General features: G+C 35.7%; 5 protein-coding genes across 5 annotated transcripts; 1 reads left to right on the forward strand and 4 right to left on the reverse strand.

The window, feature by feature from the left end:
- Nucleotides 1-9,002: 9,002 nt before the first annotated feature.
- Nucleotides 9,003-9,860, forward strand: LOC25483496 (AT-hook motif nuclear-localized protein 28). Its single transcript, XM_013612192.1, has one exon. The coding sequence runs from the start codon at nt 9,003-9,005 to the stop codon at nt 9,858-9,860; it is 858 nt and encodes a 285-aa protein (XP_013467646.1).
- An 8,360-nt stretch (nt 9,861-18,220) lies between these two features.
- Nucleotides 18,221-18,916, reverse strand: LOC120578208 (secreted RxLR effector protein 161-like). The gene has a single exon (XM_039830585.1). The coding sequence runs from the start codon at nt 18,914-18,916 to the stop codon at nt 18,221-18,223; it is 696 nt and encodes a 231-aa protein (XP_039686519.1).
- Nucleotides 18,917-27,805: 8,889 nt separating this feature from the next.
- On the reverse strand, nt 27,806-28,501 carry LOC120578210 (secreted RxLR effector protein 161-like). Its single transcript, XM_039830588.1, has one exon. The coding sequence runs from the start codon at nt 28,499-28,501 to the stop codon at nt 27,806-27,808; it is 696 nt and encodes a 231-aa protein (XP_039686522.1).
- An 11,564-nt stretch (nt 28,502-40,065) lies between these two features.
- On the reverse strand, nt 40,066-40,722 carry LOC25483498 (uncharacterized). The gene has a single exon (XM_013612194.3). The coding sequence runs from the start codon at nt 40,619-40,621 to the stop codon at nt 40,202-40,204; it is 420 nt and encodes a 139-aa protein (XP_013467648.1). The 5' UTR covers nt 40,622-40,722; the 3' UTR covers nt 40,066-40,201.
- A 3,821-nt stretch (nt 40,723-44,543) lies between these two features.
- Nucleotides 44,544-49,400, reverse strand: LOC25483499 (squamosa promoter-binding-like protein 15). The gene is made up of 3 exons (XM_013612195.3): nt 48,766-49,400; nt 45,550-45,689; nt 44,544-45,338 (listed from the first exon to the last, which is right to left on the reverse strand). Exons 1-3 carry the CDS (start codon nt 49,122-49,124, stop codon nt 44,785-44,787), a joined length of 1,053 nt encoding a protein of 350 aa, XP_013467649.1. The 5' UTR covers nt 49,125-49,400; the 3' UTR covers nt 44,544-44,784.
- Nucleotides 49,401-72,089: the final 22,689 nt, after the last annotated feature.

Below are 72,089 nucleotides of genomic sequence, written 5' to 3' on the forward strand. Positions count from 1 at the left end.
GAGGCTTTACTTTTCCTCCCTTGTACCTTGGGTTGAATGCTGAGTAGCTACTGATCATTCAATACTTTAGGTTTAACACTTTTAGATATTATTTTCTCAGAAGCAGTAACTGTTTTGTTCTTCTGACCCTTTGACTTCAAGATTCCAGACTGTGGTTTGATCAGACTCTAAGGAACAGGTTCTGATCTCTTCAGAATTTTGATCTTTGTAGTCTTAGGATTAGACTTTGTCATAACCTTAGTCTTCGAGTTTTCTGGCTTTGATGTAATCTTAGCCTTAGAACTAGAAGCTTCAGGTTCTGACTGAACAACAGTTTTAGCTTCAGCACCTTCAGGCACAAAGGTGGATTTCAATCCATCCTTGATACAATCACAATAGTTTTTGAGACTATACTCTTTAGATTTCTCTTTAGAGTATCCAATCCCTTTACCATTATTCTTGTAGATGCTGTAAATCATAGAGGCTACCTTGCTTCTATCAATACCAGTCATTATGAAATCTTCTAAAGCAATTTCATGTTTGTTATCAGAACCTTTATCACACTTTTCCTGCAGCTTCTGACAAAGAATCTTGAGTCTGTCTTCATATGTGGTATATATGAAGTTAAACCCTCTGAGTTCTTCTTCAGAAGCTTTCAGTTCCAATAAAGTTGATTCTTGTTGTTTCATTAAATCAACATATTTTTCTTTTAAATCATCCAACTCATTGGTTCTGTGTTCAAACAGTGATAAAAGTTCTTTGAGAGACTCAACAAGTTCATGGCTGGGAATTTTAGAATATACCTCATTTTCATCTTTTGAATCTGATTCAGATTCTGATACAGCTTCTGATGACACAGTTGCCACTAACCCCATGGCTGCTTTTGCATTTTCATCTGCTTCTTCTTTCTCAGAACCAGACTCACTATCCAGATCTTCCCAGGTTGCCATCAAACTCTTCTTGATCTGCTTTCTGAATTTGCTTGAGCTGAAGCTTGGTTTCTTTGTTCTGCTATTTGACTTTTCCTTCTGAAGATCAGGGCATTCAGCAATGAAATGACCAGGCTTCTTACAGTTGAAGCATCCCTTTTGATCTTCCTTCTTGAAGTTCTTATAGTTACCTCTCTTGCTCAAAAACTTATTCTGCTTCTTTGCTAGATATTCAAGCTTGTTAGACAGCATGGCCATCTTCACAGATTGATCTTCATCAGAATCTCCATCTGGTGATTCTTCTTCAGATTCACTGGCCTTGTATGCTTTAGATGACTTTCCTTTAGATGGTAGAGCAATAGATCTATTCTTCTTTGAGGATTCATGCTCATTCAAACTCATTTCATGTACTTTGAGGGAACTGACAAGATCTTCAACACTCAAAGTGTTTAGATCCTTAACTTCCTCAATAGCAGTTACTTTAGGTCTCCATCTAGAAGGCAAGCTTCTCAGAATCTTGCTTACATGATCAGAAGAAACATAACTCTTATTCAGTATTTGCAGTCCAGATACTAAAGTTTGAAATCTTGAGTACATCTCCTCTATACTCTCATCATCCTTCATCTTGAACAGCTCATACTGATAAACTAGCATAAGTGTCTTTGCTTCTTTAACCTTCTTGCTACCTTCGTAGTTTGCACAGAGTGAAGCAAACATTGCCTTAGCAGTGGATTTATCACTCATTTTCATATATTCAATGCGTGGTATAGAAGCAACAATGATTCCTCTGATCTTGTGATGCTTTTTGTATAGCTTTTTCTGAGCAAGAGTGTGTATCATTCTGTCAATAGCAGCTCCTTCTTCATCCAAGTCCAGATCATCAACTCCATCTTCAAGAATATCCCACAGCTCCTCATCTAGTCCCATGATGTAGTTGTACATGTTGGTTTTCCACCAAGAAAACTCTTCTGGATCTCCATTGAACTTTGGAGCTTTGCTAGAATCTGATTTCTTATCAGCTGTACCATAATCATATGCAGCAGCAGTGTATCTTGTAGATGTACTGGATTCAGGTTCAGCAGACATGTTTTTCTCGGATCTTGAAGGTGAGAAAAACACAAGAAGGGGGGGGGGGGGGGGGGGGGTTGAATTGTGTTTTCTTTTTCTCAAAAAATATAATCTTCTTCTGATATCACTTCAGAAGCTGTTTAAGAATGCTTCTGATGTGATAACACTTCAGATGCAATTGATTTGCTTCTGATGTGCAATTTAGAATTGGATACGCAGCGGAGTAAAAATAGAGTAAGAGAGAAGAAAGAAAGACACAGGCAATTATACTGGTTCCTTCCACAAACCGGAAGTAGTCCAGTCCCCCTTGCACTTCCAAGGAGAGTTTCACTAAGTTTAATCACAACTGATTGCAACTGCTCAATACTACACCTAGTATGAGACTTCAAAATTGCTCAAGCACGCAAGCAAGAGACTTCCTTTGCTCAAGCACTAAAGCAAGAGACTTCCTATGCTCAAGCACTAAACCAAGAGACTTCTATTCAAACAGAATTACACAGAAAATTGTTTGAGTTTGAACACTTGATATACAATCAGTGGTGTTCACAATACAATGCAATTGAAAGACTCTCTAGACTTAAGAATTTCTAAGATATCTCAAATAAACACAGAAATTCAAAGTGCTTTTGTGTGAAACAAATTTGGCAGAGTTTGGGCGCTTTTAACTTGTTGTCTCTTCTTTTTTATCTTCAAGTCTTCACTCCTTTATATAGAGGTGTGAAAGAGTCGTTGAGATCTTTTAAGCACGTCAATAGAGTCGTTGTGAAACCTTGATCAGTCACCAATGATCTTTTGCCTGATTTGGATGTTGTCCTAAGAAGGATCACATTCAAATCCATTCCTATCTTGAAGGAACATTTCTGCAGGCAGAACTGTTTTTCTTGTCTTGTAGCGTAGACACAAGCAGAGTCGTGGAGGTAGTGGTTGTACACTTTGTACTTTGTCAACTCTCTTTGAAGGACAAGCACCCAATGCTTTTCAAATGAACCATTGCCACCTTTCCTTTAGTCTTTCGCTTTCTTAGACGAGGTTGAATCCAATAGACAGCTATTTGAAACTTCAGGTTGAATCTTCTGATCAACTTCAGTTTCTTGGTGATATACAGCTTCTGATCAAATTGGCTTCTGAAGGACTTGCTTCTAATAAACTCACTTCTGATGACGTCATCAGATGCATTTTGGCTTCAGGAGCACTCTCAACTTCATAGGCAGATTTCTTCAAATGCTTTAGGTTTCTCTTCTTGTTGATTCCTTTGCTCTCTTTTGTTCTTCCAAGACCTATTAAATTTGATCAACTTTGTCTATGGTCCTGTACACTTGAACAAATATTAGCAATATCCAATTGACAATTTTTAATACCTTGTTATCATCAAAACTTATTAAGGTTTATATTTGAGCATTAATATAATTTGTGGATTAATTTCCAGTTTTAATGTGTTTTGATCCCTGTCGATTGTGCAGGCCATAACGTTGGTTGTGGTTATCAGTTTGAGGCGTACAAATAAGCGTTGGAAAGTTAAGAAAAATATCTACAACTTTCATGTTGAGAACGAAGCCCAGTTTGAACGTCCTCCAGATAAAAAATGCCATTCTCTGAAGCAAATTTGCGGACTACGAGTTTGGGTTAAATGTTTTTTTATAGTAAATGGGTCGATTAGCCGACTTTTGGCCCAACTATTGTTGTACCTTGTTTTTAAATTAAGGTTAATGTTTACACCTATAAATAAGGCTAAAAACAGCAGACACGCTTCTTCTTTTGCATTCAGCCATTTTTTAAACTCTTGTGCAAATATATTGTCATGGAAGCTTAAAACCCTAGGTTGATTAACTGATTCAGGTTGTTCATCAAGGATATTGAGGTTTGGTTTGCAATATCAATTTTGTTTTTATGATTCTATTTCTTTTCTTTCAAACCTTCGTCGTGCAATTTCAATTTCTGATTGTTGGTTAACACACAACTATTGATATTGCTTTAATCTATTTTGAGATAATCGGTTGATGCTTTCAAATTAGAGTCAAGATTATTCAAATCAATACCAGCGGTTGTTTGTATTAATTCGAATAGGGTTTGTTAGAATCTATGACTTAGTTATAAGGTTTGACTGAATTCAGTTTCTAAATTAATTGTGTTTTTGTAACGGTTGTGCAAGAATTTCAGTTAATCATAATCTGTGATAGTTTAACGATTGTAATCTGTCTCAGTAGGAGTTCATATAGGACTCATCGTTGGTTGATTGGTTAGTCTTGTAATCAAACAGAATTGAAATTATAAAAAAAGCGAATAATCCTTTGAACTGATGATATATCCCATGAACACGGTTGTAATCAGTGAATTGATCATCTTAAATTGATTGTTATTTCGTTTCTTTTCAAAACTGATTCTCGAATTGAATCCCCCCATTTTATATTATTGCATTTTGTTTACAGTGTTCTTGTTTGGCCATTTTTAAGTCAGAAATCTTTGAGAGTCGACCAAGGTTAACTACCTTGTGCTACTTGTTTTAAAATACTTATCTTTTATCGTTACAACTTTTACTATGTAGTATTCACATGGTGGGTCAATCTAATATAAATATTACTCATAATATTTATATCTATGTGAAGACTTAATAACTCTTTATCTATGAGCTATGAGATGTGATCATCAGTCTATCCACATGATAGTCTCTATGCTTTAATGATATCTCATTTCAGAATAAAGCTTGACTAGAGACACTTTAAGAATTGTGTCCTTATGTTTAAAGGGGTCTCACAATTAAGTTATATTTAATGTTCCATTAAACAGACTAACTATTCTAGGAACTTTATTATTTTGAAACAAAACAAAAATCAATAAAGAAATGTCTTGTCATTATATATTCACAATATATACTTATATCAATATCATAATACAAAGCCAAACTCAATCAATATATATTGGCTATTAAGGCTTACTCCAACAATCTCCCACTAGCACTAAAAGTCAATCTAATATTAACTCAATATCTATTGATCAAGTGTTAGCATGAAGCACACTATGGGCATGATACAATTCTAGTAGATAAGGAACCATTTCCTATGTTGGTAGGTTACACTACTTTCAATTTCCACTTTCGATCTTCTATCGAAAAGAAATTGAAGTGTCAAAGTATACATTTGGATCATTGGTGAAATCAAGTTTTCATTGCTAGCAAGATTTAAACCAATTTCACCTCAGACGAGATCAATGGAATCTACAATGCAAGAAACGCATGTTTTCACTCAGTTATGATCTAAACAATCTAAATCATATATATTTAACATCTGTAATAGAAAAAACAACTATCTAAATCTTGTACTTTTACAAATTTCATAGTTGATGTCCAAGCATAACATTTATTCCAAATTGCGATCTGGATATACTGTATACCCATATGAAAGTCAACATCATTGTAACTCCTTTAAAATGTTCCTTTCATCCGTGTTCAAGAACCAAGCCTTGGTCCTCTAAGATATTCATGGGTATTCTTGAAAGTATTCTAGTGTCGAATACTATAATCAATTTTTGTACATATTAGAAATAATTTTCTAACCATGTCTCACATGCGTATGTTTTGGTGACTAGTATGTCATCCACATACTCCACACTATTTTATTCAAAACAAATGACCTTCAACATTTGAATCGGAAAATCTCATGGAAGATTTTCTAGTGGGTTGAAATCCATATTTCACTTTGTTTTGAGTCAGCAGGGCAAATGGAATTACCTCACCGCAACTTACTAGTATAGAAAATGCACTTCATGGAGGCGAACCCACATATTTGAGACTAATCTTGAAGGGTGTTATCCTTTGGAAAGCATTTAACTTAATATTCTATTTGAAGGATTTTAATTAAGTTGATCTCATTTGACATGTCTATCTTATACACATCTAATATATTATACATGTCATTCATGTTCATAAATAGCAACTATATATATAATATTTAAAATATTTATGCACACACATTTCATGCACCACATACATAAAATAATAAACTAGGTAGTATGGTTATGACCTCCTAACCCGTAAGAATTAAATAAACTATTTTATTACAATTATTTAACCCACGAGCAAGCTTCAAAAGTTTCTCCATAGAAATCATCTTTTGGTATTGTCTTCTATTCAACTTGAGCATTTACATTATTTAATTCTTAAATAAAATAAATAAAAGTAAACCACGACACGCAGATCGAATTTAAATAAAATAAATCACGACACGCAGACCGTATTTAAATAAAATAAACTATGACACGCATGTCATATTTAAATAAATGAATCTATAAGAATCTATAAGAGCAAAAAGAAGGACGTTGAAGCAGAGGATCAATAGGATGTTTCTCTTGCTCTGTAGAATCTATAAGAGATTGCGTACCTGCTTCGGATGAATGAGTAACCGGCTCCAAAATAAAAGTGTGATGATCATTATGGCCATCCATTGTCGCTGTGTTCTCAATTGATTCTTTGACACTAGACAAAGCAAAATGAAAAGAAATGTTTGATATAGGATGCTGCACATTCTTAGCCAATGTAGGAGACACTTGTGCTGGCTGAGTATCTAACTCCTGAGTTTCGTCTGCTGTATCAGAAGGAGCAACCATTAGTAACATCCGGCAGGGATAGATGTAGCTGAGGCTTCGGCATGATTTGTTGGAGGACCACTTGTAACAATGTGCTCGTCTGTAAGAATCTGATCATCATGAGCATCGTCCTGAGTTGATGGAATGTCGACAGTAAGCAGTAACGTGTTCATCATTCGTAACGGCAACATGTTCATGTTTTTTTGTTGCAACATCAATAATCAAAGGAGTTTCAATCACACCTACAATTTCAATGATAGTCTGATCCCGCCAATACTCTCTTTTAGATTCTCTATCCTCTCCAATTCTCCAATCAAAGTTCCAAACAAAAATAGTTATACCTCACATTAACTATGAGTGCATCGAGGTCCAATTTAACGGTATATAGTTAAAATAGAGAATATATATAATAGAGGATGTGCAGTGTAAGATTCTTACTTTCTTTAGAGTGAAAATTTATTAGTGAATCTATCTATCTTTGTGTTTAGTCATATCAAGATTTTCCTTTTGTACTTAACTTGGAATTGTTGGCTGAAGAAATTTCTCATTTCTATCACTAGTCACTACCAAAATTTTCTCATTCAACCAACTATATATGTTGACTCATTTTAGAAACATTCTAATTTTTTTGATCTACTAAACCTGCAATATACTATATATATATATATTGATTGATTAACAATTATCAAACCCTCCACTTTCATTTCCACAGTTTGATAATGGTTAATTCATGTTAAAACGGTGAATTTAGATTAGAGATTAGGGTTACATAAGATTAGGGTCAATAGCTTGGTTTGATTATGATTATGTCATTTAGACTTATCCAACAATCCCAAGACAAGGGAAGTCTACTCACTTATGTTCATCGTAGACATGGAGAAGAAGAAGAAAAACATAAAAGTAAATAACAAGAAAGTAAAGGAAAAGAAAAGAACTTTTATTAGAAAGACAATTGTCACTTATTGAATTCCAAGAAAAGATGAATATTTGTGATGGCTAACTACTCTATTTATAGTTTACATTCGACTTAGAATCTAAGCAATGTTCCACAAAAAATTGCGGGCTTTTTGGTAAAACTAAAATAGGGTAGCTTAAAATCTAAGCAAAAGCAGCAAAAAGTGTTCTGGGAGGTGGCACGGCCGTGGCAATGTTAGCACGGGCCGTGTCAAGCTTCTGACTTAAGGGAGACATATTTTTGTCTCTGAATCTTCGTATTTTTGCTCCGAATCAGCTCCAAACCCCTTTCTTTTGCTCCAAGACTCAATCCATCAAATATTCGTTCCTGAAATATAATAATATGCAATTGAAGTAAAATAGTTCAAAAATGAAATAATATTAGAATAAAATAAACTTAAATCTATTAAAACAAAACTAAATATTATACTAAAATAGATAATTATTAACTCATCAATCTACCAACAAAAAAAGAAGAAGAAAAAAAAAATGAAAATGAATTTTATATCACTTGAAAAATATATAATAAGAGGTAAAAGTATATTTACATTGACCGTATTTAGTGGTCAAACCAAATTATTTATTTTAATTATATGTATGTTTTAATTATTTTATATGTTAAGCTATTTGGAATATAATTAAGAGAGAATGGAATACGTTGACTTTTGACCTTATATATAAATAGGGTCATGTAAATATAAATAGTTTATTTTATATTCATTATTTTTATTATTTGTTTTGACCAACAAAATTATTTAAAGTAGAAAATTACAATAATAATGATAATAATTATTATTATGATTATTACTACTATTACTACTGTTACTACTATTAATGTTGTTCTTGTTGCTCATCATTATTTTGTATAAAATAACATAGAGAGGAAAAGCATTGGTTTTTGCAGTTTGAGCATGTAGATATAATATCTGTAAATTTCGTTGTAATGGGAATAGATCATATGGAATATAATCAAAACACTAAAAGTAGAAGAAAATTTAGGAAAACTATAAAAGAAAATATTACGACAAATTTAGATATTAAAGAGTTGGAGCCAAATTAGATTTTTGATAGAATATTATGGTGAAATCCATGTAGTTCACCTTATTTATTAGGAAAAGGCTCGCTTCTTGTTGTTCTTGATATTTTGTTACTTCATTGGAAGAGAATAAGTAAGGAATAATGGTAAATAGAGGGAACTGAATGGATCTACAAAAAAGAAAAAAAAATGAAATGAAAATGAATTTTATATTATTTGAAAAATATATAATAAGAGGGAAAAGTATATTTACATTGACCCTATTTAGAGGTCAAACCAAATTATTTATTTTAATTATATGTATGTTTTAATTATTTTATATGTTAAGCTATTTGGACTGTAATTAAGAGAGAATGGAATACGTTGACTTTTGACCTTATAAGTGTTGACTGAAACTATTATAAATACTATGAGACATTGCTAATCTCTTCCACACAAAAAAACTCATTCCCTCAATAATGGCATACAAAAGAGTTATACCAATATCTCCCTCCCCAGAATCCAATAATGCATTCTTCGAAAACCAATCGGTAAGAATCCCCACACTCTTTAGTAGCTCCTCCGTCATTGTGGGATCCATTGTTTGTCCCATCACAACCACCGACAACAACAATGGTAAGCTGATGGGGCGAACATTAGAACAACCATCCTCTAGTAGGTTTATTGATCTATCTCCGGAACAAATGAAGGACGTTAAGGCATCCTCCTCAAAAAAACCCAAGGGTAGGCCGATAGGCTCTAAAAACAAATCAAAAGAACTTGTCGTTTTAAATGAAAAAAAACAAAACCTAATGGAACCGATTCTAATTAAGATCCCTTATGGAAAGGATGTGGTGGAGACTCTCATTGACTTGGCTCGGCATCAACAAGTTGGAATCACAGTGCGAAGTGGTTCTGGTCCTGTTTCTGGTGTTACTCTTCTCCACCCGACAACTGGTGCCCCTACTCCCCCCATGATAGGAACGTTTGATATGATATCTTTCTCTGGAACTTACATAAATGGCGATTGTCATCAGATTCCTCCCAAATTAATTGCGGTCCCAACGGGTTCCTCTTTCTCTATTTGCTTCTCTGGGGTTGGTAATGAGATATTTGGTGGAATTGTTGGAGGCAAGGTTGAGGCGGCTGGTAATGTTTTTATTACGGCAGCTCTTTTTAAAAACCCAGAGTTTCATAGGGTGTCCATCATCAATGGAACTTATCAAATTGATGAAGGCAACCCAAGAGATGTTGGTGGTATCATCCCTAGTGTTCATCATGTTGTACCTGAATCTAATAATGACTATGATATTCACATGAATGACATTGATAATTAGCAAATGCTCCATCCTCCGATTCCTACCGATGTGAATTTCATGCAGTGGAATCGTTCCGGTTGCATTGATAATTACTAGCGCTCCCCATTGTGATTTATGAAGTCTTTTCGATGTTTGAATAAAATTGTTTCGTTTAAAAAGATAATAAAAGTTCAAAATTTTATATGCCTCGTTTTCATGTCTTCTTGATCGCACTATGCTACTTTAAAAGTTTTATATATATTCATCAATTTATAAGTGTTTCATAGCAAATTTAAAAGATGTATACCTACTAAGCTACTTAAAATTATCTCACTTATTCATATTAAGCGGTGAAATTATAAGCACTTGACAAAAAAAATATTATTATTATCATCATCATTACATTTATTTTTACCATTCGTTTTATTAGTTTTTTTTTTTATAAAGAAATGTATTTTATTAGTTGAATGATAAAGATAATGTATTTTACCATCAGAATTTTTTATTTTTTTTTGGAAAAAAAATTATAACGGTAAAGATAAGGAAATGAAACAAAATTTTATATTATTTTCCTCTCAATTTTTTTTTATGTTATTTAATAAGAGACAATAATCCGTTTTCTTTTCATGTATTTGGAAGTAAAATTAAATTATTTATTTTAAATTTATATTTTGACTATTTTATTTTGTTAAAATTGTTTTGAATATAATCTTGAGAGAACAAAATTAATTTATTCTACTCGTTATTTTTGAGTTTAATTATAAATATCCCATTGTATTTTATTCAGGAAAAAACGATAAAACTTGTTTCTTTTTTCTTTAATTGCTTCTTATGAATTTCTTTGTTAACATTTCAACAGAGTATTAGTCAATCATATGATATGCATATTTTCCCATCAAGCCACTCGGTAAGAGTAAATTCATCTAAACATTCTTCCAAATAAATAGCATCTCCATCAATTCAAACCCTCTACTTCATCCTATTTTCATGCTAATTTAGTGCAAATTACCAATTATGATTCACACAAACAAAATTAGAAGATTAACACAAACACAAAAGGTGGAAATGGATAACCTAAAAATTTTATATATTCTGTAAACAAACTGCTAAATAATCCATAATAATATTATAACTGTAAAAACTTTGAACAAAGCAAATTACAAAACAATATCAAAGGTATCTATCAGACAAACAATGATCGTATTATTCTTCATAAAAAAGAGACACTAATTGGTTTCAACATAAAAACTATCATCACTTGAAAGTTCATTCAAATCAAACTTCAAAACAACTCCTGACCCTAATTCGGTTTCACCTTCGTTGATTTTCTTCTTTTCTTCAATATCTTGATAGGTTCCTTGCAATTTTGTGATGTTTGAAAAATCTTGTCTTTAGGAATCTTTGAAGGTGAGAAGGAAAGAAAAAAAAAAAGTTTGATGGGTTGAATTAAATACTGGTCAGTTCAGAATCTGACTCAAATCCTGAATGCAGCGGATAAAACATAACACAGAGATAAAGAGATGGGGGGGGGGGGGCTTGCACTTCTAAGGGATTTCGCTATAATCTCACTAGATTATAATAGCTCAAGGACTCTTCTAAGAGACTTCCAAATGCTCAAGCACACTTGCAAGAGACTTTTAAATGCTCAAGGTCACTACCAAGAAACTTTTATTGCTCAATCACTATTGAAAGAGACTTTCAATGTTCAAGCACAACAGTAAGAGAATTTCAATGCTCAACGACACTTCCAAGAGACTTCTAATTGATGCTCGAATTAGGCAAATGTACCAAATCGTTTACCAAGTAATAAAGTGATAAGTAGAGTATCTTATCCACTGGGATTTTCATTTCGTCTAAACAACTCGCGTTGCTTATTTTAAGTTGACGATATAAAATAAAAGAGATAAGGGTTAGTAAATTGCAATTTTTATTTGTTTGTAACAGAGCAAGTTACATGTTTTGGTTGCAGAAAAGTAAGTAGCGGTTAGGACTCTTTGAATCCTCCGTATTTATTTTATTGGATATTAAATAACATTTATGTCATGTTTAGTTATCTTAGGTAGACTATACAAGTAATGAGACCGTTGGGACGTTCTTACATGCATGGTTTATACTATCTCAGTTGATCTAGGTCTATCCCTCAAATAGCTAACTTCACATGTTGGTCGCACATTGATCCTTATGTGTGGAGTTTTGCTAATTCAAAAGTAATTGTAACATAGACTTAAATTGGTTTTCCAAGATTTCCAAAGGCAATGAAGGCCAATGTTCATGTAGGTCTACCCACGTATGAATCTTAGGACACTCATAGCACACTCTCCTCTCCCTAGATAGTTCTACAAACAGGCAGCCCTATCAGCGTCTACCTTAGCTAGAGGTCGAGGACAATGGTCTTACTAGATTTATCCCCCCTTGGTGCTTGTTTCCCTAATTACTAAACTAGTTACATCCTAGGTTCAACAGATTTTACTCCCTCAGTTTCAAAATGAGCATCACTTTAGCTAAAAAATTGTTTCAAAATGAATGTCACTTTACATTTCCAATACAACGTTAATTAATTTCTTCCAACTTTACCCTCAATAAATACTCCAACTTCTCTCTCACAATTTTTAATTCAACTTTAAGTTTGTCTTGTTCTTATAAAGTAAGGTTAGTTTAGTAAAATTGCTATGATATTTGACTACTTTATTCCATTCGTTAATCTGTGTGCAATTGACTAAAGCGACACTCATTTTAAAACGGTGGGAGTACTCAATATTAGTAATGTCACTTCATAAGTACTTACTACTAGGGTCAACTCGCTTTCAGCATCTTTCGTCTAGTTTACTAATCACTTACTTCCTAGACAAGTAATTATTAGTATAAGGATATAAATATCAAGATATAAGCATCTAGATAGTAATAACAATATTAGGCCCTATCACAACCTAAGTACCTAATCTAGAATTGGACTTCGCCGAAATAAAACAATCCTAATAAAACTTAATAACGAACAAAAAATAAATTAAAATAAAACAACATTAAAAATACTAAAACAAAAAAACAAAGGTTCATCTTAGAACCCTAACCCATGAATATCTAGTTACACATGATAACTAAGACAAAAATACTAAAAGATAAAAACATACCCTAGAAAAGATAGGAAAAGATAGAACTCCTCCTTGGCTTCCTATAATCGCCTTCCTCTTGAATCTTGATTATTCATCTTCCCAAGTCCCTATAATCTTCGGAGGTCTTGTTTTTCTTCAATTGCTTGATTTTTCGTGTTTTTACTTCAAGAACCCCCTAAAATTGCTATGTTTCGAGAAGAATAGAATTACAAACTCAAATATAGAAAACATTACAAATGTCCTGAAATCATAGGCAATTTCTCTAGTACTCCGCTGGTTTGCTAGTAAAACATACTAAAATAAACTGAAAAACATGCTAAGAATAACGGAAGATGTCATGTCATCACTAATGCTTAAGCACGCAGGAAAGAGACTTCCAATGCTCAATCACAACTGAAAGATACTTCTTTTATTTGCAAATAAACAAATTTGTTCTTACACTTGATATATGTAAGCTGAACAATGTTGAATAGACTCTTAAGACTTTAGAATTTCTAAGATACAAACTTTGATAAGATATTCAAAGTTTTTTTGCGCTATTTGATTTTAGAAGAGTGATGGTACATTGAAATAGGAGAGTCTTGTTGATCTTTTTCAGGTTTTTCAGCTCTTTATATAGGCAAAGATTTGAGAGATGTTGTATAAGAGTTCTAGCGCATTAAGAGTCATTGAGAAGCTTTGAATCAAGGATGTTAGACCATTGCCTGACATGGATAATTTCATCGAATAGTCATTTGAAATTTTTTCGCTTAAACTGGAATTATCTGTTCATTCTCTTTGTCCTTGAAGTTCTTTGTTCGTTTCTACACGTGGTTAGAAGAAGACAAAATTGTACTATCATATGCTTGATAGAAACAACTACAGATGACGACGAATCCAATGTGGAGTCTGGGTCCCTCAAGATCTTCTGAGTCTGGAGGTCTTCCAAGTCTTATGGGGTCTTTTGAATCCGATGATTTGCACAGTCTTATGAGGTTAATATTTAGTTTCTAAGTAGCATCCTTTTCTTCTGATCCAAGATGTTGACTTCTAGTTGACTTTTTTCAAATCTTCTATCATAGTCTTCTAGTTTCTCTAGTGCTTCTAATGCTCTTATACATGTTCAAGCCACTGATAGATTTATTCTATGATCTTGCACACTTGAAATAAATATTAGCATATTCAATTGTTCTTTAATAATTTATTATCATCAAATCCTTAGAGAAATTGTACAAACCAATTTTATTACAAAAATCTTGAACCTTAGCACCAAGTGTTTTTGATTGTGGGAAACACACCTTGTTAGTATCACATGTTGTTCCTTCATCTTCACATTATCATCCATCGTATTGTTAGAATTTTTTTACCATTTACTGTGAAGGTGATTCACATCAAGACCAGCAGCTGATCCCTCATAACCCCTGCGGGACATATACATCAGTGTTTTTCCAGTAATAGTAAGTTCTTCATCATGATTAATAATTTGTCATATCAGCACCAAGTTTTATACTCCTGAGACTTTATTTTTTACCTTTTTTCATATCAGTTTCAAGAGTCTCTTGGTGATCTTGATCATGGCTGTTGTTGGGTTTATACAGGGCCAGTTCTAAGATTTTTGGTGCCATGGAGAAACAATAAATTATACCCTTTTAATTATTCAAATATTTTTCTTCTTGCATTTTTTATTGCAAAATATTCATTTATAATCAAAGTTATCCAAAAATAAATTTTCAATAGAATTAATCTAAGTGAATTATATATGTACACCCTTAAATTAAAATGTACCAGTACACCTATTTCATAAATCAATAAGTTATCGATCATTTTTATGTAATAAAGAGATATTTATCAACTTTTATATTTTAGAAAATATTATTTTATAAGAAAAAACGTCATTTCATCCTTTATAAGAATCATACTAATTTTTTAACATTTTATCCAAAAAATAATCAATATTCACTATTATGGGTATTAAAAATTAAAAAAATTTGAATTTTGATTTGCCGACACTTTTGAGAAATAAAATATAATTATTATAATTGCAACCAATAGAAAATATATTTTTTCTAAAAAAAATAACTCATTAAACTATTCAATTAACATATGGGTGTACTGGTACACTCAATTTTATTGAGTGTACCATAGAAATTACCATATATATATAACACTACTAAATAAAAATAATAATTTTTGTGCCCCTAAATAAATGGTGCCCTAGGCTGCCGCCCCTCAAACCCGCCCTCAGAGCCACCCGTGGGTTTATCAAACGAATAATGAGAAGAAGGTGAAGAATAGTGTTTGTTCTTGCTGATAAGCTTCCTGAAATGTATGAATTTCCTTCGTTGGATCTAGAATCTCCTTTATGTTGTGTTTGGTTCCAAGGAAAGAAAGATGGATGGAATGGAAAGAGAGTGGAATGATGCCCTTTCCACCGTTTGGAACACCTTCACAAAGCTATGGAAAAAAAGTTTCTTGTGGGTCCCACGTCAGAATTGTTTCTGTGCTGAAGAGATGAGAAAGTGGGAAGATGCCACTATTTATATTGCATTTACAAAAATACCCTCCAGTCTTGTGTATTTTTACAACACATATTTCAATTTTTTTTCTTTTATTTTCAACCATGCTCTCATATATCTTATTATTTTCAATACTTATACACATTTCTTAGCATGCTCAAATTAAAATTCATGATAGTCATTTTTTTTTATCAATTTTAATAGTGTTTATATCAAAATTATTTAAATGTATTTTTATTGAAAATTATTTAAATAACACAATAACATAGGGTTATTTATGTCATTTAATAAATTCATTTCTTTCTTTCCTCCCTTACTTTCACTATAACCAAACAACCAACAAATCATCTCACTTTCTTCTTACTTTCTTTCCTTTAACCTTCTTTCCTCTAACTTTCTTTCCTTCCACTCTCCAAACATACCCTTAGTGCCTCTGAGACCACAATATTTTATTATATCTACTGATGCAGTACAAAGTCCTTTTGTTTCAGCTGCTGAGTTTGAAACATTCAAGAAAGAGATCAGTATTGAACTACTTGCTTACCTCCAAAGCAAGATTCTATAAATGAGAAGTTAGTTGTTCAATCTGCCAAGCAAGAGGCAATGGACAACAAGCTAGACATCCTGATCTGACCCCTTTTAATTATTTTTCTTATGCATAATTTTTGTAATATTCTGCAAACAATTTAACTTACACTTTTCTATTTTTATCAGTATCTTAATATAAGTTACTTTTTGGTGATGATAAAAGGGGAGTAGAAACTATAATTTAATTATGTGCCAACAATTGTTTAACTACATAATTTAAACTTAATGCTCTGATTGATTATGCTCTAATTCATAATGAAATGCTTTTCATTGTCTTAATTAAATAAGCTCTCAAGAGGATCTTACAAACCTCACTTTCTAATGAGGTAATTTAATTAACTTAGACCATTGTTCTTGACATACATAAGTTTGTTATCATCAAAAGGAAGAATCTTGTTGAATTAAAGTGGGTTTTAGAATAATGTTTTCAAGGTTTTTATGATAACAATGTATGAAAGAAGAATTTGGTACTCTAATATTTGTTCAAGTGTGCAGGACCATATAATTAAATTTTGACTTCAAGGTCAAGTTTTTGGTTATGATACATCAAATTTTGAGCACAATGGAAAACATTATGATACGCAAGAGAAGCATTGAAAACTTCTGAAGACTTAGAAGATGATCCAATGAAAGGTCAACATAAATTCAAAGCTATTTTTCATTGAAGCTCTGATGGACTCAGACTCTAAAGGAAATAAGTTCGGATGGACACGTCAACAGTCTGGGTGACTCTGACCAGTTTTGTGTTCTTCGAATGGAAGGTCGTTTTCTGAAGGTAAATCGACATAATCAGAATAAGCAGCGGAAAAAAAATTCGATTTACTTTCCTTGGATCATTACGAATTAAGACTTGAACCAGTGATTCGATTGTTACCTTAATTCGGTTGGTCTGAGAACGAACGGTGAAATCTGCGAACCGGAATCACGATCACAGCCAAGCAAATAGCAGAGCCTCTATCAAGTCCACACGAACAGTCCTCCTCCAAAACCTCGGTGCTAGCCAAGAAGACGGAAGTCAGAGAGTTTGGGTTTCTGCAAAAGAACGTAACCGCAAACTATTGCACTAGGGTTCTATTTATAGAACTCCTTATGTGCTTTGCAAGTCAAACTCGTTTTTGACTTCACTAAGCCCAATACGAGTTTAGTAAATATTGCTAAATCATTAGCATTATTTACTAAGCGCACCCTTTATATAAGTCGTACTTATACATATCTCTTTTGACTGCTCTTTGTGTGTGACCCTTTAGGTTCTAGTCACGTTGGCAATGATATTAAATCCATCATTTAATATCATAAACAATGAGCGGTATCTAGCAACACATCATTGCTACCCAAGTGACAAGAATGTCAAGTGATCTGACGAAACCTTTCATGATAATACATATGTGTATAATTACTCCTTTGTCTCAATATCTTCATTGTTCTCAAGGCATAGATAGTGTCACCCTTGTATAGATCAATGTTCATTTATCTTGATTCCGAAATGTACTATTTAACGAATAAGTCCAATATCTTATATTGACTTAGTTCAGCATGGCCATGCATATTTATAGTCATATTTCATCAAGAGGCCTAAAGATATATCTCCTGTTTATGAGGAGGGACAAATCCCATCTAGGACACTCATGACCCTCAGCATGATTCATCAAGTGCCCATCAACCAACGTTATTGTTATCCTTTTACAGACAACGTTAGAATGGCAACAAAACACTTGAGTCCACATCTAGAGATCATAGTGGTTTCAGGTCTAAGAGCGATATACATTATTATCATTGTGAGAATATCTTATGACAATTTCATAACTTACTATGTAGTATTCTCACAGTGGGTCAATCCAATATAAATATTACTCCTAATATTTATATCTATGTATAGACTTGATATCTCATATCTATGACCCATGAGATGCGGTCATCAGTCTACATACATAATAGTCTCGACGCTTTATTATTATCCTTTATTCATATTAAAGCTTTGACTACGGATTCATTTAAGAATAGCGTTCTATAAGATAATGTAATCTCATGATTAAGTCACACTTAATATATTATTACACGAACTATCTATTCTAAGGACTTTATTAACATTATCTAAATATAATAAAGAGTGCCATATATTATCCAATAATAAAAGTCATAATACATAAGATAGGTTTAACATAAACTATTGGCCTCTAGGGCTTACACCAACAATCTCCCACTAGCACTAGAGCCAATTAGGCATAAACCTAATACCCATAGATCTAGTATGACCATCATGCTTCTGCTGGGCAAGAGCTTTAGTAAGTGGATCAGCGACATTGTCCAATGTTGGTACTTTGCATATTTTAACATCTCCTCTTTCGATAATCTCTCGAATAAGATGATAACGCCTTTGTATGTGTTTGGATTTCTGGTGAGATCTAGGTTCTTTGGCTTGTGCGATTGCACCATTGTTATCACATAGTAATTCAATGGGATCCACAATACTCGGAACTATTCCAAGATCAGAAATGAATTTCTTAATCCAAACAGCTTCTTTTGCGGCATTGGATGCAGCAATATACTCGGCTTCAGTTGTAGAATCAGCGACTGTTTCTTGCTTTGAACTTTTCCAGCTCACAGCACCGCCATTTAAGCAAAACACATATCCAGGTTGCGATCTAAAGTCATCATGATCGGTCTGAAAACTAGCATCAGTGTAACCATTTACAGAGAGCTCTTCTTGACCTCCATAGACCAAGAAGGTATCCTTAGTTCTTCTCAAGTACTTAAGGATATTCTTGACAGCAATCCAATGATCGTTGCCAGGATTAGACTGGTATCTGCTCGTAGCACTTAAAGCATACGAGACATCTGGTCGAGTACATATCATAGCATACATGATAGAACCAATTGCTGAAGCATATGGGATATCACGCATTCGATCCCTTTCGTCATTAGTCGAAGGGGATTGATTCTTTGATAGATTTAATCCTGACGACATAGGAATGAATCCTTTCTTGGAATCATGCATATTGAATCGTCTCAGGACCTTGTCTATATATGTACCCTGACTTAAGCCAAGCAATCTTTGTGATCTATCTCTATAGATCCTGATTCCTAATATATAGGAGGCTTCACCTAAGTCTTTCATAGAAAAGCATTTCCCTAACCAAGTTTTGATTTCTTGTAGTGTAGGGATGTCATTTCCGATTAATAATATGTCATCTACATATAAAATCAGAAATGAAACTATGCTCCCACTAACCTTCTTGTAAACACAAGGCTCATCTTCATTTTTAATGAATCCATACTGTTGTACAGTTTCATCAAAGCGAAGATTCCAACTTCTAGAAGCTTGCTTCAATCCATAGATTGATCGCTGCAACTTGCATACCTTTTTGGTTGCTTTAGGATCGCCAAAACCTTCAGGTTGTGTCATGTACACATCCTCAAGAAGATTTCCATTAAGGAAAGCAGTTTTGACATCCATTTGCCAGATTTCATAATCGTGATATGCAGCGATGGCAAGTAAGATCCGAATGGATTTAATCATTGCAACTGGTGAAAAGGTTTCATCATAGTCTACACCATGAATTTGTTTGAAGCCTTTAGCAACCAGTCGCGCTTTGTAGGTACTAACCTTTCCATCCATGTCAATTTTCTTTTTGAAAACCCACTTGCATCCTATAGGATTAATTCCTTCAGGTGCATCAATCAAGTTCCAAACTTGATTTGTGTACATGGAATCCATTTCAGATTTCATGGCTTCAAGCCACTTCTTAGATTCGGGGCCAGTTATGGCTTCCGTGTAAGTCACAGGCTCATCTTGGTCCATGAGCAATACATCACCCTCTTGAGATATGAGATACCCATATCTTTCGGGTTCTTGACGTATCCTGCTAGACCTACGTGGTTCTTGTGTTACTGGGATAGGATTTTCTGTCATAACAGTTTGGGTATCCTGTCCTTGTTCCTCTACCGGTATTTCAGTACTCTGTGGGTCTTGAATTTCTTCAAGATCTACTTTGCTCCCACTGATTCTCATGGAGACAAAATCCTTCTTGTCATACCCCAATTTTTGACCTAAGACAGCACTGACACGTGTCATTTAACTCCGACCGGTCTCAGCCTTTCGAGCAAAAATTTCGGCAGGGAGGTATTTTAAAATACCTCATAGTTGATTCCGAGTCGGGCCCTCTTCTCTCAATTTTCATTTAATTTTAATTTCCATCTTTTATTAACTTTAAATTCATTTTTTTTTTTAACCTTTATTTTATCTTGTTTTTGTTTTATTTACTTTTAGTCCTTTTATTTTATTTTTAATGTCCAAAATAAATCAAAATTTTTGTCCGATAATATCCAAACACAGCTCAAAACAGGCTGTCATATTCCTCTCCAAGCAACAAAATTTTTGCATTTCAAGCTCTATATATACAAACACGCAAGCAGCCAAGAGGAAGGGGGGCCCAACAAGAAAAACATTCCACGGCCAAGCACACAGACACAATAATTCTCACAATCCAAACCTGCAAAACACAAATTTCAAACCAGAACATTTCTACATAAGATCAACAACCAAACTCACAAATCCGGTAACCAAACTCACAGATCCGGTAACCAAACCGCACAACACACACGTCATAAGAACACAAACTATTCTCACAACAACAACAACAAGTCATACAAAAACAAACAGATCCGAAAAAAAACACAAGAAAAGGTAGTTCTTTTCAAACGTTTCAGATCTAGGTTGTAAGAGACTTCATTTCGAAATTTTGAGGTAAGAAGAGTGTAGAGGAGAATAAAAGAAGCAGAAAGAACAAAAAAAAAAATAAAAAAAAAAGAGTAAGTTTACTCCGACGCGGTGGCGCCGCCGTTTCTGGCCGGCCGCCACCCGTCGGAATCTGGAAACTACGGCGGTGTTCTTGGAACCCACCGGAAAATTCATAAGAAGAAGAAGAGAGAGAAGAGAGAATACGTGAGAGTGAGAGAAGAAGAGAGAGAGAAAGAAAGAAAAAAATGAAGAAAAAAGGAAAGAATGGGTATTTATACCCCTTTTCTTCAACAGATCCAATCAAGGCCGTTGATCAAATCAACGGCCGAGATTTGTTCCCCAAGGCCCAATCCTCCTCATTTTATTTCCTGCACCCTCCTTTACTGCTCCCACACCCCAGCATCTCATTTTTCTAATTTCTTTTTCATGCATTTTAATTCTCGCTCTATCTGTTAATCCAGAGTGCTCTGGTCCCCAGTTAACTGTTAATATTATAATTATTCTCCAGAACAATCTGGTCCTTAATAATTAAATTAATCCAGAGTGCTCTGGTCCAAAATTAACTTAATATGATATTCTTGCTTAATTTAGTTATTCTCCAGAACAATCTGGTCCTTGTTAATTAAATTAATCCAGAGTACTCTGGTCCTATATTAACTATTAATATTATATTTTTGTTTAAATTAATTACTCTCCAGAGTGCTCTGGTCCAAAATTAACTTAATATGATATTCTTGCTTAATTTAGTTATTCTCCAGAACAATCTGGTCCTTGTTAATTAAATTAATCCAGAGTACTCTGGTCCTATATTAACTATTAATATTATATTTTTGTTTAAATTAATTACTCTCCAGAGTGCTCTGGTCCTAAAGTAACTGTTAATATTATATTTTTGTTAATCCAGAGTGCTCTGGTCCAAACTTAAATGTTAATATTTATTTATTTTTGTTTAACTTAATTATTCTCCAGAATATTCTGGTCCATGTTAAAATAATTTCACAATTTAGCTTAACTTCATTTTTCTCATTCTGCTTATATAATTTTCATATCTTTATTCCAAAACAACAAAAACATTCAAATATCAAAAATTCATAAAAGGAACTTTTTACAGGAAACCTTGATCTTAAATCAAGTGACCGTCTTTTTTTCTTAATCAAATTTCAAATCAATTCTAATTCAACTTCAAGTCAATTTTCTTCAATCTAAAAAACACAAATCAATTCTCACTTGCCATTTGGCTTTTTATTTTCAAAACCTTTTTCAAAACATATAAAAAACACCAAACAAATCAAACGTCAATTTCTACCCCGAACTACGAGGTTTTGATCCCTCACGGGTACGTAGGCAGAGGACCTTGTCCTTACAAATCAATTAAAAAACAATTTTCTTTTTTTTCTCTCTTTTCAATCATCAACTAAAAAAACATTTTTCTTTTTTTCTCTTCAATTAAAATCAATTTTCTTTTCTTTATCAACTCATCATTCAATTTCATTTTCATCTCTTTAAAAGCAAGCAAGTTTTAAGCACAAAAAGTTAAATAAAATCAAGAGGTTCTCGTAGAGTACTACGAATATTTAGGGTGCTAATACCTTCCCTAAATATAACCAACCCCGAACCCTAAATCTTTTCAAAATGGGTGGTTTGGAACTTTTCCCCCTTAAAAAAAATTTTGTTCAGTCGTGAGATAAAAGGTGAGTCAAAGTCAATCAAATGGCCTTGACCTCCGAAAAAAGGCGCGACACTTCTCAAGGAAAACTCCAGTTCTGGCAACAACAATTGTGCCTTCAGTTGGTTTGTAAAAGTAGTATCCCCTAGTTTCTTTAGGATATCCCACAAAGAAACATTTTTCAGATTTTTGTTCAAGCTTAGTAGACATAAGTCTTTTTATATAAGCTTCACAACCCCAAATCTTAAAATGTCCCACATTGGGTTTTCGACCATTCCATATCTCATATGGTGTCTTTTCTACCGCTTTAGATGGAACTCGGTTAAGTGTGTAAGCTGCAGTTAATAAGGCGTACCCCATAAGAAGTTTGGAAGTTCAGCATGACTCATCATAGATCGGACCATGTCTAACAAGGTTCGATTTCTCCTTTCAGATACACCGTTCCATTGCGGTGTTCCAGGAGGTGTGAGTTGGGATAGTATCCCACATTCTTTAAGATGATTGTCAAACTCTAAGCTCAAATATTCTCCACCTCGATCAGATCGAAGCATTTTGATTTTCTTGCCTAGTTGGTTTTCTACTTCATTTTGAAATTCCTTGAAGAAAGTAAATGATTCAGATTTATGTTTCATTAGATACACATATCCAAATCTACTAAAGTCATCAGTGAATGTAATGAAGTAGTGAAAGCCTCCTCTAGCAGTTATGTTTAGGGGTCCACATACATCAGTATGTATGAGACCTAAAAGATCACTAGCCCTTTCACCTTGACCGGTAAATGGAGCTTTTGTCATTTTTCCCAATAAACAAGATCGACATGTTTCATATGATTCGAAATCAAAAGAATCCAAAAATCCATCTTTATGGAGTTTGGAAATGCGATTCTCATTTATATGTCCTAAACGACAATGCCAAAGGTAAGTTGGATTCAACTCATTAGGTTTCAACCTTTTAGTATTAATGTTATAGATAGGCATATCGAGATCTAGGACATAAAGTCCATTACTCAAATTTGCGTTAGCATAAAGAATATCATCGAAATAAACGGAACAACATTTGTTCTTTATTGTAAAATAAAAACCAGCCTTGTCCAAACAAGAAATTGAAATGATATTCCTGCTAATGGCAGGTACATAATAGCAGTTTTCTAAATTAAGTAAAAGACCACTAGGTAAGGTCAATACATAAGTTCCAACAGCTAAAGCAGCAACCTTTGCTCCATTGCCAACTCTAAGATCGACCTCGCCTTTTGCCAATGCTCTACTCTTTCTCAGACCCTGCACATCAGTACAAATATGAGAACCACATCCAGTATCTAATACCCATGATGTAGAAGTAGACATATTAATTTCTATAACAAAAATACCTGCAGAAGTAGTAGGAACATTTCCATTCTTCTTATCTTCCAGATACTTTGGACAGTTTCGCTTCCAATGCCCAGCGTTGTTGCAATAGAAGCACTTACCATCCTTAGCCACGCCTCCAGTAGGCTTCAAAGCTTTGGTTGATGGCTTGGCAACAGCTTTGCCTTTGCCATTTCCCTTAGTCTTATTAGGCTTCTTATGGTGCTTTTTGAACTTGCCATTATTAACCATTAAAATGGCAGCAGCCTTTCCTTTTCCCTTCATGTTTTTCTCAGCAGTTCTCAACATAGCTGCAAGCTGTGGAAGTGTCTTGTCCATATCATTCATTAGAAAGTTCTGGACAAAACCGTTGAAACTTTCAGGCAACGATTGCAGCACAAGATCAACGACTAGCTCTTGTTCAAGGACAAATCCCAAACGAGCTAGGTTTTCAGAGTACCCAATCATTTTGAGCACATGAGGTCCTACGGGACCTCCCTCTGACAGCTTGGTGGAAAACAGGGCTTTAGAGACATCAAACCTCTCATGCCTGGCTTGCTCTTCATAAAGAGTCTTAAGATGTTCGATCATATCGAACGCTGTCATCCCTTCATGCTGTTTTTGCAGCTCGGGAGTCATTGAAGCCAGCATGATGCATGAAACTTCTACGGAATCATTGAGATGCTTGGCATGAGCATTTCTCAGAGCCGCAGAAGCTCCAGCAGGAGGTGTCTCAGGAATGGGTCCATCCAACACATACAGCTTTTTTTCGTGGGTGAGGACAATCCTCATGTTACGGGACCAGTCTATAAAATTTGTTTCAGTCAATTTTTCCTTTTCGATGAGAGATCGCAAAATGTTTGTGGAAGCGTTATTGGCCATCTACAATTTAAAATGTGCAAAATAAGTATCATGAAAAATATTTAATTTGGTCTTTAATTAAATACGCTCCCACTATTTTACTCAAATCAAATGACCTTCAAACATTTGACTCGGAAAATCCCGTTGGAAGATTTTCTAGTGGATTGAAATCCTTATTTCACCTTGTTTTAAGTCAACGGGGGCTGTACTTAAAACTTAGCTATTTAGGTAGGAACATTTCCAATTGTATCTTATACAACTTTCAAATCAATTGGCGGAATAACTCTTTATTCAATTTCTATCATATAGAAGTCGTCCAATTATAGCTTCTAAATTTATTCTAATCTTATTAAAATTAACTTAGTTAAGTTTGACCCAAAAGAATAACACTTGGATAAATTGGATTACCGCACCGCAACTTACTAGTATAGAATATGCGCTTTACGGAGGCAAAACCCACATATTTGATATTAGTCTTGAAGGGTGTTAAACTTTTGGAAAGCTTTAAACTTAATATTTAAATTGAAGGATTTTTATTAAATTTGATCTCACCTCACCACGGCTTATATATCATATATATTCGCACTCCAATCAAAACATGCATAACATTTATACAAAATAAAAGTGACATGATTATGGCCATCCTAACGCTATGACTCTCTCAAGCCAATGAGAGAATCTGAACTAATCCTAGAAACGACTTTGCTTCTCCAAGCTTGACTTCCAGGACCATCTCTACGTCTTGAGTCCTATTACCTCCTTTGTATTCTATTTACATTACATATGAAGAAAACTCGTTTTACATACGAGGGAGTGGATGAGAAGAGAATGTACAATAGAGATATAAGAGAAAGGCACGGCACGCAGACCGTATTTTAAAATCCAAAAGAAATAAAATAAAAAGGACTAAGGCCATAATCATTCACATGACAATAATAATAACAAACACACTTTTATTATTATTAATTATTCCTTATAATTAAATAAATTAAATTAAAATTCGACATATGATCACCCTACGCAGAGTAGCCGGGGGTTCCGCTGACCGGGGTCAAGGGGGCAGCGCCCCGGAAGCTAATTCATTATGAACGATTCACTTTGAATTAGCACCGTATTTCGCATCAACACTTGACACGTTTCTGATTACGCTAATCGTTTCGGCAAACCCTAATTCTGTTACAACAATCTGATCTTTATTAAACAAGTGCTCTGATTTTATTCACGTATCATGACCGAGTCTAGGATGCTTCACCAGAGTTCACATAATCGGTTACGAAGCTCCATACATCAGATCAATCAACATGAAAATATCATCTGACTTATTAAACTATGATCAAATCCAGTATATCATATATACCGTTGTTATACAGAATTTACCAATCACGCTTCTGTCAATATGTATGATCGAAAGGTTTGATGTTTCACCAGAAACGGTTTCTGAAACATCAAAACGGTTCGAAAAGCCATGCACATTCACGTGATTGATGTTTAACATTAACTGCGTTTTATGATCGATCAATCATGTTTCTGTCGATATGTATAATCGAAACGTCGATGTTTCACCAGAAACGGTTTCTGAAACATTGAATCAAATCGAAAACACATGCACAGAAAGCATAATATGATGCGATGCCAATTTTAATCTTTCTTTATTAATTATGTTCGTTCAATATGCTTAATCAAATTAAAACATAAAGCAGTAACAAAACAATCCGATTCAAGGTTTCGTAATTGGCTCTGATACCACTGAAGGTAAATCGACATAATCAGAATAAGCAGCGGAAAAAAAATTCGATTTACTTTCCTTGGATCATTACGAATTAAGACTTGAACCAGTGATTCGATTGTTACCTTAATTCGGTTGGTCTGAGAACGAACGGTGAAATCTGCGAACCGGAATCACGATTACAGCCAAGCAAATAGCAGAGCCTCTATCAAGTCCACACGAACAGTCCTCCTCCAAAACCTCGGTGCTAGCCAAGAAGACGGAAGTCAGAGAGTTTGGGTTTCTGCAAAAGAACGTAACCGCAAACTATTGCACTAGGGTTCTATTTATAGAACTCCTTATGTGCTTTGCAAGTCAAACTCGTTTTTGACTTCACTAAGCCCAATACGAGTTTAGTAAATATTGCTAAATCATTAGCATTATTTACTAAGCGCACCCTTTATATAAGTCGTACTTATACATATCTCTTTTGACTGCTCTTTGTGTGTGACCCTTTAGGTTCTAGTCACGTTGGCAATGATATTAAATCCATCATTTAATATCATAAACAATGAGCGGTATCTAGCAACACATCATTGCTACCCAAGTGACAAGAATGTCAAGTGATCTGACGAAACCTTTCATGATAATACATATGTGTATAATTACTCCTTTGTCTCAATATCTTCATTGATCTCAAGGCATAGATAGTGTCACCCTTGTATAGATCAATGTTCATTTATCTTGATTCCGAAATGTACTATTTAACGAATAAGTCCAATATCTTATATTGACTTAGTTCAGCATGGCCATGCATATTTATAGTCATATTTCATCAAGAGGCCTAAAGATATATCTCCTGTTTATGAGGAGGGACAAATCCCATCTAGGACACTCATGACCCTCAGCATGATTCATCAAGTGCCCATCAACCAACGTTATTGTTATCCTTTTACAGACAACGTTAGAATGGCAACAAAACACTTGAGTCCACATCTAGAGATCATAGTGGTTTCAGGTCTAAGAGCGATATACATTATTATCATTGTGAGAATATCTTATGACAATTTCATAACTTACTATGTAGTATTCTCACAGTGGGTCAATCCAATATAAATATTACTCCTAATATTTATATCTATGTATAGACTTGATATCTCATATCTATGACCCATGAGATGCGGTCATCAGTCTACATACATAATAGTCTCGACGCTTTATTATTATCCTTTATTCATATTAAAGCTTTGACTACGGATTCATTTAAGAATAGCGTTCTATAAGATAATGTAATCTCATGATTAAGTCACACTTAATATATTATTACACGAACTATCTATTCTAAGGACTTTATTAACATTATCTAAATATAATAAAGAGTGCCATATATTATCCAATAATAAAAGTCATGATACATAAGATAGGTTTAACATAAACTATTGGCCTCTAGGGCTTACACCAACAATCTCCCACTAGCACTAGAGCCAATTAGGCATAAACCTAATACCCATAGATCTAGTATGACCATCATGCTTCTGCTGGGCAAGAGCTTTAGTAAGTGGATCAGCGACATTGTCCAATGTTGGTACTTTGCATATTTTAACATCTCCTCTTTCGATAATCTCTCGAATAAGATGATAACGCCTTTGTATGTGTTTGGATTTCTGGTGAGATCTAGGTTCTTTGGCTTGTGCGATTGCACCATTGTTATCACATAGTAATTCAATGGGATCCACAATACTCGGAACTATTCCAAGATCAGAAATGAATTTCTTAATCCAAACAGCTTCTTTTGCGGCATTGGATGCAGCAATATACTCGGCTTCAGTTGTAGAATCAGCGACTGTTTCTTGCTTTGAACTTTTCCAGCTCACAGCACCGCCATTTAAGCAAAACACATATCCAGATTGCGATCTAAAGTCATCATGATCGGTCTGAAAACTAGCATCAGTGTAACCATTTACAGAGAGCTCTTCTTGACCTCCATAGACCAAGAAGGTATCCTTAGTTCTTCTCAAGTACTTAAGGATATTCTTGACAGCAATCCAATGATCGTTGCCAGGATTAGACTGGTATCTGCTCGTAGCACTTAAAGCATACGAGACATCTGGTCGAGTACATATCATAGCATACATGATAGAACCAATTGCTGAAGCATATGGGATATCACGCATTCGATCCCTTTCGTCATTAGTCGAAGGGGATTGATTCTTTGATAGATTTAATCCTGACGACATAGGAATGAATCCTTTCTTGGAATCATGCATATTGAATCGTCTCAGGACCTTGTCTATATATGTACCCTGACTTAAGCCAAGCAATCTTTGTGATCTATCTCTATAGATCCTGATTCCTAATATATAGGAGGCTTCACCTAAGTCTTTCATAGAAAAGCATTTCCCTAACCAAGTTTTGATTTCTTGTAGTGTAGGGATGTCATTTCCGATTAATAATATGTCATCTACATATAAAATCAGAAATGAAACTATGCTCCCACTAACCTTCTTGTAAACACAAGGCTCATCTTCATTTTTAATGAATCCATACTGTTGTACAGTTTCATCAAAGCGAAGATTCCAACTTCTAGAAGCTTGCTTCAATCCATAGATTGATCGCTGCAACTTGCATACCTTTTTGGTTGCTTTAGGATCGCCAAAACCTTCAGGTTGTGTCATGTACACATCCTCAAGAAGATTTCCATTAAGGAAAGCAGTTTTGACATCCATTTGCCAGATTTCATAATCGTGATATGCAGCGATGGCAAGTAAGATCCGAATGGATTTAATCATTGCAACTGGTGAAAAGGTTTCATCATAGTCTACACCATGAATTTGTTTGAAGCCTTTAGCAACCAGTCGCGCTTTGTAGGTACTAACCTTTCCATCCATGTCAATTTTCTTTTTGAAAACCCACTTGCATCCTATAGGATTAATTCCTTCAGGTGCATCAATCAAGTTCCAAACTTGATTTGTGTACATGGAATCCATTTCAGATTTCATGGCTTCAAGCCACTTCTTAGATTCGGGGCCAGTTATGGCTTCCGTGTAAGTCACAGGCTCATCTTGGTCCATGAGCAATACATCACCCTCTTGAGATATGAGATACCCATATCTTTCGGGTTCTTGACGTATCCTGCTAGACCTACGTGGTTCTTGTGTTACTGGGATAGGATTTTCTGTCATAACAGTTTGGGTATCCTGTCCTTGTTCCTCTACCGGTATTTCAGTACTCTGTGGGTCTTGAATTTCTTCAAGATCTACTTTGCTCCCACTGATTCTCATGGAGACAAAATCCTTCTTGTCATACCCCAATTTTTGACCTAAGACAGCACTGACACGTGTCATTTAACTCCGACCGGTCTCAGCCTTTCGAGCAAAAATTTCGGCAGGGAGGTATTTTAAAATACCTCATAGTTGATTCCGAGTCGGGCCCTCTTCTCTCAATTTTCATTTAATTTTAATTTCCATCTTTTATTAACTTTAAATTCATTTTTTTTTAACCTTTATTTTATCTTGTTTTTGTTTTATTTACTTTTAGTCCTTTTATTTTATTTTTAATGTCCAAAATAAATCAAAATTTTTGTCCGATAATATCCAAACACAGCTCAAAACAGGCTGTCATATTCCTCTCCAAGCAACAAAATTTTTGCATTTCAAGCTCTATATATACAAACACGCAAGCAGCCAAGAGGAAGGGGGGCCCAACAAGAAAAACATTCCACGGCCAAGCACACAGACACAATAATTCTCACAATCCAAACCTGCAAAACACAAATTTCAAACCAGAACATTTCTACATAAGATCAACAACCAAACTCACAAATCCGGTAACCAAACTCACAGATCCGGTAACCAAACCGCACAACACACACGTCATAAGAACACAAACTATTCTCACAACAACAACAACAAGTCATACAAAAACAAACAGATCCGAAAAAAAACACAAGAAAAGGTAGTTCTTTTCAAACGTTTCAGATCTAGGTTGTAAGAGACTTCATTTCGAAATTTTGAGGTAAGAAGAGTGTAGAGGAGAATAAAAGAAGCAGAAAGAACAAAAAAAAAAATAAAAAAAAAAGAGTAAGTTTACTCCGACGCGGTGGCGCCGCCGTTTCTGGCCGGCCGCCACCCGTCGGAATCTGGAAACTACGGCGGTGTTCTTGGAACCCACCGGAAAATTCATAAGAAGAAGAAGAGAGAGAAGAGAGAATACGTGAGAGTGAGAGAAGAAGAGAGAGAGAAAGAAAGAAAAAAATGAAGAAAAAAGGAAAGAATGGGTATTTATACCCCTTTTCTTCAACAGATCCAATCAAGGCCGTTGATCAAATCAACGGCCGAGATTTGTTCCCCAAGGCCCAATCCTCCTCATTTTATTTCCTGCACCCTCCTTTACTGCTCCCACACCCCAGCATCTCATTTTTCTAATTTCTTTTTCATGCATTTTAATTCTCGCTCTATCTGTTAATCCAGAGTGCTCTGGTCCCCAGTTAACTGTTAATATTATAATTATTCTCCAGAACAATCTGGTCCTTAATAATTAAATTAATCCAGAGTGCTCTGGTCCAAAATTAACTTAATATGATATTCTTGCTTAATTTAGTTATTCTCCAGAACAATCTGGTCCTTGTTAATTAAATTAATCCAGAGTACTCTGGTCCTATATTAACTATTAATATTATATTTTTGTTTAAATTAATTACTCTCCAGAGTGCTCTGGTCCAAAATTAACTTAATATGATATTCTTGCTTAATTTAGTTATTCTCCAGAACAATCTGGTCCTTGTTAATTAAATTAATCCAGAGTACTCTGGTCCTATATTAACTATTAATATTATATTTTTGTTTAAATTAATTACTCTCCAGAGTGCTCTGGTCCTAAAGTAACTGTTAATATTATATTTTTGTTAATCCAGAGTGCTCTGGTCCAAACTTAAATGTTAATATTTATTTATTTTTGTTTAACTTAATTATTCTCCAGAATATTCTGGTCCATGTTAAAATAATTTCACAATTTAGCTTAACTTCATTTTTCTCATTCTGCTTATATAATTTTCATATCTTTATTCCAAAACAACAAAAACATTCAAATATCAAAAATTCATAAAAGGAACTTTTTACAGTAAACCTTGATCTTAAATCAAGTGACCGTCTTTTTTTCTTAATCAAATTTCAAATCAATTCTAATTCAACTTCAAGTCAATTTTCTTCAATCTAAAAAACACAAATCAATTCTCACTTGCCATTTGGCTTTTTATTTTCAAAACCTTTTTCAAAACATATAAAAAACACCAAACAAATCAAACGTCAATTTCTACCCCGAACTACGAGGTTTTGATCCCTCACGGGTACGTAGGCAGAGGACCTTGTCCTTACAAATCAATTAAAAAACAATTTTCTTTTTTTTCTCTCTTTTCAATCATCAACTAAAAAAACATTTTTCTTTTTTTTCTCTTCAATTAAAATCAATTTTCTTTTCTTTATCAACTCATCATTCAATTTCATTTTCATCTCTTTAAAAGCAAGCAAGTTTTAAGCACAAAAAGTTAAATAAAATCAAGAGGTTCTCGTAGAGTACTACGAATATTTAGGGTGCTAATACCTTCCCTAAATATAACCAACCCCCGAACCCTAAATCTTTTCAAAATGGGTGGTTTGGAACTTTTCCCCCTTAAAAAAAATTTTGTTCAGTCGTGAGATAAAAGGTGAGTCAAAGTCAATCAAATGGCCTTGACCTCCGAAAAAAGGCGCGACACTTCTCAAGGAAAACTCCAGTTCTGGCAACAACAATTGTGCCTTCAGTTGGTTTGTAAAAGTAGTATCCCCTAGTTTCTTTAGGATATCCCACAAAGAAACATTTTTCAGATTTTTGTTCAAGCTTAGTAGACATAAGTCTTTTTATATAAGCTTCACAACCCCAAATCTTAAAATGTCCCACATTGGGTTTTCGACCATTCCATATCTCATATGGTGTCTTTTCTACCGCTTTAGATGGAACTCGGTTAAGTGTGTAAGCTGCAGTTAATAAGGCGTACCCCCATAAGAAGTTTGGAAGTTCAGCATGACTCATCATAGATCGGACCATGTCTAACAAGGTTCGATTTCTCCTTTCAGATACACCGTTCCATTGCGGTGTTCCAGGAGGTGTGAGTTGGGATAGTATCCCACATTCTTTAAGATGATTGTCAAACTCTAAGCTCAAATATTCTCCACCTCGATCAGATCGAAGCATTTTGATTTTCTTGCCTAGTTGGTTTTCTACTTCATTTTGAAATTCCTTGAAGAAAGTAAATGATTCAGATTTATGTTTCATTAGATACACATATCCAAATCTACTAAAGTCATCAGTGAATGTAATGAAGTAGTGAAAGCCTCCTCTAGCAGTTATGTTTAGGGGTCCACATACATCAGTATGTATGAGACCTAAAAGATCACTAGCCCTTTCACCTTGACCGGTAAATGGAGCTTTTGTCATTTTTCCCAATAAACAAGATCGACATGTTTCATATGATTCGAAATCAAAAGAATCCAAAAATCCATCTTTATGGAGTTTGGAAATGCGATTCTCATTTATATGTCCTAAACGACAATGCCAAAGGTAAGTTGGATTCAACTCATTAGGTTTCAACCTTTTAGTATTAATGTTATAGATAGGCATATCGAGATCTAGGACATAAAGTCCATTACTCAAATTTGCGTTAGCATAAAGAATATCATCGAAATAAACGGAACAACATTTGTTCTTTATTGTAAAATAAAAACCAGCCTTGTCCAAACAAGAAATTGAAATGATATTCCTGCTAATGGCAGGTACATAATAGCAGTTTTCTAAATTAAGTAAAAGACCACTAGGTAAGGTCAATACATAAGTTCCAACAGCTAAAGCAGCAACCTTTGCTCCATTGCCAACTCTAAGATCGACCTCGCCTTTTGCCAATGCTCTACTCTTTCTCAGACCCTGCACATCAGTACAAATATGAGAACCACATCCAGTATCTAATACCCATGATGTAGAAGTAGACATATTAATTTCTATAACAAAAATACCTGCAGAAGTAGTAGGAACATTTCCATTCTTCTTATCTTCCAGATACTTTGGACAGTTTCGCTTCCAATGCCCAGCGTTGTTGCAATAGAAGCACTTACCATCCTTAGCCACGCCTCCAGTAGGCTTCAAAGCTTTGGTTGATGGCTTGGCAACAGCTTTGCCTTTGCCATTTCCCTTAGTCTTATTAGGCTTCTTATGGTGCTTTTTGAACTTGCCATTATTAACCATTAAAATGGCAGCAGCCTTTCCTTTTCCCTTCATGTTTTTCTCAGCAGTTCTCAACATAGCTGCAAGCTGTGGAAGTGTCTTGTCCATATCATTCATTAGAAAGTTCTGGACAAAACCGTTGAAACTTTCAGGCAACGATTGCAGCACAAGATCAACGACTAGCTCTTGTTCAAGGACAAATCCCAAACGAGCTAGGTTTTCAGAGTACCCAATCATTTTGAGCACATGAGGTCCTACGGGACCTCCCTCTGACAGCTTGGTGGAAAACAGGGCTTTAGAGACATCAAACCTCTCATGCCTGGCTTGCTCTTCATAAAGAGTCTTAAGATGTTCGATCATATCGAACGCTGTCATCCCTTCATGCTGTTTTTGCAGCTCGGGAGTCATTGAAGCCAGCATGATGCATGAAACTTCTACGGAATCATTGAGATGCTTGGCATGAGCATTTCTCAGAGCCGCAGAAGCTCCAGCAGGAGGTGTCTCAAGAATGGGTCCATCCAACACATACAGCTTTTTTTCGTGGGTGAGGACAATCCTCATGTTACGGGACCAGTCTATAAAATTTGTTTCAGTCAATTTTTCCTTTTCGATGAGAGATCGCAAAATGTTTGTGGAAGCGTTATTGGCCATCTACAATTTAAAATGTGCAAAATAAGTATCATGAAAAATATTTAATTTGGTCTTTAATTAAATACGCTCCCACTATTTTACTCAAATCAAATGACCTTCAAACATTTGACTCGGAAAATCCCGTTGGAAGATTTTCTAGTGGATTGAAATCCTTATTTCACCTTGTTTTAAGTCAACGGGGGCTGTACTTAAAACTTAGCTATTTAGGTAGGAACATTTCCAATTGTATCTTATACAACTTTCAAATCAATTGGCGGAATAACTCTTTATTCAATTTCTATCATATAGAAGTCGTCCAATTATAGCTTCTAAATTTATTCTAATCTTATTAAAATTAACTTAGTTAAGTTTGACCCAAAAGAATAACACTTGGATAAATTGGATTACCGCACCGCAACTTACTAGTATAGAATATGCGCTTTACGGAGGCAAAACCCACATATTCGATATTAGTCTTGAAGGGTGTTAAACTTTTGGAAAGCTTTAAACTTAATATTTAAATTGAAGGATTTTTATTAAATTTGATCCCACCTCACCACGGCTTATATATCATATATATTCGCACTCCAATCAAAACATGCATAACATTTATACAAAATAAAAGTGACATGATTATGGCCATCCTAACGCTATGACTCTCTCAAGCCAATGAGAGAATCTGAACTAATCCTAGAAACGACTTTGCTTCTCCAAGCTTGACTTCCAGGACCATCTCTACGTCTTGAGTCCTATTACCTCCTTTGTATTCTATTTACATTACATATGAAGAAAACTCGTTTTACATACGAGGGAGTGGATGAGAAGAGAATGTACAATAGAGATATAAGAGAAAGGCACGGCACGCAGACCGTATTTTAAAATCCAAAAGAAATAAAATAAAAAGGACTAAGGCCATAATCATTCACATGACAATAATAATAACAAACACACTTTTATTATTATTAATTATTCCTTATAATTAAATAAATTAAATTAAAATTCGACATATGATCACCCTACGCAGAGTAGCCGGGGGTTCCGCTGACCGGGGTCAAGGGGGCAGCGCCCCTTGCGGGGCTTCCGGGGCAGCGCCCCGGAAGCTAATTCATTATGAACGATTCACTTTGAATTAGCACCGTATTTCGCATCAACACTTGACACGTTTCTGATTACGCTAATCGTTTCGGCAAACCCTAATTCTGTTACAACAATCTGATCTTTATTAAACAAGTGCTCTGATTTTATTCACGTATCATGACCGAGTCTAGGATGCTTCACCAGAGTTCACATAATCGGTTACGAAGCTCCATACATCAGATCAATCAACATGAAAATATCATCTGACTTATTAAACTATGATCAAATCCAGTATATCATATATACCGTTGTTATACAGAATTTACCAATCACGCTTCTGTCAATATGTATGATCGAAAGGTTTGATGTTTCACCAGAAACGGTTTCTGAAACATCAAAACGGTTCGAAAAGCCATGCACATTCACGTGATTGATGTTTAACATTAACTGCGTTTTATGATCGATCAATCATGTTTCTGTCGATATGTATAATCGAAACGTCGATGTTTCACCAGAAACGGTTTCTGAAACATTGAATCAAATCGAAAACACATGCACAGAAAGCATAATATGATGCGATGCCAATTTTAATCTTTCTTTATTAATTATGTTCGTTCAATATGCTTAATCAAATTAAAACATAAAGCAGTAACAAAACAATCCGATTCAAGGTTTCGTAATTGGCTCTGATACCACTGAAGGTAAATCGACATAATCAGAATAAGCAGCGGAAAAAAAATTCGATTTACTTTCCTTGGATCATTACGAATTAAGACTTGAACCAGTGATTCGATTGTTACCTTAATTCGGTTGGTCTGAGAACGAACGGTGAAATCTGCGAACCGGAATCACGATCACAGCCAAGCAAATAGCAGAGCCTCTATCAAGTCCACACGAACAGTCCTCCTCCAAAACCTCGGTGCTAGCCAAGAAGACGGAAGTCAGAGAGTTTGGGTTTCTGCAAAAGAACGTAACCGCAAACTATTGCACTAGGGTTCTATTTATAGAACTCCTTATGTGCTTTGCAAGTCAAACTCGTTTTTGACTTCACTAAGCCCAATACGAGTTTAGTAAATATTGCTAAATCATTAGCATTATTTACTAAGCGCACCCTTTATATAAGTCGTACTTATACATATCTCTTTTGACTGCTCTTTGTGTGTGACCCTTTAGGTTCTAGTCACGTTGGCAATGATATTAAATCCATCATTTAATATCATAAACAATGAGCGGTATCTAGCAACACATCATTGCTACCCAAGTGACAAGAATGTCAAGTGATCTGACGAAACCTTTCATGATAATACATATGTGTATAATTACTCCTTTGTCTCAATATCTTCATTGATCTCAAGGCATAGATAGTGTCACCCTTGTATAGATCAATGTTCATTTATCTTGATTCCGAAATGTACTATTTAACGAATAAGTCCAATATCTTATATTGACTTAGTTCAGCATGGCCATGCATATTTATAGTCATATTTCATCAAGAGGCCTAAAGATATATCTCCTGTTTATGAGGAGGGACAAATCCCATCTAGGACACTCATGACCCTCAGCATGATTCATCAAGTGCCCATCAACCAACGTTATTGTTATCCTTTTACAGACAACGTTAGAATGGCAACAAAACACTTGAGTCCACATCTAGAGATCATAGTGGTTTCAGGTCTAAGAGCGATATACATTATTATCATTGTGAGAATATCTTATGACAATTTCATAACTTACTATGTAGTATTCTCACAGTGGGTCAATCCAATATAAATATTACTCCTAATATTTATATCTATGTATAGACTTGATATCTCATATCTATGACCCATGAGATGCGGTCATCAGTCTACATACATAATAGTCTCGACGCTTTATTATTATCCTTTATTCATATTAAAGCTTTGACTACGGATTCATTTAAGAATAGCGTTCTATAAGATAATGTAATCTCATGATTAAGTCACACTTAATATATTATTACACGAACTATCTATTCTAAGGACTTTATTAACATTATCTAAATATAATAAAGAGTGCCATATATTATCCAATAATAAAAGTCATGATACATAAGATAGGTTTAACATAAACTATTGGCCTCTAGGGCTTACACCAACAATCTCCCACTAGCACTAGAGCCAATTAGGCATAAACCTAATACCCATAGATCTAGTATGACCATCATGCTTCTGCTGGGCAAGAGCTTTAGTAAGTGGATAACAATCTGTTTGTGTTTTTATTACATTCTACTTCAGCACCAGGGTTATATTTATAGAACCACTTTTGTGCTCTCTAAACCAAACAACTAGTACGACATCTTCATCAGTGCTTGTTTTCACATTATAAAATTGGCAATAGTGCTTTGATTAGTATTTTCCGAGGACTTGGGAAAACATGAGAGCCTTGAAGGCAAATCTCATTTTATTTGAAGTCATTTCAGGGAAAAAAATGATAATTGGGGTGAATGTGCTTGATTTGTGGTTGACAGAAGCGTTTGTGGTTCAAAATTGTAAAATTTGTCATATTCCTTTTGTGAATCTTGGTTTGCCGATAGGTGGTGATCTTTGATGTCTTACCTTACAGAAGTCGCAGGTTAACCATATTAAAAAGATGTTATCGGGTTGAAAAAGAAGAAATATACCCTTATGTGGTTAACTGGTTCTTTTTAAAGTGGTCGCTTTCGCTCTACTTGTGTTCCTTTTTCAAAGTTCCCTCAAGTACAATCTCCTCAATTGAATATATTTTGAAATGTTTATTTATTTATTTTTTGGGAGGGACTTGGATTAAATGGGACACTATCTGTTGGAGATTGAAGATGGTGGAGGAGACTTTTTAATATAAGGTGTCAGTAGCTACGTATGGGGAGCAGGATGGCAGGGTAAAGGAAGGTGGTGGGGCGATATGATCTCCATTTGTATAGGTATGGTATTAGGATAAGGGAGATGGTTTAATGAGAGTTTGTTAAGGATGGTGAGTGATATGACCAGGACTTCATTTTGGTCGGATCAATAGCTTGAGGGAGGTGTGTTGCACGACAACCTTAGACAGTTCTATGATTTATCAGAGAACCAGTTTGTGACGGTATCTCATATGTGCACATTATGATGGGTTAATGGGCATTTTGGATGGAAGTGGCGATGAAGGTTGTTGTCATGGGATAAGGAACAACTGGTGGAGCGTATTCTTTCGATGTCTAATATTTTCTTGCTAGATGGTGTGGAAGACAAGTGGGATTGGAGTATTTATCCAAGAAAAGGATACTATATCCGAGGAGCCTAGCCTATCATATCCTTTCTTCTGTGGTGCAAACATATTGGTTGATATACCATGACATTGTTTAGAATAAAGTGACAATGTTGAAGGTCTCTTTGCTCACGTGAATTTGTTATTGCACGAGGGTATATCAACCATAAAATGCACAACCCACAAACATATTATGACATTGTTTAGAATAAAGTGACAATGTTGAAGGTCTCTTTGCTCATGTGAGAAATTAGACGGTCTATTTTGTTCTAATTAGCAATTCTTAGAGTTACAAATAAACTTGGGTTAATAAAGCTAACTCAAATAAAACTATTATTTTTGACGAAATAGGGCATAATAATTAATTTCATTGGACAAATTGTTTAACACTATTATTTTGCTACATCGAAAGTCTAGTCTTGGATCCGCTCCCGAGTCCTAGCCTAACACTCCTTGTGCGGGCATGGAGCTCGGTTGGATAATATATATTTCGTTTTGTCTTCTTAAAAAAAACAATAATTTTTGTAGTCACATTAATTAAACATTAATATAAATTTGTATTTTAGATTTGATTGATTTTTTCAGTACCAAAAAATACCGGTGAACACTCTTGCCATCGTTGCATATTATGGTAGCATTTGGACAAATATTTATATCTTTAGGTTTGCTTATCTACGATAGACACATAACCTATTTTTGATCACTTTCAATAAATTATTAATTTAGCATGCAACTTTTGAAAAAGTCGATTTTATCTTCATGTAAATTTGATGACATCTGTTTAGGTTATTTGGAGGAAAGGAATAACCGTATTTTTCGAAATAAAGATAAACCTTTATAGAAGCTTGTTGGCAATGTTCGATTTCTAGTTAGTGATGGTTTTGGTATTGTTGTATTTTGACTATATCTACTCGAGTCCTAGCATGTGCGGATCTGCATGTAACTTGGTGTAGCTATAGCCACACCAATTTTTTTAACATATAAAGGATGTCCATAAGAATAAAATGTTAGAAAAATTAGACGGTCTATTTTGTTCTAATTAGCAGGTCTATTTTGTTCTAATTAGCAGCAATTCTTAGGGTTACAAATAAACTTTTGTTAATAAAGCTAACTTAAATAAAACTTCTAAAACTATTATTTTTGACGAAATAGGGCATAATAATTAATTTCATTGGACAAATTGCTTAACACTAATATTTTGCTACATTGAAAGTCTAGTCTTGGGTCCGCTCCCGAGTCATAGCCTAACACTCCTTGTGCAGGCATGGAGCTCGGTTGGATAATATATATTTCATTTTGTCTTCTTAAAAAAAACAAAAAAATTTGCAGTCACATTAATTAAACATTAGTATGAATTTGTATTTCAAATTTGATTGATTGATTATTCCAATACCAAAAAATACCCGTGAACACTTGCCATCGTTGCAACATTTATTCTTACTCAATATTTTGTTTATATATTCCTTATTATAACAGTCATTGATTAATAAATAAATGTAGCGGATGAGTAAAACAAAAAGGAAATACAATAGAATTATTTCAGTAAAATAAATATAGATAACATAATTATAAATTTATGAGCATATTAAAAATCAATACAAATAAACTAATTTATTTTGCATCACTCCTTATTTTAATGCCTGAAACTTGACGTTAATAACATAGAATCACTTTCAATGTCCACTGTTATTTCCCTTTTTGAAAGTTTTATTCTTCCTTATAGTTGTTACTGTCCTTAGTTTTTTCTTAGTATTATGAATAAAATGAGAAAACTGGTCACTTTCATTTTCCTTACTTTTACTGTCGACATTAGTATTAACCACATCTGATGCAGCAGGGTTGCGATTCTCTACATGATGTCCAATGTTGGTCATGCTTCGAATTTTGTACTTTGCACGTTGAATGAAATTGGTGAAAGTTTCATCATTAACTTGTGGATTGTTGCTATATGCATGTTGCTCTAACTTCTCTACCTTTGTTGAATGTTTCCTCTGAATTGGAGCATAATCAACATACTTTGGTTCATTTGAAATAGCATTTGATGCTTTCTCATCATCTTCTGTATTTGAATATGCTGAACTTTGATTTCCCATTTATGTTGTAGTGGGTCTTGAAAAATGTTTGGTTTTGAAATGGGTTGTTGTATGTTTTTGGGTAAATAGAGGATTGAGATTGTGATGGGTTTGTGGTTTAAGATGAGATTATGGGAAGTAGAAGCTTGGTTTTATAATGTGAATTAAAAGGAAAGGTGTGTAAAACAACATAGGCTAAAATATGGTTTAGGTCCATGCAAATATGTCTCGTTTTGGTTTTAGTCTTTGTAAATTCTTTTTTGTAGTTTTTGGTTCTGCAAATATGTCTCGTTTTTGTTTTAGTCTCTGGCCCCACTTTTGTGATGATTTACAGTTGTGGCACATGATGACTGAACCCATTTTATAGAAAAATTGTCGCTGCAAAATATTTTGTTTTTGAAAATAGTCCCTCTAGAGACTATTTTCAAAAACAAAAAGTTTTACGGTGACCAAAAATTACAAAAAAAAATAAAAATTAAAAGGACTTAAACCAAAATGAAACATATTTGTAACGATTAAAAGTTTAAAAGCATATTTTTGCCAAGAACATATACTTAAAAGGGAAAGGGAAACGTGTTTTGAAATGTGAGATTCGTGTGGTCTGGAACCAATTCAGAAGGCATTTTTTTAAGTTTAAATTACTAGTAAGATTCTTAACCGTGATAAATGTGGTAGCTTTGTATAATGTAGTAATTAAATATAGAGAAATGATATTTGTACAACTATTTTTGTACAATTTTTGTACAACTTTCTCTCTCATACTCACATTATTTTCATATTCTCTCTCTATTATTTTTTGACCGATGAGAAGAGAAAACAACAAAATTATTCCAAAAGTTGTACCAAAAAAATTGTTCAAATATCACTGCACTTGAATATAAATGGAACAGAAATGTGATGTGATTATCAAGAATATGATTCTTGATGTGATTGAAAGTAAGTAGCACTACACAAAGAACGCTTGAATTAAATCTAGGTGAATTCTTTTAAGTTTTAACTATCACCAATGCCATTTGAACACCTCAACTTGTCGTGCCTTCAACATCTTATTATATACGAGCAATGTTAATAACACTCATTTTTCAACATTTTCTCTAGCACTCATTTATATATGTATGAATTTTGCTAGAAGACACCTTTTATAGAAGTGTCTTTATGTAAGTTATAACTAAAAAAGGATAATCACACCTTGAGGCGTGGCTTACTAAAAGACACCTCTAAAGAGTGTCTTCTAGCAAAACTATATATATATATATATATATATATATATATATATATATATATATATATATAATTCACAGCAACAATATATTAATTACATCCATAATATTATTCTTTTTTCTCTTTATTTCAAAATGTACACTCATATTGGATGTACCCTACATATATATTTTCTTTTAACTATTGCATGAGATTCTTAACGTGCTTGGTGGTGTGGGGAGTATTTCTTTTGGTAATTTATTTATATGTGAAAGTTGGAGTTGTGATTATAGGAAATAGATGGATAGATTCCATCTCTCCCCTAGTATTACCTTTTCTCATGTGTTAGTTAGATATAGTTCTGTGTGGGAATTTAATTGTTAGACTGATTTGAGCCTGGGAAAAAGAAGTTGGAGATCCTGAATACAAACTTTGATAAGGAGTAAAATATTAATCTGACAAACTAACTACTAAAAAAATATACATATTTACGTGTGAGGCCACGATCGTAAAAGTTAGTATTATGTCAAGTTGGCTTTATCTGATCCTTCTTAAAAATAATCCTTGTGTAATGGCTATTTAGTTTGTGTCTGCTAATGTATTTGCAAGCAAATTGTAATGCTTAACCTATAAATAGGTATATGCTTGCCTTAGGTTTGCACAATTTACCATCAAGAATACTTGCAAATTTGCATTTTAGTTCAATATAGTTTTCTTCTTTTATCTTCTTGTTTTCTTCACTTCATTTTGTTTATGCTCTTCACTATGAAGAATGAGCAGTCCCCTTATGTCTTGAAATCATGGAAAGTAATCTTATAACAAACTTTTCATAATCTTTATTTATTTATTTATTTCATTTAGGAAATACATTCACCTAATCTAGCTTTATGCATTTTTTCAAAATTATAGGCAACCTTCCAATATAAGAAAATGATGGAATGGTTGCTACATATATAAAGTTTGATACAATTTTTGAAGCAAAAGAATAACTAAGACTTTTTGGGATGCGAAAATGGGTATTCTAGCATAATGGGTGGAGATAATATTAATTTCCATTTGAATAGGATTTTGGGTTGGTTAGGCACGTGCCTATTACTAGAGATAGAATAATAAATACAATTGAGAATACATTGTTCTTAGGCATGAGTTTTCGAGGTGAAAGGAAGGAATGTGATTTGGTTTGTTTGTCTTAACTATGAACTCCAATGATTCAGAGGAACTTTCCATCAGTTTCATGTTTTCAAAACAAATATTAAATCGTCTTTCAATCATCTTGCATCTTTTATTAAAAACATGAAAACATTTTCCTTTTATTTTGCATACTTAGGAAGAAAAACATAACTTGGAGATCACAAATCCATGTTGGATTGATATTTTATTACGATGATAAAACCGTTCACTTACTGCGATATCATGTTTTTGGCGTCGTTGTTGATGAGTGATGACTTATTGAAAATTGTGGTAAATTGTTTTTCCCTAATCAGTTTTTCTTTTGTTTTCAAACAACATGGCTAAAACGTTTCAAATGAAACCATTTTTATTAAAACTTTTAGTGGATCATTGTCAACTTTTCGGATTAACAAATGATGATCCTCGCCCTCCACAATTGGAAGAAGGTAAGATATTGATCCTTGCTCAAATGAAAGTGTTTGCCTCACTTTAGAAAAAGTCATAAAAATTCTTGGTGAACTTAAAACTAAGGTAGAAACTCTTAGGATGAAAATAAAAAGATAAAAAGGTATATATCTTTCTTTAAACAAAGTGCTCCAACCTACACTCCTATTACCCCCTTTGAAATAAATTCATGCTTCATCATGCACCAAATGAAAATCAAAGAAAATGTATATAAGTCTTAAACAAATGAAAATGAAGCAAAAAATAAAAAATTGAAAATTGCTTTTCTCATATAAGAAATTGGTTAAAAACACATGGAAAATATGTCTTATCCCCAACAATATTTAACTACTGATCCATCTTTTCAGCGGTAGTTAATTGCAGTCTCACATATGCAACTTAAAAAAAAAAAAAAAAAACACTTCAACGGTAATTAGCTATGGTGGAGCATGGATGTTGCAATGCATCCTATGATGAAAAATATAAAAATATTAATTAAAGTATGATAATGCTGATTACAGTTTGCAATTATATTAATTAAAGTGTAATAAGTGTGTATATATAGAGTGGGATTGTGAAGGACCCTCCTCACCATCACCATCAATAGAGTTTGGAAGAATATAATTTCTCTCCTCTCTCCCAGTACCCTTAATACTTGTGTAGTGTTTTTTTTTTTTTTAAGGAACTTGTGTAGTTGTTGTTATCATGATCATTGCAAAAAATATTCTCCACGGTAGTTAACTATTGTTAGAATTATTTTTATTATTGAAAAGACTGGACAGTAGTTAACTAACGTTGGAGATAAAAACGTATTTGTTATGTGTTTTTAAATAATTTCTTATATAAGAAAAACCATTTTCTAAAAAATTTGGGCATCCTCTTCTAACCATTGTGGCCTTTCTACCCTTTCTCCTATTTAGTTCTCCAATTTAAGCATTGGATGGAACTTCTTTAAAACCCTACAAACTTCCCCTTTTGTTGCTCATTCCCAACAAAATAGCCTAGCGCGAGTTAACTCACGCAAGAGTATTCTTAGCGCAGGCAACAGTTTTTTGTGTTGGGAATGAGCAAAAATTGTTGTGAGAAGAGCAAATTTCACACTTGAATATCCATGTCTGAAAGTTTCACATACTAAAAAGCAACCCACATTGTTCACATAGACCAAAACAATAATGCCTGAATGTTCCACAAAATGAAACAAATCTTGTTCATAAGTTCAAACAAACAAAATCAAGAATCCAAAGTTCCAAAATAAAATAACCAGTAGTAACAGTCTAGTAATTCATCAAATAGTCACAATCTTCCTTCTCATTTGTTGTTCCAATGCCACCAGTTATAATTTCACAAATGACAGCAAACAAGAGTATTAATTAAAGTGGCCAGTAATGCCTCTTGCCTTGTGACACATCAAGCTCACCATGAAGATCACTATGAATAGCCTGCGAATTTTGACCGAGACCAAGATCAGGAACAGCCTCGGGAGACAGACAGTTACGAGAATCAACGCCCTTTAAAAACCAAGAAGAAGCATTTGTTTGAAGTTGATAATCGGGTACAACTTGAGAAGATTGTGTAGTAAGTGAACCATTGAAATTCAACAAGTTGTTCATCTCAACACTTGGTGGTGTTGTGTTTCTAGAGCACCATGTTTGGTTTGACAGAAGAGAGAGAGCACAGCTCGAGTCTGTGACTTCATTGTAGTTATCCATTATTGGAAGATGTCTAGTAGGAGGAGCATGGAAGTTTGTTCCTTGTAGGAAAAAGTCCGATGTTGTCGATGAGTTGTTCTGCCAGGTAAATTGTGTTGCTTGATTACCGGGAACTGGCTTGGCTGATCTTGGAGTTGATAATGCATTTCCCATAGAAATTTTTTGGTATGAAGCACATTCCATCAGAAAATCATTATTACCTTTGCCATTGTTACCTGTTGACACAAACAAAACAATTATACATACCACAAAAACACAAAATTTATTACTTTTGATGAAACTATTTATCTTAGTACCCTTAACTAGTAATCCTCTCATTTGACAAAAAGTAGTTGATACTACTTTGAACTTTGATATAACATATAAAAAGGAACAAATTTCTAAATAAATGACACTTAAAAGGTTACAGAAGGAATAGTTTCTAACCAAAAGTAGGCGAGGAGAGTTTGGGAGAACGCGAGGTTAAAAAGGAGCTTGGTTGAGGCTTTCTCCGCCTTTCATTATGGCCAGCTAAACGCCTGCGGCAACTTCGTTTTCCTTGATCGAATTCAGGAAGCTGATGAAACCTGTACAAGTTTTATGAAAGAGGATGTTAGTTTCTTTCAGATAAAAACAATTCCACGGTTATGTAACAGCGTAGTACAAAAGAGAACATGAGAACATATAAAGTTGACTTGGATCTTCTCCACAGAGAGCAAAATTTGGCTCTTAAGTTATTACCTAAACCTTTATCAATGCTTATGCAAAAGTTACATGCAAGAACAATCTTTAAGAAATTGAAATGCACGAGTTAATTTCTAGGGTTAAATAAGTAAATAGTCCCTCTGAATATATCAACATATGATTTTAATCCCCCTAAAATATCCTTTAGGTTTTTTGTCCCTCCAAAAAATTTCATCCATGAAATTAGTCCCTGCTCTACATTGAGAACAGGGACTAGTTTAATGGATGAAAAAATTTAGAGGGACCAAAAACCTAACAAATATTTTAGAGGGACTAAAATCAAATGTTGGTATATTTAGGGGGATCGTTTACTTATTTAACTCTAATTTCTATACGTGGGTTGCTATTATTTATGTTAAATGACTCAGTCATTGCAAGGTTATTTCAACATTTCTTATTATATGCATAAACATACACACAAGATGCAATTTATACATCCTTTACTGATGTTCATGCATTGTATGAGGATGTCATATCGCCTACACAAACTTTGCCTTGAAGGTTTTAAATTAGCTAGAAAACATCATAACATCAAGAAACATGCTATTCTTCATGACACCTTCAACTCAAGTTCAATATACAAAATAATACATGGCCCTCTAGTATAAGTTATAATAGTATAGTTATAAAAGGAATTCATTGAGTCTTAAATATACACACACATATATTTGTTTCATTATGAAAAATATAAAAATACATAGCCCTTTGTACCACCACTAATTAACATTACAATAAAAAAAAAAAAAAAAGGGACACTTTCAACCCAGGATTTCAAAAAGACCATAAGAAAAAAAATATGTAACTTCACACATTAAAAGCTATCCCAGTTCCATAAGAACAGTGAATGGTTAACATATTCAGAGATTTGTTCAGAAGCTACTATTTGAATTTGGAGGAAAGATAATGGATATGAGGTTTTGCAAAGTCACAATCAACAATTATTGAATATTTTCAAATCAGATTACAAGTCCATGCAAGACCATCTCCAATGGTAGTACCTATCTCCATAAGACTTACGTACTAGCATTGGAGGAAATTTTTTAGAGTACCTATTAGGTACACTATGGGTTGAAGGTCTCAACCAAGACCTCACTTTATATGTGGATCTCACATATCTTTAATATTAAAAAAATCAAATGTAATGATATAAAATTATTGGTAGATGATTAACGGTTCCCGTTTCAGAAATTTGTGTGAGATATTGAGTTGGAGGGATTAAGTATTTATTCGGTACTACTTTTAAAATACTATAAATGAGTGATGTGTATATGTGGAACCCATTTAAGTATTCAAAAATAAGTTCCTCTACCGTGGATTCTCTTAATTAGCAGGGTCTTCAAATTATGGTCAAATTCGTTATAAATATGGTTGGGAATAGTCCGGGTCGAGCCAGGTTTTGCTTAAATAGGCTAGACCTAGTCGAAAAAACCAAAGTCTAAGTCTGGCCTATTAGCCTGTCAAAGGCTTTACTTTAAGCCTGGCGTGGCCTCTTTAAAAGTCCGGCCTAGCCTATTAGCCTGCCTAAAAGCCTAATTTGTACTAACAATTTTAAATATAACACTTGACCTATTTATAAAAAGGCTAGTTAATATATTTTTTTTAGAAGGCTAAGAAGTCAATACAGTTTTGTAAAGCATGTATATCCAATAAAATTTTGTAGAGCTGACACATCTATTTTGCAGAGGCGAATATGCATGTATTATATAATGTTATAATGTAGTATGTATAATTACACATATATGGGCCGGCCTGATAAACCTCTGACGGACGTCCTGACCGATTCTCACCCCTGGTTATAAAATAGGAAAGTTACGGCTATAATGGTCATGTTAACTAGGACTCACATAAAAAACATTTGTTTAGAAAAGAAAAATAGAAATTTTTTATTGGAAATTACAATACCCATATTATCCAATACCTTACTTATTTCAAAAACTACACTTTCTATTGAAAACTTCATACTATTGATTCCTTAGTTAGCTCTAAAAACACTGATTAGCCTTTTGCTAAGTAACATAGAAAGAAATTATAAATTATCCAATCAACATCTTTACACCTTTTTTTTATAGAAATATCTTTACACTTTTTGAAGTAAAGCTCAACTTAAATTGCAATTAGTCACCAATAAGCCAAACTTATCTTTACAAGTTATCTTCAATCAACCAAAGCCTTTTAAATTTAAATACATGATAAAAAGTACATATAATCTACTAATCTAAGTGATTATCATCCCATGGTTATCCTTCAATAAGACTAACCCTCTCACCAACCACTACTCTTACAAGTAGGACATTGTCACATGGCTAGAGTTAAATTTTAAAAGGTTCTTCAATATATAATGGTGACTGAATATTATGTTATTTAGCAAAAGATTTTTTAATAAATAATTTTCTATGTGGAACCTACATTATGTAAGACTAGTATGATGAAATTGACATTAACTTCCCAAGGGGGACCATTTTTTTCTTTGAAATTTGGAAAGAATGGTACATCATAAAATTCTGAAATTTCAGTTATGCATGAAGAGTACCATCATTTGCATAAAAGCATGTATCAACATTCCTAATAAAAAAAATGTAGCAAGAGATACATCAAATCAAACACACAAATATAATATGAGCCAGTCTCCAATGATAGAAAAACATTACAATCAAAATAAAACAACAATCCAAAAAAATCTAAGAAATTTATAATAAAATTAAAAAATTAGAAGATAAATAACCAACAAAAATATATATTAAAACATAAAAAATTAAAAAAGACAAAATGAGTTAGGCAAAACAAGCAGAAAAAAGTAAACCAGACCATACTCATTATAGAAAGAAAAAAACACTAAAAAAGGAAGAATATTTGAAGTAGTTAATAAATCATAAACAAAAGTAGAAAGGTCAAATACATAGAAGTTAAAGAACATGTGACCTGCTACACTGTTGGCAAAACCTTTGCTCCAAACCAGAAACAACAACAGAAGGAGATTTTGAATGCATGCAACAAACTTTATGTCTAGAATAATAAGCCTTAGCACCACTCAGATCTACTTTACAACCTTCAACTTGACACCTAGGTGGATGATTATTTCCCCTCTTCATTCCTGAAGATGAAGATGAAGAAGAAGAGCCACCAACACCAATAGCATTAGGTTTGGTTTGAGAAGCTGGTACAACAACAGTACTTGTTGCATCTTCAAAGTAGATTTTTTGACCAAACTTTAATCCATCAAGAAACTCGGTAGATGAGTTAGGTGGTGAAGAGGGAGAAGGTACAAAACCTGAACTCATTGGTGTTGGTGGCAGAAAAAACTTTTAAGAATAATAATGTGTCAAGTTACTAGTTTATTAAACTAGTTAGTTACTATATCTAGGTGCTAACTAGTAACTAGAGTGTGTTTTTTTCATTTATTTTGTTATTGGTGAACACATGTCATGTGATGAATTGAAAATGGTTAGATGATGAATGAAAAGGAAGGAGGTGACAATGAGTCATGTCATTATTGTAAGACTAAGGACACTTGTCTGTGTAAAAACAAGTTGATGGTTGGAAAGTAGACAAGAGGGGAGAGATAATTGAGTTTGTACTTTCTTGTTACTTTTTCTTTTTTTATACATAGATGGAGATTTGGGGAGCAATTTTGTTAAGTGTGTGTACTTGTTTCTCGAAATTGATTTTCAGTTAATTGATTTTGTATAATTTTTTTGATTAAAAGTTAGTTAAATATAGAGTATTATGTTTAGGTTATATTAAAGTTCAAGTTAACATTGTGACCTTCCTTAAAAAAAAAGGTTAACATTGTGAACTTTTTTGAAAGAAACATTGTGAACTTTATGTATTGGTTCGTGAATTGAAAAATAATTATTGAAATATTAATGAAAAAAAAATATTAAGGCTTATTCAATCACCCGCTCCTTTAACTTAATTGATTGTCTCAATTTGGTCCCCTAACTATAATTTGTATCAATTTGGTCCCCTATGTTTTGCTTTGTTACTAGTTTTAGTCCTTTCTGTTAGTTTCTCTCAAAAAAACGTTAACTTATGTACCAATTTGGTCCCCTATGTTTTGCTCCGTTACTAGTTTTAGTCCTTTCTATTAACGTTTTTTTGAGAGAAACTAAGAGAAAGGACTAAAACTAGTAACGGAGCAAAACATAGAGGACCAAATTGGTACAAATAAAAGTTAGGGGACCAAATTTAAAACTCTCTCTCTCTCATCCTAAACAACACAACTTGTAACTCCATAACCCTCAAATTACTTCAATTCCAATTTCCAATTCTTCTAAAAAATTAAAGTAGAAATTTTGTATACACCAACCTATTACATTAGTCAGCAACTGAGTTTCACTTTCTAACTGACAATTCATTCCTGTGTTGCTTGCCACACCAGATTTCACATCTTCCTTGAGTCTGATTCTTTCTAGTGTTTCATATTATTTTTTTGTTCTACTTGTTGCCAAGTAAAACACTAATAATTGGTGTAATTTGGGAAGAATTGGAAAATTAGTGTAATTTTGGAAGGGCAAAGTTGATCTGGTGTAATTGGTGTAATTTGGGAAGAGTTTGAAGGACAAAGCTAATATGGTGTAATTTGGGATGAATTCGAAAATTGGAGAGGATAAGAGACAGAGAGAGCAAGAAGATGGCGAAATGGGTTTTAAATTTCAAATTTTGTTAAGTTCGCGTTTTTTAATTTCATCCCTATGTTCTTTTTTGATTTTGGATTTGGTCCCTGTAATATTGTAGGAATCACCTAGAAGGCCACATACGCAACTAATGTCATGTCAATGATTGCTAGGTCATACGCCGTTAGACACTTTGGCGTTTTTTTAACAGAAGTTGACGGTAGGGACGAAATTCAAAAAGTTATCAATTTACAGGGTTTGTTTTAGAACAAAAAAAGATACATGGACGAAAACCAAAAACACGCGAACTTACAAGGACCTTTTACATATTAAAGCCTAAATTTATAATAATTTCATAAGCTATATTGATTCTAGTCAATAAATTATTTATGTTAATATTTCGCTGGCAGTGGGTAAAATTGTTTTTTCTTCCCAATGAATATTGAATGTAAAATTTTAGAAAGTTTCGATTTATATTTTATTTTTTTTAATGGGAGATGCGGTGGAGAAATTTAAATGGAGACGGTGTTTACTTGCAAGATCAACCAGTAAATCTTAAGAGCATATTGTGTTTTTATTATCCTTTCTAGATAGAACACTTGTTCTTAAAGATCTTTGATAGAAACAAGAATGAAAATAAAGGGAATCGAATCCAACCCAGTTGAATCCAATCGAAGTTTGGTTTAAACAACGGTAAAGAGATTACTTAAAATAAATGGGTAAATTGCAAAGATATTTAAAGAAATGTATTAAAATTGCATTGATTGAATGAAAGTTGGTACACAGGTTCATACTTTGCAACTTGTGACTCATTTGTCGCTTCCATACGGACAGTATTGAGCGTAAGTTTTTAGTATGATTGAATTGTGACCCTGTTTTCCTAAAGAAAACTACTATTTATACAAACAGAGAAGTAACTACCTAGTTTTAACGTTAAAACTGTAGAAAACTAACTGATCATAGCCATTCGATTTGAATATCGAATATAGCCGTTACAACATTTTGACCTTATCCACAAAAATAACTGTTTTTGATATCTTTCTGTCTATCGAAACCGGAGTTAGCATCTTTGATTCTTGTCACGGACATATCTTCGATAGATTTCTACAAGGTCAAGTCCATCTCCTTAGGTCAAACCTGTTGGCCGTATTAAATGATATCCTTTTTACAAATATTGGCTAACAAATTGCCCCCCAGAAACGTTACGTTCGAACTCCTTCTTCGATCAGGAGAACTAGGCGTTTGTGAATCGAAAACAATTTTCCGATGAAGTATGAGAAATTTGAGTGACGTCACTCTATTTAAAAAGGCATTTTTAAGAGATACCTTCAAACTGTCCCCACCATGGCTTAGTGGGCCATGTTCTTCATTGGGAACCGTCAAACAAACAACCGTTCCACACGATCGCTGACATCTGTAAAAGAAAAATCAAAGGTTATATATAACCTTAAGACCAGTTTTTACTTTTCTTTGTCTTCTTTTTCACCCGTTTTTACTCTTCTCACTGCACCCTTCTTCTTGCTTTACGATAAAACACTGTTCATCGCAAATTTTCTGCAAATTCAAACCAAAATCTTTTCCCAACTTCCTTGTTTCCCATTTCAATCAAATTATCCCCATGGCTCATGCAGGAGGTTCGTCCTCTCAAACAACAGAACATCACGAAACAACCGATCTCGTCTATCTTGGACACGTTCAGTTTATGGAAGAGTCAGACATCAAGGAAGCTGAAGATAAAATCTGGAAATCCCAGGTAATCATTCCATGCCCTAACTCATCGCATGCATACCTAGGACCTTTGCCGGATGATCCTGAAGACTTAGAAAAATTCAACTCTGTTTTTCCTTGTAGTGAGGGACAATTACCCCTCATTTTTTCAAAAGGTCCTTACGACCTAAGTTTTCTGAAATCCAAGTTTAGGACTGAGCCAAAAATAGAAAATAATGAGAAATATCTTTGTTGGTTAGACAAAGTAGAAAGAGTTAAAGATTCCTTTTGGAGGGAAATGGGGATTTTTGATCTTATCCAGCTGTCTAGACAAGGACCCAAATATCACACCGAAATGATCATTGCTGCCCTACATTTCTGGAACCCCTCGACCAACAGTCTTCACTTAAAATGTGGGATGCTCACTCCCACTTTATTAGATGTTGCTGGCCTTATTGGCTTAAAACCTATTGGCCAAATCTTCGATCCTGATACACATTCCTCAGAGCTGACTTTCGATTTCACTAGACCTGCCTATGACAATTTCATAATTGACCATCATGATACCTCTAGAGCTGAAGTATCTGATCAAGAGCATATTGCTTTTTTGATCTATTGGTTGTCAATGTACATTTTTTTCTCGAGGTCAATTCAGATTCCCAAGAAGTTCACAACCTTAGCTATACAATTGCATCAAGGAAGAGATATTTGCTTGAGTAAGCTTATTTTGGGGTCTTTATATGAGAATTTGAATCAGGCGGTATCTAGTATTAAGGATTTCCAACCTGGTAGCAGCCTTATTATACCTGGCCCCATTTGGTTATTCCAATTGTGGCTCTTAGCCACTTTCAGGACAAAATTAGTAGTAAATTTGCCCCCCACTCTTTCGAAAGCTTATGAGAATAGATCCATCTAAGGATTAGGTTTGGCCATGCTTCAGCATGGTGACATGAGTTCTCCAGATTTGTTTGCCATCACTTATAATGCGTTCTTGAGCTGTACCTCTTTTGCCCCTTCGATGGCTCCCTTCACCACTAGGACTCGTGAGCCAACTTGGTTCATAGCAAAATTCCCAGCTGTTTCCAGTGAAGACGAGGTTGATGTTAATGCTATATGGGAAGCTTACTTAACCCCCACTTTTCTATCGAGTAGAATCACTGCTGGCAGCCCATATGGAGTATATGGCTATCAGCCTAACCATGTGGCCAGGCAATTTGGTTTTGTCTAAATCAGGCCAAACTCATTGTACAAATGTGTAGACGACCTGAGGTAACCTCTGATAGAGCATGTATGGAGATCTATCCTGCGTCGAGCGCAAAGATAAAAACTTACTTTCGAGCCAAAGCCCTTTGTTTCAACTTTTGCATGCACAAAAACATTCTATCGATGGTGGCAACGCTACTTCCAGCGTCAAGCCAATCGCATAGATCCTGATACTTTGCTTCCTGAACTGATTCTTGCTTTTCATGCTGTGCTGAAGAAATCGAAGAAAAACAAAGGTACGCATATTCGAGAAATTCAAGCTTTTCAAAATTTCTTTCAAACTGTATATGACCCTCTGCATCTAAAGAGGACAGTCTATTATGCCGCTAAAACACTAAGGGATAAAATTCATGACAAAATCCCCTCGATGACATTTCCACCTTTCACCCCAGTAAATATCTTTTTGCACTGCATTTTAAAACGAAGTTTCCCGCTCTGCCAACTAGCCAGTTGGCGGTGGCCTTTCGGCCACCCTATCCCAAATGGTTGTTTTGTGATAATGAAACAAAAATTTATAAAGAAAGACAAGGACAAGGTGACTGCTACTAAACACAATTTGTACATCTTTAGAGGCCATCTACATTTAGATCTTCCTCACATTTGAATTCTGTCCGAAATAGGATTAGGTACGAAATTTTTCCAATTCCTGCATAATTCAGTTAACCTTGAATTTCTTATCTAATGAAAAGGGAATTTCACTTATCTGTCTTATCTGATTCTGGCTTGTAGCGCTTCCTTTGGCCCCAGGGGACGTAGGACAACATGAAGAAGAGAGCGCCCCAAAAATTTCCAAATCGAAATCTGACAAAGCTTCCAAAAAGAAAAAATCTTCGAAGACAGAAAAGAAAAAACATTCTGAGAAATCTTCCAAAGAAAAGAAAGATTGTTTTGTCGAGGACGTTGTAAGTTATCTCCTTGATCCACTCAGACTTTATCATTTGTAGGCATGAGTTCTAACTTTCGAATTTATTCTGTAGATCGAAGCATTCCCTGGCGCTGTCGAAAGGCCTGTGATTTCTAAACCTCTCAAAACCAAAGAAGGTCGTAGGAAAAGAAAATATGATTCTACGGTCATCGAAACGACTACCATTGATGAATCTTTAGGCCAACCCAACCCCAAAAGAACCAAACAGCATAAGGAGTCGAATCCGACCAGCGCTCATTCTTGTGTAGGTGATAATGCTTCAAAGGTATGCCTCAAAATCCCATTAATTCCACTGAATTTTGATTATGAAATGTATCTTTCATAACTTTGTTCTCTCATGCAGGATGGTCAGATTGATAAATCTCAGCCGGCTCAACTCCTATCTGCCTTCAGGTTTAAAATTTCAAAACTTTTTTAATGTGCTAGAACCCCTTTTGGATAACATTAAACAAGGGTTTCTTCAGAAGAAAGATAGCAAGGCCAAACTCGAAGAACAAACTACTCGCTGTGATCAACTCTTGAATGAGATCACTGAATTCAAGGCTAAGCTGGAGGCCTTTCGACAAGAAACTCCTGCTATTCAAAACCAAGTGGCAGAGATTGATTCATCTATTGCCCAGTACAAGGCAAAAATTGAGCAGTTGGAGAATCAAAAAAATCCAGCTTCTGGCTAAAGAAGACCTCATGAAACGAGAGGCTCAGATTGCCATCAAAAGGGTCAAAGAATCGAAGCTGTCTCAGCAAGAAATAACCGTTCTTACTAGCAATAGTAAGGTTCTCGAAGAAAAACTCGATGATTTGAAGAGACAACTACATCAACTCACCTCTGGCTTTAAAATATGAGCCATTTTCTATCGAGCTTTTTATGGATATTTTCTTTTATTTGTTCCTTTTATATTTCTTATGTATTTCCTTTTGTAACGGTATAAAAACCGTTTATATGTAAATGGCATATTTTCTTCGAGTAACACTTTATTTTACTAATTATTCATTTGATGGAACAAATTCTCAAGAAAAATTAATGATGAGAAACTAAAAAGTTTCTTTTCAACCTAATCAAGTTAGACTGTCTTGGAAACCACAACCCCTTTAGAAAATCTAATTATGAGATTCTTAGAAAAGATAGAATGAGACCTTTTGGCAACTTCTCTTCTTTTAAGGCGCGCGAATTGCACAAGTTTTTTTATGCCACATGTCTTCATGTTAATATTTGATGATCGGATGAGAAGAAACCGTCGCTTAAGTTTCAAAACTTCTTTCAACTTCCTTACTCCACTATAAATAACGTCCCTTTCCCTTGTAATGTTCATTTCTCATTTATCTTTCTTCGTGTTTTCTTAAAACATCTTTTCACTCAAAGTTTCCTTTTCAACTATGGAATTCACAAGTTGTTTGAGTGATGATCTGATAATAGACATTGTTGCGAGAACTGCTAGACATAGCATGTGTGATCTTTTCTCTCTCCAGAGACAAAACAATAGGATTGCAGCTCTTTGCAGGGATCGCAAGGTTTCAAGAGCTTTTGGGGAAGACTGTATCCAGTTGCTTACTGATCTAGATCTTACTCATGAGAAGTTGGATTTCATGAATCGCTTGTGGGATCATGGACACCCCATGTTTTGCGTTTTGCGTTTTGTGGGATCATGAATCGCTGTTACCCCCTCACTTGATTCGTCGCCGTTTTTGCAACAACTGGCACAACTGTCCTGGAGACGGGATAAGGAATAACTATCTTGGATTTCACCCTGCTGAGGATGAAATGTATTGTCTTCAGCACTTTTGCCTTCGTTGTCGTCTCGATAGCAAAATCAGATGGTTCATCGACGTTTTTGGTTTTAACCAATTTATATAAAGCATTTCGCCGATTGAAACTTTTACAGAATCTTGTTTTTCTTTAAGTTAATTTGTAGCATTTTGTTTTATAATGGTTTACTTTATGCTTTGTAATCCATTTTGGGACTATCTTATGTAATCCGTCCGTTAGTTGGCATTCTACATGAAATGCCATGTTCCAATTTCTTTTCGAATTACTCTTGCATAATCTTAATCTCTTGTAGTATCGGCTTATACTTTTTCAAGTACTTTCCGTTTATACTTAAGATCGTTTGATCTTCATTCAATTCTTCGATCTCATATGCATTATTCGAAAAAACTCTTAATATCTGCCATGGTCCTTCCCAGCTGGGTGACCATTTTCCCAAAGATCGATCTTTTTTATCCATTGGTAAAATAACTTTCCACACCAAGTCTCCTTGGGCAAATAGTTTCGACTTCACCTTTTTGTTGTATGCTTTTGCTACCCTTTCTTTTTGTCTTGTAAGGACTTCCAATGCCATCAATCTTTTTTCGTCCAAATCAACCAATTTGTCCATAACCATATTCCAATAATGATTGACTCGTATTTCGCATTATCTCTGAATTCTAGTTGATTGAAGCAGAATTTCCACTGGTAACACAGCATCATGACCAAATGTTAACCTGAATGGCGTGGTGTTCGTCGATTCTATGGGAGATGTTCGACATGCCCATAGGGCTTCACCTAAAACTTCATGCCAGTTTCTTGGCTTTGTTTTAATTTTCCTTTTGATAATGGAAATAATGTTTTTGTTTGCCGCTTCGACTTAACCATTTGCTTGTGCATAGTATGGTGTCGAAGTTAGCAATTTGAAACCTGTGTCTTCGGCAAATTTTACCATTTTTCGACCAGTAAACACAGATCCTTGGTCTGTAGTAATGGTTTCTGGAATACCAAACCTATAAATAATGGATTTTTGAATGAAATTTATAACTTCATCCTGGGTGACCTCTTTCAAAGGCATTGCTTCTATCCATTTCGTGAAATAATCTATCCCTACCAAAATGTATTTATACCCTTTAGATGATGTGGGTTTAATTTCCCCAATTACATCCAAGGCCCACCCTCTGAATGGCCAAGGTTTGATTATCGCATGCAGCTCACTTGCTGGAACGCGTTGAATTCCGGCATATTTTTGGCATTCTTGACACCCTCTAGCAAATTCTATGCAATCTTTGAGCATAGTTGGCCAATACAACCCTTGTCGAAACAAAAGCCATTTCATTTTATGGTTGGCCTGATGCGTCCCGCAAGTTCCATTATGTGTATCAGAAACTGCTAAGTATGCATCTGTTTCGCCCAGACATTTCAGCAAAATTCCTTCTGAAGTCTTTTTGAACAATTCGTCACCTATTATTACATAACTCAAGGCTCGATATTTCACTTTTCGACAAGTTCTTCCGTCTGGATTTTCTAAAAATTTTACTATGGGTTTTCGCCAATCAGTGTCAGCTAAATCGTTAATGACCAAAATTTCGACAAAATTCATACCTTTTATGCGTCTTTGGAATGTCTCTGTCCCCCCAAGTTTGGCATTAGCGATTTACAAGAGAGAGAATCTATCGAACTACGCCTGTTCCTGATCTCCATTGGTTCTTGCACCTGATCCTTTGGTATTTTGTATCCAGAGGCCATTTGGGCCAAATCGTTTGCTTCTTGGTTCTCTGTTCGAGGTATATGCCGAATTTCCACATGGGTGAAATGTTTCAGCAAGGTATTAGCCATTGCATGATATGTGATTAAGCTCTCTTTAACACATTTATACTCTTTAGTCATTTGTTTAAGGACTAGTTTTGAATCTCCTTTGATCTCGACAGATTTTGCCCCCAGTTCGAGTGTTATCTCTAAACCCGTAATCAAGGCTTCGTACTCAGCCTCATTATTTGAGCAAAATTGATTGATTCGAAACTTGTATTTAAACATATGGTCTTTAGGTGAAATTATCACTATTCCAACTCCGGTACCATTTTTATGACTAAAGCCGTCGAAATATAATTTTCATGGTCGGTTTATCATATCTGTCGTCAAAGCTTCTTCCATCGAATGGTCAACTATGAAATCGGCCACAATTTGGCCTTTAACGGCTTTTAACGACTGCTATGTCAATGAATATTCCGTCAGTGCTAAGGCCCATTTTCTGACCCTGCTGTGCAGAATTGGTTTGGACAACATGTGTTTAATAATATCAAAATGGGAATAAACATAAACATCAAAAGGCTTTATATAATGCTTAAGTTTTGTACATGAGAAATACAAGCAAAGGCATAATTTTTCACTATGATGATATCTTGTTTCAGCGTCATTGAGTATCCTACTTAGGTAATAAATGGCTCTTTCTGCACCATTTTCATCCTCTTGTGCCAACATGCTGCCTATAGTGCCATCTGATGCCGCTATGTACAATTTCATTCTTTTGCCCTTCAATAACGGTGAGAGTATTGGAGGATTTATCAAATATGACTTGACTTCATCAAAGGCCTTTTGGTGTTCTGGCTCCCATTTAAAAATATCTTCTTTCTTTAATCGGAGTAATGGCGAGAAAGCTTGTGTTCTGCCATTACTCCGATTAAAGAAAGAAGATATTCCCTAATAACGACTGCAACTCTTTCTTCGTAGAAGGAGCCTGAGTCTTGATTATGGCTTTGGTTTTGTTCTAGTTGATTTCGATTCCTTTTTTATGAACCACGAAACCTAAAAAATCACCTGCACAAACCCCAAATGCACATTTTAATGGATTCATTTTCAGTCCATATTGCCTCATCCTTTCAAAATATTGGCATAAATGTCCCAAATGTTTCTACTCTGAAGAAGATTTCACCACAATATCATCAATATAAATTTGCATAAAATCTTCTATGAAATCATGAAACATTAAATTCATCGCTCTCTGGTACGTAGCACCTGCATTTTTTAGACCAAACGGCATTACTAACCATTCGTAACACCCTAATGCCCCCGGGCATCGAAAGGCGGTCTTAGCGACGTCCTCTTCAGTAATGAAGATTTGATTATAACCTGAATATCCATCTGGCATACTCAAGTATTCGAAAACCGCCGCTGAATCTACCAGCATTTATGCCATAGGCATTGGGTATTCGTCTTTAGGGGTAGCGAGATTCAAATCTCTAAAGTCTATACATACCCTTATGGTTCCATTTTTCTTTTTAACAGGAACTACATTTGCTAGCCAATCTACATACCTTGCAGGCCTGATGAAGCCGCATTTCAAGAGCCTTTCGATTTCTTCTTTAATCTTTGGTAAGATTTGTGGAGCAAACCTACGAGGAATTTGATTCACTGGCTTTTTGTCTGGTCGAATTGGTAACTTCAATTCTACCACCTTCCTGTTCAACCCAAGCATCTCATTGTAATCCCATGCAAAGCAATCTTTGTATTCTTTCAACAGCTCTGCAATCTGATCTTTAAATTCTTTGGGGATCTTTGAACTTATATAAGTGGGTCTTTTAATAGTGCCATCCCCTAAATCGATTTCTTCGAAGGGGTCTTGTGCCTTCATTGTAGTAGTAGATCCCATGGGATCTTCTTCGAATCCCAACGGTTCGTCATCGTAGATACAATCCAACCTTTGGTCTTCGTTGATATCATTTGTAGATTCGTCTGACACATTCTCGATCACCCTGTTATACCCTGTTTTTGGACCTAAAAATACTGGGCCCAATTTCATTTCAAACTTTGTCAATTATCAAATTTCAACTGCACAGTTCAAATTGTCTCTGCTACGCAGTGTTTTCAATCACAATTTTATCTATGTTTTTCTTGCATAAAACCTTTCAAAATGTCTTTACTTGTCTTGTAGGTCATTCGAAAGTGTCTCTGAATCATTGCATTGCTTTTTTCTACAGTTTATTTCAAAATTTGCAAAAAGTCATACAGAAGGGTATTTTGGTCATTTCCTGCAGTGGGACCCATTTTCATCCTTGTGACTGTCTCCGAGTCTTTTCAGATTGTTTTTTTTTACATTTCATCAGTAAACCTTGTTAAATTCATTTCAAACTTGCATCTAAGTCAGTGTCAAGTCAATCTGGATCTGTTTAGGTCATTTTTAGCCCTAGGGGCATTTTGGTCATTTCACACAAAATTTTGGCATAGAGATGTTACTTTGAAGTACCTCATTTAAGCCATTGGTTCGTTTTAGTCCGTTTTGTCAATTTTATTTTTTGTTTCGCTATACGTTTGGTCAAATTACGTTTTTACTCAATTTTATTTTTTATTGCATTTTGGTCCCTCATTTGAGGTCCCAAAATTGCATTTTTGTCCAAACAGTTTTCTATTTCATTTCAGTCCTTTTTATTTTTATTTTTTACATTTTAGTCCTTTTAGGGTTAATTGCAGTTTAGTCCTTAAAGTTCTTATTTTTGCGGAAAGGTCCAATGCCACATGTCAGTTTCCTATTGGTTCCAATGCACACATGTCAGCTATAAAAGGTGTACAGTGCCACACAGACCCAATAATCACACGCCACTTCACCACAAAAAAAACAGAATCAATTTTTCTCTCTCAAATTCAGTTAGATCAAAAAACAGAAATCACCAAGAACACAGAAAAATTCATCAAACCCTAACACACAAATTCATAACAAAATCACCAAAATCCATTGAAATTTCCGCAAATCTCAGAAGATTCGTCAGAGAATCATCATCATCGATTTGTTCCTTTCGCAATACGAGTGCGAATCCGTCACCGGACTCAAGCACGATCACGAAAGGTGTGCGAATCCGAGAAGAAAAGGACCAGCACGAATCTGAGAAGAAGAGAGAAAGCACGCAAGGCGCAAATCAGAAAGAAGAAGCACGATCAAGAACAGCGCGAGCTTAGAACGAGGCCAAAGCCGTGAGTGTCGCGAATCCAAGTCGTGCAAACGACGGCTCCAACGACAACGGTTTCAACAACGCCGAGGAGGTATCCTCCTTCGTCTCCTGTTCCCTTTTTTTTTCAAAATTTCACCGAAGTTCAAACTCAGATCTACTCCGATTCAAACTTTTTTTGAAAAATCTAAGCTCGGATTCGAGAAGTACGTAAAAAAGGATGTTTAAAAACGTAAAAAAAATTTGAAACGGAGAAGTTTCGAACTCCGGCGCGGAGGCGCCACCGCCGTCCGCCGCGCCGGAAAAGCCATGCAAATCGGAGAAGATGACCGGAAAGTTAGAGAGAAGGTAGAGCTTCTCTCTCTAAAAGAGAGAAGAAAGAGAAAGAGGAGTAACAAATGGAAAAAAACCGGATTTCACAGATATATATAGAGGTTTGAACCGGTCTGGTTTATTTTCGGTTTTACTCTCTCATTCTCAGCCTTCAGATCAATCTAACGTTCCCTGATGCTCCAGATTTTCTTGTTATGGTTTGGGCCTTTCATTTTCGTTTTTGCTTCTTTTTTTGCTATCTGCACCCTGTCTCTTTGCTACTGGAACCTCTGCATGCTTAGATTTTTTAATAAAATTTCTAAAAAATTATCACATGTTTCTTGATGTATTTTCATGCTTTTGTGATATTTTTCAATAGTTTTAAAAATGATAAAAATGCATGTGATATTTTTCGTTTAAATTAGGTTTTTGATACAAATTTGTGCACTTTTTTTTAGTAGTGCATTTTCTCAAAAGATGATGGCATATGTTGTGAGTGATTAATAGGCAATTTTATGATAAATATTGTTGCTGATCCTATGTGTGGCTTGCTGCTTGTGAATATGAACCTTATTTTTCTTCTTGCCTTGCAATTAGTATGTGTTTTAATAACAAATAAGGTGCAAAATGTCTTAAAAATGTGCCATGAGTTTTAGCTTGAATATGTCCTATTAATTCTCACCTTATGGCACAAAGCAAGACTTCTAAAAATTTGCCATAATGAAGGGATCATAGGTCATACACATGCTAGAGTTTTATGGCCACTTTCATGCACATTTTGTCACTTTATTAGTCTCTTCTATGTCTTTCCTCTTAATATTTTTTGTGCACTTCTTTTGTTCTATGCTTTATCTTACTAATCATCTCACTTCTTTTGTTCCATTCATTTCATGAGCATTTCTCCATTTCACCACTATCTCCTCCACTTTCTTTAGCCTAGCATTTATTTATTTTTTTTTTTTTTTGTAAGTTTTAATTCATTTGGTGATGTAATTTGTTATCATTGGTTTGTAGCTTGGCAAAGAGGCCATAGAATGTATTTAGGCAATTTTTGTAATATGGACTACGGACACTATGACGCACCGACACGCACACACTCACCCTAGATGTATGCTTAGGATTGTATGCATAGATGTATGGCTAGGATTGCATGATTAGATGAACGTTTAGTTTCGAACACTTAGAGAAAATCCAATTTTTTCCAAAAAAATATGCAAACAAATTCACTTCAAATATTTTCATGAAAGAATGGAGTCAAAACTCCAATAACTTCTCCCTTTTATTTTCTTAAGTAAAACTTTTAATGAACTTTAACCATACTTAGACTTCATTTAGCAAAACGATTAATTCCACCTCACATTTTCCAAATCTTATGCCCTTGAGGCCTCTCATCTCTATTCTTCAAAATCTCTTTTCAAACTTAAAATCAACCAACAAAAACAAAAGCTTTTTTTTGAGAACCAACTACGATCGGTTTTGATCCCTTAAAAGGGTACGTAGGCAATGAGTCAAAACTCCTCCAAGCCGAAATAAAAATCAAATTCTACTTCTTCTCACCCCCATTCTTCACTAATCATACCTCCGTTTTTTACAAATAAGCAATAAAACTAAAGCGTAGAAATAAACTTAGGAGAGCGGTTCTTATGGAATACCATAATCGCCCCGGGTGCCTAACACCTTCCCGTAGCGAAAACGACCCCCGAATCCGGAAACTCAAGGGTTTTTCTCCTTTTACCCTTCCCAAGAAAAAAGAGAGATATCAACGGTCAAAAGGTTCAAGTCCAATTAATGGCTTGGCACCCAAAAACCATGATAACAGAAATGGCGACTTCACTGGGGAATTTTTTAGCGGGTCGCGCCTAGTTTTCCTTAGTTTATATTTACGCTTTGTTTTATTGCTTACATATGTGAATACTTGTTTACTTTCATTTGACGTGTGGGGTGAGAATATCAAAAGTCCTATACCCGGGCTGAGTGAACTTATGTTTAGGTAGAGATATAATCGACAATTCGATCCGGGGGTTGCCTCGTGTATTGGATTATGCGATCAATCTCACATAGCTGAGGCATTTTGAAGGTGATATTGTCGGCGTGTGTTGTCATGCTTAGGCACTTCACTTTCAATTGTTCAACGAAGCTATGAACCGTAGTTACCAAACCCATCCTAGCCTTTTTAGGACGTAGTGCGGTGGCTAAATTGAGTGTTGTCTCAAACTTTAGTCGTCACGCGATACTACACTCAAACTAGACCTTCTCACAAATAATCATGGAACGGGTGTCGTCCTGTACTACCATGATATATGTGAGAGAGGTTGCAGTTTGGGAACTGTGTTAGAACCTTGGTTACTACTATCCAAAGCCTTAGTTCACCGGACGCCGTGTCCATCCGTGGCCCTATTACTTTGAATCTCAACCCACCTTGTTCTTTGTAACTAAACAAAACAACCATGCATACATGCATTCATGCATAAGTTTTTTTTCACGCATACATCGAAGATTTTTTTAGACAGATCGAAACATTGTAAGACACCGCAGGTGTGAACTTGTATTCATAAGTTTACCATTGTAAAACCTTATTTTGCTTGTTTAACAGTGTTTACAATGTTTCGAATTTGTTTAAAAAGTCCTTCGATGACATTAAAAAGAGTCGTTTTTGCATTTGCATCTGCATATCATGCATCATATGCATCATACATCGGTCACAAAGGCTTCCAAGCGATCACTACCTCCTGGTTCCTCTGCCACAGTTTGAAAAGTGGCTCGTACTCAGAGAGTTTACGAACCTGATAGAGTTGATCGAACTAGAGAATACAGAAGAAAGAAAAGGGCTATGGAAGAAGAGAACACGCAGCTCCGTACCGAATTGGCAGCTCTAAAGGAGGAATTGGCCAAAGCTCATGATGCTATGACTGCTCTGTTGGCTGCTCAGGAACAACCAGTTCCTATAGTTTCTGCAGCTGCAAATGTGACTCCTACCGTAACAACTGATCCCCGCTTTATTATGCCATCCGGGTATCCTTACGGACTTCCGCCGTACTATACTGCTAATACAGGGGCGGGTACCTCTGGTACTACCAACAATGGCCCAATCTCAGGGGCAAACTTAACTCCTGTTAGTACCGCCTTGACTCAAGCTGCAACAACTGTTACCGAACCCATTGTGAATACGGTGCCTCAATTTGTCCATGCCAATGCGCGTCGCGGGAGTATTGCCACAACCGGAACTATGGAAGAGAGAATGGAAGAACTTGCCAAAGAGCTCCGACGGGAAATTAAGGCCAACAGGGGAAATGGAGACTCCATTAAAACCCAGGATCTCTGCTTAGTATCGAAGGTAGATGTTCCAAAAAAGTTCAAAGTCCCGGAGTTCGACAAGTATAACGGGCTGACTTGTCCTCAAAATCATATTGTCAAATATGTCCGGAAGATGGGCAACTACAAGGACAATGATTCCCTTATGATCCATTACTTCCAAGACAGTCTGATGGAAGATGCCGCAGAGTGGTATACTAGTCTGAGCAAAGATGATGTCCACACTTTTGATGAACTAGCCGCCGCTTTCAAGAGCCACTACGGGTTTAACACTCGATTGAAGCCGAATAGAGAGTTTCTCAGGTCCCTATCTCAGAAAAAGGAGGAAAGTTTTCGTGAATATGCGCAAAGATGGAGAGGGGCAGCTACCCGTATCACTCCTACTTTAGATGAAGAAGAAATGACCTAGACGTTCTTAAAGACCTTGAAGAAGGATTATGTTGAGAGGATGATCATCGCTGCCCCGAACAACTTTTCGGAGATGGTCACTATGGGAACCCGTCTTGAGGAAGCCGTCAGGGATGGAATCATTGTGTTTGAGAAAGCTGAATCCTCTGTGAGTGCATCGAAGAGATATGGTAATGGGCACCACAAGAAGAAAGAAACGGAAGTGGGGATGGTGTCAGCTGGAGCCGGTCAAGCCATGGCTACTGTTGCTCCTATCAATGCAGCTCAAATGCCTCCGTCATACCCATATATGCCGTATTCTCAGCATCCTTTCTTTCCGCCATTTTACCATCAGTACCCTCTGCCACCGGGTCAACCTCCAGTGCCCGTCAATGCAGTTGCTCAACAGATGAAACAACAGTTGCCGGTTCAACAACAACAACAAAGTCAGCAAGCTAGACCTACTTTCCCTCCGATACCGATGTTATATGCTGAGTTGCTTCCAACTTTACTCCAAAGAGGGCATTGTACAACTAGACAGGGCAAGCCCCCACCTGATCCGCTGCCCCCAAGATTCAGGTCTGATCTCAAATGTGATTTTCATCAAGGTGCCCTAGGTCACGATGTCGAGGGGTGTTATGCTTTGAAGTATATCGTGAAGAAGCTCATTGATCAAGGGAAGCTGACTTTTGAGAATAATGTTCCACATGTCCTCGACAATCCGCTACCAAATCATGCCGCTGTGAATATGATCGAAGTGTGTGAGGAAGCTCCTAGACTTGATGTCCGCAATGTTGCAACTCCTCTGGTGCCTCTACATATCAAGCTGTGCAAAGCTTCTCTGTTCAGCCATGATCATGCCAAGTGTCTAGGATGCCTCCGTGATCTTTTGGGCTGCCATACTGTTCAAGACGACATCCAAAGCTTGATGAATGATAATTTTCTGACTGTTAGTGATGTTTGCGTGATTGTGCCAGTTTTTCACGATCCGCCTGTCAAGAGTGTACCTTTGAAGAAGAATGCTGAGCCTTTGGTGATAAGGTTGCCCGGGCCGGTACCGTATACTTCAGAGAAGGCTGTTCCATACAAATACAATGCTACTATGATAGAAAATGGAGTAGAGGTGCCTCTAGCCTCCTTTGCCACAGTAAGCAATATTGCCGAAGGGACTTCTGCAGCGCTAAGAAGCGGGAAAGTCCGTCCGCCGTTATTTCAGAAGAAGGTAGCTACACCGACCATTCCACCAGTTGAAGAAGCAACTCCAACCGTTGTTTCACCCATTGCCACAGATGTGAACCAGTCAGGCAAATCTATAGAGGATTCGAATTTAGATGAAATTCTGAGGATAATAAAGAGGAGCGACTACAAGATCGTTGATCAGTTGCTACAGACTCCTTCGAAGATATCTGTCTTGTCATTACTCTTGAGCTCCGAGGCTCACAGGAATACCTTGTTGAAAGTGCTGGAGCAGGCTTATGTTGACCACGAAGTTACGGTAGATTGCTTCAGTGGCATAGTGGGAAATATTACTGCTTGTAGCAACCTCTGGTTTAGTGAAGAAGAGTTGCCGGAAGTGGGAAAGAGTCACAATCTGGCTTTGCATATCTCGGTGAATTGTAAATCAGACATGATATCAAATGTGTTGGTGGATACCGGTTCCTCACTCAATGTAATGCCCAAGACAACTCTAGATCAGTTGAGCTACCGTGGGACCCCTCTGAGAAGAAGTACTTTCTTGGTCAAAGCTTTTGACGGATCTCGAAAGAATGTGCTGGGAGAGATAGACTTGCCGATAACCATTGGCCCTGAGAATTTCTTGGTTACTTTCCAAATGATGGACATTAATGCATCCTACAGTTGTCTGCTGGGAAGACCGTGGATACACGATGCGGGTGCGGTTACTTCCACCTTACATCAGAAGTTGAAATTTGTGAAGAATGGAAAACTCGTTACAATCCATGGTGAAGAAGCATACTTAGTCAGCCAGCTGTCTTCCTTTTCTTGTATTGAAGCAGGGTCTGCTGAAGGGACTGCTTTCCAAGGTTTGACCATTGAAGGTGCAGAGCCTAAGAAAGCTGGGGCTGCTATGGCTTCATTGAAAGATGCACAGAGGGTTATCCAGGAAGGTCAGACTGCCGGTTGGGGCAAGGTGATACAGCTCTGTGAGAACAAACGTAAAGAAGGTCTCGGGTTCTCCTCGTCATCAAGAGTTTCCTCGGGAGTCTTCCACAGTGCTGGGTTTGTTAACGCTATCTCTGAAGAAGCAACTGGATCTGGTCTCAGGCCTGTGTTTGTTACACCAGGAGGCATTGCGAGAGATTGGGATGCCACTGACATTCCTTCAATCATGCATGTTTCCGAGTAATGTGTCTTGTTGCTTTAGTGTTTTGTTTTCAAAATAACAATCCTCTCGCTCTGCCCAAAGCGAAAGTGATATTTTCTGTAAGGGCATGTTTGTTTCGGCATTGCCATTGATTAATAAAAATTGTCGTTTCTTTCACGACTGCTTTTTCTTTTTTTTAGTGCCTTTTCCCTTGGAAATAATGGTAATGCCAGAAAAAACCAAAACGTCTGTATTTTCTTATTAATTTCAAAAATCTGCATGAAAAAAAAAAAAAAAAACTCTTTCTAAAATCATCCAATCATTATATGCAGGTTGAACCATAATAAACCCGTTGAACACAGTAATCCTACGGTTCCTCCAAATTTTGAACTCTCTGTGTATGAAGCCGAAGATGAAGAAGGTGATGACATACCATATGAGATCACTCGGTTACTTGAGCAAGAAAAGAAAGCCATTCAGCCTCACCAGGAAGAGATTGAAATTATCAACATAGGTACCGAGGAGAACAAGCGAGAAGTCAAGATCGGTGCTGCTCTAGAGGAAGGGGTTAAAAAGAGGATCATCCAACTCCTCCGGGAATATCCGGATATTTTTGCATGGTCGTATGAAGATATGCCAGGTCTAGATCCTATGATTGTGGAGCATCGGATCCCCACCAAGCCTGAATGTCCTCCCGTCAGGCAGAAATTGAGAAGGACTCATCCTGATATGGCTCTCAAGATTAAGAGCGAGGTTCAAAAACAGATTGATGCGGGTTTCCTCATGACAGTTGAGTACCCTGAATGGGTTGCCAATATTGTGCCCGTACCAAAGAAGGATGGTAAGGTCCGGATGTGTGTTGACTTCAGAGACCTGAACAAAGCCAGTCCAAAAGACAACTTTCCATTACCTCATATTGATGTGCTTGTTGATAATACTGCTCAGTCTAAGGTGTTCTCCTTCATGGACGGTTTCTCCGATTACAATCAGATCAAAATGTCCCCTGAAGATAGAGAAAAGACGTCTTTTATCACTCCATGGGGTACTTTCTGCTACAAAGTGATGCCGTTCGGCTTAATAAATGCTGGTGCTACCTATCAAAGAGGAATGACTACTCTGTTTCATGACATGATTCACAAAGAGGTTGAAGTATATGTGGATGACATGATTGTGAAGTCGACAGATGAGGAGCAGCATGTTGAATATTTGACAAAGATGTTTGAAAGGTTAAGAAAATACAAGCTTCGTTTGAATCCCAACAAATGTACATTCGGCGTCAGATCCGGGAAATTATTAGGCTTCATTGTCAGCCAAAAGGGCATTGAAGTCGATCCTGATAAAGTCCGAGCCATCCGAGAAATGCCAGCTCCACAGACAGAGAAGCAAGTCAGAGGTTTCCTCGGGCGTTTGAATTACATCTCCCGGTTCATATCTCACATGACCGCAACCTGCGGGCCGATCTTCAAGCTACTCAGAAAGAATCAGCCTATTGTATGGAATGAAGAATGCCAAGAAGCTTTTGATAGCATCAAGAATTACTTGCTGAAACCACCTATCCTTGTCCCACCCGTGGAAGGAAGGCCTTTGATTATGTATTTGGCAGTATTTGATGAATCCATGGGATGTGTACTTGGTCAACAAGATGAGACTGGAAAGAAAGAACATGCTATCTACTATCTGAGCAAGAAGTTCACCGACTGTGAAACTCGGTATACAATGTTTGAGAAGACTTGTTGTGCTTTGGCCTGGGCTGCTAAACGCCTGCGTCATTATTTGGTGAATCATACAACTTGGTTGATATCCAGAATGGATCCGATAAAGTATATCTTTGAGAAAGCTGCTGTTACTGGGAAGATTGCACGCTGGCAGATGCTTTTGTCTGAATATGATATTGTGTTCAAAACTCAAAAGGCAATCAAAGGTAGCATTCTTGCCGATCATCTTGCTTACCAACCTCTTGATGATTATCAACCAATTGAATTCGATTTCCCCGATGAAGAGATCATGTATTTAAGATCAAAAGACTGCGAAGAACCGTTGATTAATGAAGGTCCAGATCCCAATAGCAAGTGGGGTTTAGTCTTTGATGGTGCTGTCAATGCTTATGGTAAAGGAATTGGGGCAGTCATTGTATCCCCGCGAGGGCATCACATTCCTTTTACCGCCCGAATTCTATTCGAATGTACAAACAACATGGCTGAATACGAAGCATGTATCTTTGGGATCGAAGAAGCAATTGACATGAGAATCAAACACCTCGACATCTATGGAGATTCTGCGCTCGTCATCAATCAGATAAAGGGTGAATGGGAGACACACCATGCTAAGTTGATTCCTTATCGTGATTATGCGAGACGTTTGCTGACATATTTTACAAAGGTTGAGCTGCACCATATTCCTCGTGATGAGAACCAAATGGCTGATGCTCTTGCTACTCTATCCTCCATGTTTCGAGTAAACCATTGGAATGATATACCAGTAATCAAAGTGCAACGCCTTGAAAGACCTTCACATGTGTTTGCTATTGGGGATGTGATCGATCAGGCTGGTGAAAATGTGGTTGACTATAGACCCTGGTACTACGACATCAAACAGTTCTTGCTGAGCCGTGAGTATCCGCCGGGTGCTTCCAAACAAGATAAGAAGACCCTGAGAAGATTGGCCAGTAGATTCCTGTTAGATGGAGATATCCTGTACAAGAGGAACTATGACATGGTACTGTTAAGATGTGTTGATGAACATGAAGCAGAGCAGTTAATGCATGATGTACATGACGGTACCTTCGGAACCCATGCTACAGGGCATACTATGTCAAGAAAGTTGTTACGAGCAGGTTACTACTGGATGGCCATGGAGCATGATTGCTACCAGTACGCCAGAAAATGCCACAAATGTCAAATCTATGCTGATAAGATTCATGTGCCTCCGCACGCTCTCAATGTTATTTCATCCCCATGGCCGTTCTCAATGTGGGGCATCGACATGATTGGAAGAATTGAACCGAAGGCTTCAAATGGTCATCGTTTCATCTTAGTGGCAATTGACTACTTCACCAAGTGGGTTGAAGCAGCGTCTTATACCAATGTGACCAAGCAAGTGGTAGCTAAGTTCATCAAGAATAACATCATCTGTCGATATGGTGTTCCCAGCAAGATTATTACCGACAATGGTACCAACCTGAACAACAATGTGGTGCAAGCTCTTTGTGAAGAATTCAAAATTGAGCATCATAACTCTTCTCCCTATAGACCTCAGATGAATGGTGCAGTTGAGGCCGCCAACAAGAATATCAAGAGAATTGTCCAGAAGATGGTAACCACTTACAAGGACTGGCATGAGATGTTACCCTATGCTCTACATGGCTACCGTACTACCATGCGCAGTTCAACCGGGGCAACCCCTTTCTCTCTTGTATATGGTATGGAAGCAGTTCTTCCTTTGGAAGTGGAGATCCCATCTCTCCGTGTGATCATGGAAGCAAAGTTATCCGAGGCTGAATGGTGCCAAAGCCGGTATGATCAGTTGAATTTGATTGAGGAAAAACGTATGGATGCCATGGCTCGTGGACAGTCATATCAAGCAAGAATGAAAACTGCCTTTGACAAGAAAGTCCATCCTCGAGAATTCAAGGTAGGGGAACTTGTATTGAAAAGGAGGATAAGCCAGCAACCCGACCCAAGGGGCAAGTGGACGCCTAACTATGAAGGTCCTTATGTTGTCAAGAAGGCCTTCTCCGGTGGTGCTTTAATCCTTACACACATGGATGGTGTGGAACTTCCAAATCCAGTGAATGCCGATATAGTCAAGAAATACTTTGCCTAGAAATATGAAAAGAACAGCGTGGTAGGTCGAAAACCCGAAAGGGCGGCCTAGGCAAAAACGCGCTTCCCGGTGGATCGAAAACCCGAAAGGGCGGTCCAGGCAAAAATAAGGGACAAAAAAAACAAATATGAAAAAGCTCGCTGAGATTGTACGCAACTCAGGCAAGAATGAGCGTCTCGATGAGCCGAAAACCCGGAAGGGCGGTTCATGCAAAAATGAGATTGAAACCAAAGGCAAGTAACTATATCTGGCCAACCACCGTCCCCCTTGGGGCATCTGCAGCTGTTAATGACTATCTTCATCAAAAGCTCCTACGCTTGCGAATTCAAAGTTTCCAGGAAATGTAATGATTGCTGTGTTCAATGTACCACCAACCAATAAAATTACCATTTTCCAAGCTTTGTAAATCCGTGGAGTCACGCCTTCGGCTGACCACCACTCTTATACATCAAATTGAGCCTGTGCTTTTGTTTAAAATTCTATTTTCTTCTACTTTCAAAGCTATATACAATTTATTTTCCTTCTATTTTGATAATGACAATGCTTGAAACAAACATTTTTGAAAATTGAAAACTTTTTGTCTATTTTGAAAAGTAAACCTGAGCAACAGGGTACATTCAAATGAAACATGCATGAGCGAGAGTATGTTGATGTCTATTTCAATATATGTTACAAGCAGGTTCTCCTCCAGGATAGTCTGTGGTCAATGGCAAGAATGAAAAAACAGAATGAAAATGCATGAAAATGAATAGGCTCGCTAAGTTGAAAACCCGAGAGGGCGACTTAGGCAAAAATGAGCACCCCGCTGGATTGACAACCCGAAAGGGCAGTTCAGGCAAAAATGGGGCATTGAAAAGAATTTATTTCCCCGGTGGATTGAAAACCCGAAAGGGCGATC

This window comes from Medicago truncatula, chromosome 1 (assembly GCF_003473485.1).
Source record: "Medicago truncatula cultivar Jemalong A17 chromosome 1, MtrunA17r5.0-ANR, whole genome shotgun sequence".
In the NCBI taxonomy this organism is placed as follows: Eukaryota; Viridiplantae; Streptophyta; class Magnoliopsida; order Fabales; family Fabaceae; genus Medicago; species Medicago truncatula.

Coding starts and splice junctions, on each gene's coding strand:
- LOC25483496 (XM_013612192.1), top strand. CDS start 9,003: ATGGCATACAAAAGAGTTATACCAATATCTCCCTCCCCAGAATCCAAT.
- LOC120578208 (XM_039830585.1), bottom strand. CDS start 18,916: ATGCGTGATATCCCATATGCTTCAGCAATTGGTTCTATCATGTATGCT.
- LOC120578210 (XM_039830588.1), bottom strand. CDS start 28,501: ATGCGTGATATCCCATATGCTTCAGCAATTGGTTCTATCATGTATGCT.
- LOC25483498 (XM_013612194.3), bottom strand. CDS start 40,621: ATGGGAAATCAAAGTTCAGCATATTCAAATACAGAAGATGATGAGAAA.
- LOC25483499 (XM_013612195.3), bottom strand. CDS start 49,124: ATGAGTTCAGGTTTTGTACCTTCTCCCTCTTCACCACCTAACTCATCT. Junction 45,690..48,765: donor TTTTGCCAACAGTGTAGCAG/GTCACATGTTCT, acceptor AAACTTGTACAG/GTTTCATCAGCTTCCTGAAT. Junction 45,339..45,549: donor ACTCTCCTCGCCTACTTTTG/GTTAGAAACTAT, acceptor TTGTGTCAACAG/GTAACAATGGCAAAGGTAAT.